The sequence below is a fragment of the Ctenocephalides felis genome, unplaced genomic scaffold, assembly GCF_003426905.1.
Source record: "Ctenocephalides felis isolate EL2017-DRISC unplaced genomic scaffold, ASM342690v1 CF-g0.4_SCAFFOLD_01170, whole genome shotgun sequence".
In the NCBI taxonomy this organism is placed as follows: Eukaryota; Metazoa; Arthropoda; class Insecta; order Siphonaptera; family Pulicidae; genus Ctenocephalides; species Ctenocephalides felis.
The window spans coordinates 36687547-36759635 of NW_020537324.1; the positions used below are offsets into that span (position 1 = coordinate 36687547).

A 72089-nucleotide genomic window follows, 5' to 3' on the forward strand; every position below is an offset into this window, starting at 1 on the left:
TCTCAAAAACTCGATTACCATTTTCTGCACTATTTGCTCTGTATCTCCGTAACGGTTGGACCTGCCTTTGCCAAAAACTAATCAGCACATCTCCCCATCAATAGGAATCGAATGGTTTTTGAGCCATTCAAATTGGTTGATCCGTGCGCCTGAAAACGTTAACGAAAAAATGTGGAAAAACAAACCACACACACACATCCATTTTTTCAAAGCCTTTGAAACGTGAACATATGCAAAAATTTTCATTTTCGATTTTCGGCCCATTACTATAAATTACCTTTTAAGAAGTTAATAATAATTTAATCAATAAAAATTGATATTCAGCTGTTCAGGTAAAATATTCAACTGTTATTTCGGAAAATAAAATTTTTGCATTTACTAAAAAATAATCAATACAATTTCTAATTGAATTCTTTCAAACATTTCTAAAATATCTGCAATTGTATAAATTAAATTAATATGTGTAAAAAAATATTTTATCTATTTCGTGCTCTAATAATGTATTTAAAACGGGGCGTAAACAGTAATCAGTAGCTACCGAACATGAACGTACACATAGATAAAAGAATAAGAAAAGAACGTACATATCATATACAGATGTTCGGCATAGATTTTAATTAGAATCGCTAATAACTTAAGTTTATGTTATATGAATACGAAATCTTTCATTATACAAAGTTTCATCAAAATCCTCAATTTTTTGCGAAAATCTAATTAACGCGCGCGATTCCCATCCAATATCATTCGAACAGTTTTTGAATTTTTGTGGAAAGTTTTCACACTTGCGCCATACGCACACATGCTTGTTTATCTATGTACACACATTTTTTTTTTGAGTTTGGTATCATTAGATTCAGAATGTCTTGAAACGTCGAGAAAGTATATTAGCAAATCGGTTTTTTTCGCGAAAACTTAAATTTCTCTTAATGTATAGTTCTGCCATCTAGAAAGAAGATGGTAAAATAAAATAATCTGAACATTGAACCTTTATATTTCTGTTTCTGGCCACTTGAACTGTCAACTGTCAACAAAAACAACATATAATGACAGCATACGAAAAACAGCAAAGACTAATGTGTAAAATTTTATTAGTTTTTAGTTGATGTACCTAAGAAATTTAAATTACAATGGCTGGATCTTACTATTTTGTGATTGTAGGGCATAATGATAACCCTATATTTGAAATGGAATTCGCTCCAAGCAATAAAGATGCAAAGGTATGCAATTCATATTAATCTTGTATGATAGATTTCATAATATTTCGACCTGCTATTGCATGTTTATTTGATTTCTAATGATGATTCTAATTTGAAGTCTAATTTTTATAATTGACTGTCTATTCATTTTCCCAACAAACATTCTAAAAATACTGGTGTATAATTTTAGTAGTGTCTTCGTAGAACATTGAATTTGTGTTGAACTAATTTGCTAATATTAGCGTTTAATGATATTATAGTTATGTCAAAACATTGTGTTCAAATTTGCCCTTAGTACCCATTGAATTTTATAAGTTTTGCATTCTATAAGTTTTGCCAGTTTTACTAAATTGTCGTGTGTTGAGCAAAAAATTGAGGTCAGTCGTAAATGTATTAAATTTGGCTGTTTCACATGGTTTTTTAAAGTACATTGGACATTTTAATAGTTGCTAAGTAATTATTATTTCAATATATATATTTTCCATTATCATTTCATATTACAGATATTACGGATATGAGGCAACAAGTTTTGATTCATTACCTAAAGAATTTGTTTACAATACATATTTAAATATAATTTACAAGACATAATATAAATGTAACTAGAATATTTATATAATTATTCTAGTTTAGTTTTAATTCATTTTGAAACGTTATTATTCAACTTTATTCAATGTTTGATATTGTTTTCCAAAATGTAGAAGATTGAAATATTCAAATTTTACAGAAAGAAGATCACAGACATTTAAGCCAATTCATTGCACATGCAGCTTTAGATCTCATAGATGAGCATATGTGGAAAACAAATCACATGTATTTAAAGTCAGTCGATAAATTTAACCAATGGTTTGTATCATCCTTTGTGACTGCTAGTCAGATAAAATTTATTATGGTTCACGATATAAAAAATGAAGATGGTAAGATTTTTTTATGGAGATATATGAGACCTATATAAAACATTTAATGAACCCATTTTATGTAAAAAATTCATTGATCAAATCTCAAAATTTTGAGAAAAAAGCTCAATTATATGGAAGGAAGTATTTAACATCTTAATTAGTTGACTTGTTACTATATGTTTTATATGGCTATTTATGTAATATAATTATTAGTAATATATTTACAAAATTAATTAATTAGTACACTTATATATTTACTATTATCATAAAGTAACAATCAGAATTTTATTGCTTCATTTCTGTTACTACAATAACTACATTATAAAAACACATTGTTGAATTAATGGGGATCATAAATTATATTTAAAAGTTAACAAATATACTAAATTGTTAAGTTTGATATTAGTTTGTATTTTTGAACTTATTATTTATCGGCAACTGATTGTTAATTTATAGGAATAATATGACAAAGATTGCTGGGTATGTTCTGATAGAAATATTAAAGACATAGTTCAATGTATCTCAGAAATTCTTTATAATTTTCAATTAATTCACTCCAGAGTGTATGATTAGTACTTGAAAAAATTAATTTCATTTATCAACTACATATATTCGATTCTTATCTAAATAAATCAGGGTAAATGTGTAGACTAAGTTTTGTATTATTTAGTATAATATTGAACAGATTTTTCATTTTAGATTTTTTTACAATTATGAAATTTTTATCTTATTAAGTATTACAAAGAAAACTCTGAAGCATTGGCAATTAATTTATTGTTATAAATTATTAATTTCACCTTTTATGAATTTTTTGTTTTATTTGCAAACTTTATTTAATTTCCAAAACACCTACTAATCGTGAAATTTTAAAAAGTTGCCAATAATTTTGAAAAGCTTACCTTCCTTGAAAATTTTCAAGAGATTTTATTAATACCATAAGCCAAATTTCGAAATCATTAAACTTCAAAAATTATTGTATAATTTAAAGACAATATAATACAAAAACAAAGAGTATCGCGTTCACTATTGGAGTTCTATAGACCATTTGTGACAAACTCATTATAATATCTAATGTAATGTTTAAAGAACCTTATTTAAGGATAATTTTATTTTTAAGTATTGTTTCTTCTTATTTAATAATATTTAAAAGACCATATATAGAGCGGAGCAGCTTGTGTTTGCATAACGAATATTGTAAAAATAATGCGGATACAAATTGAAGACTTTGAATTAAATAGAATTAATGCTAAGCGTATCTCTCAATAAAATTCAAGTATGTCTTGATTTAAATAAGATCTCTTGCAACAATGAATTTTTGAATGTTTGGACTATTGGTACAAAAACTTAGTAAAGTGAATAAACTGTTTACATAAAAAATGTCTTTATTTTATAATGAATAATTTCAAATATTTAATTTGTAACACATATTTTATGACAAAACGCAATGTAGGTAATTCTGATGCGTTAACATTGCGTTTTGTGAATTGAGGAAGTTGATCAATGGTATCTTTAAATAAATATAGCTAATAATAAAGGTACTATGAAAATCATCATTTTTATATTGCATTTACTAAAAATATAGTTCTTATCAAGTGTTTAAAATGAAAAGTTATATATTGTATAAAGTTCTGCGTCCAATCTAATAACTTATTATTACATCGCATATATCGTCTTGTTAGAATTTTCTATTTTTTTATAAAGTATATAGTTAAGATTTTATTCCCGTTTGTATTTGTACCACTTTTCGTTGAAATGAAATATATTAGGATGTTCTCAAAAAGAGCAAAAAAATCTTGCCAATCATAAGCCTTTCGTCAGAAATATCGAAAAGACATAAAATTAGCAAGTCGGATTTTCTGGCAAAAGCTTAAACTTCTCCTTAGGAAAGTTATTAAACAATTTCGATTATAGCCGCGCATTTGATAATACATTTTCCGTTTTTCTTACAAATGTTTAAAATATAATATATTTTCATTTTTTTATTTAAACGACAAAGATATTTGATGTAAAATATATTAGCTTCAGCTAAATTACGTATTAATTTCTACTTAAAATTTTATTAGCATTTTTATTGATTTTTTTCATCTAATATTCATTTAGAGAGTCGGTGGGAAGTTCACGCAATTAATTTAAAGGCACAAAGGCACGCAATATTAGAACGGTTCTTGAGGGAAAAGTTTATGTTCTCTGTTAACCCTTTCTCAAAAGTGATAGTTCTATTTAATCTCGACATTTCAAATTATTCCGAATCTCTTGTCAGAATTTGGAAAGATGCCTGCGTATTGATTGTTTATGCTATCTAAAAAACAAAATTTAAATATTTAAAATCCAATCGTTACAATGTCGATATTTAGGAAAGTCGAAGCTCAAGTTAGTTCAAATTGAAAGGTGTGATTTATTATAAATATATTTTTGCATATCTTCACGTTTCACGATGCAATACACTACTAGTTTTCTTCTATTCATAATGTCTGCTTCTTTCTTCGCAGTCTTTTTATACATCGTGATATAAAAAAAAGTTCTCATAAATGGCATTTTTGAATATCATCTTTGCATAAAAAATGGATTCAAAATTATGGGCTGAAACGTGGACTAAAAAGTTCACACTTTTCTACTAATTACAAAAAAACAGCTTCTCCAATTATTGCACAAAACTGATAGCGTTGAAAAACATAAAATTAGCAAATCGGATTTTCTGGCGTGATCTTTTCCTTCGGGGAGCTAAAAATACTGAAAAGTATGTAGGTACTTACATACAGAATATTACAAATTTTCAAGTAGGACTTATATATAATCTTACATCAAATCAGAATAAGTAATTTAAATTTTAAATTTCAAGAAATTATACTATTCGTTAATTTTATTACTATAACAAATATTTAGCTATATATTTGAATGTACAATAAATGAGAGAATATTATAATTTTATTTGAAAAGTTTCGCGGAGAAATTTCTTTGTAAAAATTCCATAATCAAATAGTAAATAATATCATATTTATCGAAGCATTTAATTTTTTAACTTCCATTAGGGTAGTTAATAGTTATAGTAATAGGCTGAAAATAAAAATTTTTGCATTTCTCGACGTTTTGAAATTTTTTTCACTTCTCGAATTTTGGCTTACCTCAGAAAAAATGGAGGGGTGTGGGTGTTTTGTATGTCCGCATTTTTTCGTCCACGTTTTCGGGCGCACGGATCAACCGATTTGAATGGTTCAAAAAACATTCGATTCCTATTGATAGGGAGATGTGCTGATTAGTTTTTGGCAAAGGCAGGTCTAGCGGAAGCAAAGATACGGAGCAAAGAGTGCAGAAAATACAAATAGAGTTTTTGAGAGTACGGAGTATCCGAATTGAATGATCTGAAGCAACTTCTCATATGAGAAGTGGTGATTAATTTTTGGCAAAGGCAGGTCCAGCGCTTTCGGAGATACAGAGCTAAATGTGCAAAATTGTAGTTTTTCTGCTTTCTTTTTGTTTCAACAAAATAATTGCTTTTGAAAAAAAAATTTGTTTCTATTTTTTTTTCAAGAATTTTTTTTTGTATATTGAAAATAATTCAGATTTTAATTCTAATTCTTTTCGAATATACTTTAAACAAATAATTTCAACAATGCTACAATATTTATAAAAATCTATTTGAAAACATTGAATATTCTTCGATCATTTTGTTACAGTACGGGAAGTTCCATCAATTTGCATTAAGGCACGATGCCATGTGCCCCACTAGTCAATTCTTATCGTTAGACATGAAATGTATGTTCCATAGATTTTCAAGCTAGACACGTGTTTCACAAAAATAGGATTGAAGCAATGGTTAAAAAATATTGTTTACATTGCCGTATATTATATAAATTCTTCTTGAAAATAAAATAAATGTAATTATTTAAATTCATGCTAAATACATTTTAAACAAGAAATTATATATTGTAAATGTATTTGCACGAGCCATTAGAACAATGTCATTCGTTCATTTTTGCGACGGTATACTGCATTATTGTGATTTTCAGAAAGTGATTATCAATCGAACTGTGAATCAATCAATAACTTGTGAAATTCATTTAATTCACTTGAAACTAGTAAATGAATTGACTATCTAATTAGCCTTTATATTTGAACTATAGTCATAAACTTTAGCTTTTGCAATAATAACATAAAACAAATAAATGAATATATTCCATTAAAAAATATGCACATATATGGTGCGGAAGAATAAACTTGCTGAAAGGTGCATTTTTTTTAAAAAAAATTTGTTTATCATTTTTCATCTTTAGTACTATAAATTTTAAAAAGTATTATAGAATATTAATTATTAAGAAAAAGATAAGCTAAGAAAACATTATTTAAAAGATAATTTATAAAATGAGAAAGTTGATTAAGCACTCTATATGAAAAGAAATGTAAAAAATATATTTATTATGTTATCTGAACCGCAATCTTAACCATTCTTTATCTTTATTAGAAGACAACCCAATAGTTTTTCTTGCTCTTTGGGTTGAAGTTGGATATTTCTAATTGTGATGTTTGCAACAATGTCCTGAATATTTTTATTTGGAAAAACGTATTTGGTTCTGTGTTTTCAAACTGTATTTTACTATTGTTTATTGATATCCGGCTATACACAGCGAAATCTGAACTCGAAACTTTGTGTTTGCGGGTCAAGGCTTTTGGACTACAAATGTCCAAAAAACAAAGGATAACATTAAACGTTTAATTTTGATATATTACAAGCATGAAACGTCGTATCCATACTCTGCTTGGTTTTGTTTATAAAGTTCAAAGTAAACATATCCGCCATCTGCTAGGTGATTGTCAACATCTACGGACCGGTTAAAGATCGTAAAAATGTTTTTAATATACAGTTTCTTTATATCAACTCGTTTAAAATTATATCCTGCCCTGTACCGTATTTCTTAAAAAAAAATATTTTTGAGAAGTTTGAAATTTTTTGAAAATTTTGAATTTTTTTAATGTTTTTTAAAACTTTAGAAATATTTTGATAAATTAGATTTTTTTTGAAAACTTGAAAAACTAGTGGTGCCTTAAGGCAAGTTGCTGGAACTTTCCGTACCAAAAATATATTCTTTTTTAAAAAATTAACATTTTTGATAAAAATTTAATTTGAAAAAATTAAATTTTTGAGAGACTATAAATTTTTGACAAAAATTTACTTTCTTTGAAAAAAAGGCCTTCTTGAAAAAAAATGTTTTTTTTTATTTTGAAATATTTTGGAAATTCTGACTTTTTTCAAAGCAATCGTACTGCTTTAACTGCACAGGGACGAACTATCGAAGCGCGTAAGCGCCGCGTCGCCGTCTAACGGATAAACATTGGTAAGGAACCCATAGGAATGTAAACATAATTTATACTTATTGTTAAAATCTCTATAAAATATCTGATAATTTGATGTGCATATGTCTTATGATCATTTTTGACCACCAAATGGCATTTTTTTTTACTTTTTTTACTAGATCTCCGAAACCGCTAGACCTGCCTTCATGAAAATTTGATTAGTTCTTCATCTTGTCAATACAAGTAAAATGTTTTTTGAATTATTTGAAATCGGACGCTCCGTTCTCTTAAAAACTGAGTTACCGTTTTTGTCACTTTTTGCCCAGTATCTTCGGAACGGCTAACCCTGCTTACGCCAAAAACTAATCGCCACGTCTCCTCATCAACTGCAATCGAATGTTTTTTGAATAATTGAAATCGGTTGAACCGTGTTTCCGAAATCGTCGATGAAAATTTGTATCCGCACACACGCACACACAAATACACATGTGAGCGATGTTGTGAAACAGCCCCTATCCTATAGAAAAAAGTGTACGGCAGGACACAAGCAAAGCCACAAGAAACCGAAACTCACAACATATAAGCAATAGTCAGGTTAATGAGAAAAATGGTTTGCCAAGTCAGAGGATCATAGAAATATGTAATGAAGAACAAATCGAGGTAAACGACTGGCATAAAGTTCAGCCGAGGAAAGAGAAAAAAAGGAAGCAAGGGTACATCTGTCAGAACAGGACTCTAACCATAAAATGATAAAAAATCATAGAATTTTTCCAAAACCAAATGCCTTATTGATCCGGCCTACCGAAAAAGTTAATTATTCCAAAATCTTACGTCGCATCAAACATGATGTCCCTGATGACCAGGTAAATACGACAGTAGACAAAATAAACAAAACCAGAAATGGAGACTTGTTGATAACTATTTCTAAGAAAAGTGCGGACAAAGGCCGAGGACTACAACAGATTATTGCAGGTGTGTTAAAGGATGAGGCCAAAGTTATTTATAAGGGACACCAAGAAACTATAGAAATAAGGGATATTGATGATGAAACCTCAAAAATTGATATTTAGATAGCACTACAAAGCAACCGGAGGAGCCTGCAACACACCAGCAGAAGCAGTTAGGATTCGTAAGGCATATAGAAGTACCCAGATTGCTATTGTAGCTCTTCCAGCGGCAGTTGTACACGATCTGCTCAAAGCAAGTAGCAAAATATGAATTGGATGGGTCAACTGTCGAATTAAAATCATCAAGAAACCAATTCGATGCTTTAAATGCTGGCTATTCGGACATTATGGATCACACTGCAAGAGCGAAGTGAATCGGACCAATCTATGCATTAGATGTGGACAAGAAGGTCACAAAATAGCCAACTGTATAAATGCGGCAAAATATGCACTATGCGCTGAAAATGGAAACTCTAAAAATGTAGCACATCATGCCGGCACTCACAGATGTCCTGTATATAGGGAGGCCATAGAGAAAATAATGAACGCAAAAGCATGAATATTATGCAGCTCAACATGAATCATTGTGAGGCTGCACACGACTTGCTTATGCAGACGGTAAGAGATATGAAAATTGATGTTGCCCTCTTATCAGAACCTTACAAACAACTAACTGATTGGCCATGGGAAACGGACAGTACCACCAAAGCTGTTATTTGGTCCTGTGGCAAATTTTGTTTCCAAAATGTTGTTAACAATAGCAACGCTGGATTTGTCGCAGCATCATTAGATGGCATTCATTTATACAGCTGTTACGCTCCACCTAGTCTTTCTTTGCCCGATTTTGTCGATTTTTAGATCGTCTTGTGGAGGATGCAAAACGACACCACCCCGTAGCGATAGCCGGTGACTTTAACGCATGGGCGGTAGACTGGGGAAGTAGGAAGACTAATGCAAAAGGTAAAGCACTTTTAGAGGCCTTTAATGCACTTGACGTTGTTTTACTTAATAGTGGTGATAAGCCAACCTTTGCCAAGGGCAGTGCAAGCTCAATAATAGACCTTACTTTTATTAGCAATAGCCTTGTCAGAGGAAATTGCAATTGGGAGGTATTAGATATCTACACTGCTAGTGACCACAATGCAATCATCTGCGAAATATCAACGAATAGAAATATTAGGAGACATGCGAAAATATCTAAAGCCATTGGGTGGAAAATAAAATCTTTTGATGAAAGCGCCATGAAAGTTGTCTTAAATTGCAAACCTATAATTTCAGAACACGCAGATGAGCATACTAGAGAGCTGATGGAGAGAATAACCGAAGCGTGTGATATCAGTATGACTCGTAAGCATGGCATAAATCAAAGACAATCTGTGCACTGGTGGGCTGAAGAAATCAGCTCTCTTCGTAAAGAGTGCCTAAAGAAAAGAAGGATCTCTCGGCGAGGATATAGTCTCACTAATTCTGCACAACTGGTAGTGGAATATAAATAAGCACGTCGGCAACTAAATAAAGCTATCAAAGATAGTAAAGTTAGGTGCTGGAAAGAGCTTCTGGATGAAGTCGAGGAAAGCCCATGGGGAAGACCTTATAAGACTGTAATGTCTCGCCTCAAAAGCCAGCCAATACCTTCACCAACTTGCCCATGACTATTGAATAAAATAGTAACTACTTTGTTTCTACGACAACCTAATTTAAACTACCAGGTAACACATGTAGAACTGAATAATATTCCACCTATAACACTGCAAGAACTGATGGAAGCTTGTCATCGCGTTGGTAATAGTAACGCACCGGGATTAGATGGAATTCCTAATATTGCCTTAAAAACATCATTTATGACATCTCCGACAATGTTTCTTAATGCATATAATACATGCCTGAAAGAAGGGGGTTTTTCACGAAAATGGAAACAGCAAAGATTAGTGCTTATTCGCAAAGGAAAAAAAACACCAGATGAACCATCATCCTACCGTCCAATTTGCCTGCTGGATACAGCGGGTAAAATTTTTGAAAGAATAATTCACCAAAGAATAGATCCAACAGTTGACCCAATCCTAGCAGACAATCAGTATGGTTTTCGCAAAGGGCGATCAACTATCGATGCTATAAACTTGGTAGTTAATACCGCCAAGGAAGCAATTGCTGGAACCAGATGGAAGGGGGGTGCGAAAAAGTACTGCCTTGTAGCTACATTAGATATAAAAAATGCTTTCAATTCTGCAAACTGGGATTGCATTATGAATGCACTCCATGACAAGAACGTGCCAGCATACCTCTGCAATACAGTCGCAAGCTACTTTACAGACAGAATTCTAATGTACGATTCACGCGATGGTACAGAAGAATATAATATAACAGGAGGTGTGCCGCAGGGCTCTGTTCTAGGCCCTTTGCTGTGGAATATTATGTATGATGGCCTATTGAGACTAGAGATTCCACAATGTGTGAAGCTAGTAGCATATGCAGACGATGTTGCCATAGTAGTTGTCTCCAAACAAATTAATGACATATCGTAAGTCTATTCGATATTACATTTAAAAAAATTAATACGGGGAAAAAAGTGCCTAAATTGGTAACTCAGTTGTTAAGAGAACGGAGCATCCGATTTTAATAATTCAAACAACATTTTACTTGTATTGACAAGATAAAAAATTGATCAAATTTTCATGAAGGCGGGTCTAGCGGTTTCGGAGATCTAATAAAAAAAAGTAAAAAAAAATGCCATTCGGCGGTCAAAAATGATCATTAGACATATGCACATCAAATTATCAGATATTTTATGAAGATTTTAACGATAAGTATAAATTTTGTTTACATTCCTATGGGTTCCGTACCAATGTTCATCCGTTAGACGGCAGCGCGGCGCTTACGCGCTTTGACATTTCGTCTTCATGCAGTTAAAGCAGTACGATTGCTTTGAAAAAAAGTTCAGAATTTCCAAAACATGTCAAAATAAAGAAAACATTTTTTTTCAATAAATTTTTTTTTTCAAAAAATGTAATTTTTTATCAAATTTATAGTTTCTCAAAAACCTAATTTTTTCAAAGTAAATTTTTTTCAAAAATGTTAATCGTTTTTAAAAAAATAATAATTTTTGGTACGGGAAGTTCTAGCAATTTGCCTTAAGGCACGATGCCATGCGCCTCACTAGTTTATAATGTAATGCTATTGCTAACTGATAACTTATAATTTTTATTTTTTGAGTGAATTATTTCACAGGCGTCACATTTCCGTGACAAATTAAATTTTTATAGCTGACAATGCATTCCGGGTCATCCATTATATAGTTTAGTGATATAGATCTTAATTGCAAAAATAGTTGACAAAAATAATATTTTGGACCCAAAAAAGGAATACCAAAGTTAGAGTTATTTTTTAAAAATAAAAATATAGTATTTTTAATGGACTTGTTGACAATTCTAAGAGCCATTAAACTACGAAGTGTACGAAAACTACGAAAAACATACATTTTGTTCATAGATTATAATAAAGAAAATTAATTCAATTTTATAAATTTGATTGATATAACTAACAAGGTATCATTATTTATTTTAATAATAAATAATGTAAAAGCAACAAAAAATCTAGTTGAAAGTAGGATTTTGCCTTAAGGCAAGTTGCATGAACTTTCCGATACGTACATAATAAACTTACTTAATGAGATTTAGCTATTTAGGTAAAATATTAAACTGTTTAATCCGACAATAATGTTTCCGTTATCGCTAAAAAAAATGCAATTTCTAATTGATGTCTCTCAAACAAACTTATAATAAATAAATTTCATAAATTAAATTAATTTGTTTAACACATTTCATTTCATCTATTTTGTGTTCTATAAATGTATTTTTCAAAGTATGGATGCCAGCTGTAATCAGTAGCTACCTACGAAACACGGAACGTATATAGATGTTCGGCCTAAATTCTGATTATAATTAAATGAATTCTAATTCAACCGCTTATGATGGTCTTATAATATGTTTGAATGTTATTTCAGATTACGAAATCAATGGTTATACTATATGGCTATACAAAGTTTTATTCAAATTATTAATCCAAAAATTTTGATGAAAACAAACTTTTTCTTCGGAAATTTAAGAATCCGTAAAATACTTCAAAATGCAATGGAATTAGGAAAAAATAAAACTATTTTTTAAATATAACATTTCAGCATAGGAAATCGGTATAGATCTAAAGACCTCCACAGTCTTGGTGTTAAAATAAAATAGAAAAGGTTGTGAGCCTTTTTTTCACAGAGATTTGTAATTGATAACTTTAGAAAAGCAACCGTCATTTAACCTCCTCCCGTTTTTTACTTCCCAAATGGAATATATTTTAACCAATTAATCCGATTAGCTAATTTTATGTTTTTTTAGTTATTTCGAGTCATTCTAAATCGTTTGACAAAAATTGGAAAAGTTTTTGGTGACGCTTTCTTGAAACGACTGCACTGATTTCAAAAATTTAAAAATCATTTTTATATTTAGCAGATAAGTTAAACGTTTAAATCTTGAATTGATTTTGGTAATCCGTTTATTCTAATTACGAAGAAACGGCTTCGCCAAAACTATTATATTTCGAAGAGTTGTTGAAAATTTAAAATCGATGCAGATTGTGGGTCAAATCGTGGACGAATCTTTTGCTAATTACGAAAAAACGGCTTGGCCGATAGTCCCACAAAACTGACAAGCATATACTTATCTTGCTACATCGAATAGGTTTTGAATTTTTAAAATTGTTTCAGCTGTTTTTTGAGACAACGTAGACGAAAGGTCAAAAATCAGCTCACACATACTTTTTCCAAAGTTGCTCTCATTCGATTCAGAATGACTTGAAACATCGAGATAACATAAAATTGGAAAATCTTATTCTTTGCGAAAACAAACTTTTCCTTGGGGAAATTAAAAATATTGTAATTTATAGAAAATTTTATAGAAATCAAACACGTGTTTATTTACTGATATATTAATCTCCGTGTCGTTTTATTCCATGACTCTAATTGTTAAGTTTGTCATATGCGGCTAGCAGGACGTGAAGCATCAACGCCACTCCTAATCATGCTAAAAATCCTGACACTGTTATTATCTCATTAAAAATAATTTAAAATATTTACGATGTTCCCAGAACAAAAATCATATGGGTACTCTATATAACTTTGAGGGCATAGTCTTCTATTACGTTTGATATGAACTCAAAGAATATGAATTTATTTACTTCATTAAAGATACTTAATCTAACGATTTGGCGACAAGTGTGCACTAATGAAAAAATCATTCAAATTGTATTACACGTTTTTAGTTATATAGATATCATTGTTTAATTTCAATATAAACGAAGCCTATGTTTTTGTAATTCAAAATAAAAGCAGCAACGTTTTGAATTATGAATGAGTAACAAGTTTATCACTAGTTTCAAATAATATTATTGAACAAACTCAAATGTTTGTTTGATAATATTGTTTCAAAATATAAAACATTTGATTTGATAGTTGCCGGTTTGAATGACTAATAACTACACTACTCGACACTATAATTTTTTTCCTGAGATGTTATGATGGTTTTTAAGTTTAAGTTTTAAGATGGTAATTTGAGGACGCTGATTTTAAGTAATTCGAAAACAGTAACAGAAATTTGCTAACAGCTCTGGTTTTTGAGATATGCTAATATGCTAGTTTTACTACAAATTACAATAAAAAACAACATATTTTATTTTATGCCTTCAAAAGTTTTTTTATATGAGTTTCTATGAGACAAGGCCTAACTGATTTCGTCATAAGCTCCAGCAATTGTCAGCCATCATGTGGATGTCCCATCTTCCTTTCTCCAAAGTCCTGAGGTCTTCGTGGATACTCTCGCATTGCTCTTCGCGAATATCTCCAAAATTTTCCAAAAACCATTCTGAATAAGTGTGCATTTGGGGAACTCAAATCAATCACATCAAGTATATCAGTTTTTAATTCTTCCTGTCTTCTCTTTTGATGTTGGTATCTGCATTCATCACTTGGTAGGCAGGAGTTGTTGATGTTTTGGGTTTTTTATTTAATTTATTCTGCAATCTGTTCTACATGAGCATTAACATTAAGCAGAGATTGCTAACAATGATTATCAATGATGTTCTAGGTTGTTCATCATAAGCATGGATAGGGATTGTGTAGCTGATCATAAGTAGATCTCAATACCATTGGGGTTGTGGTTCATGACCATTTGCTTCTATTGTCTGAATTTATTTTATTGGTATTTACCACACAGAAGAAACAATCGTCAGGGTGATTCTGAGATTTTTTCTAAATGACGAAGGTATTATAATTATATCATTTTATGTTCTGGATAATAACATAAACATACTACGAAAATTTTCACATCGAATGAGCAATCCAGGTTTTATCTTTATTGCGCAATTTAGTTTTGAAGTGGTTGAAATACGATGTCTTTACGCAGTTCGACATAGGTTTCCGGTATTTGTCAAAAAGATATTAACCACAGATATTATCTGCATTATTCACACAACGTCTTAGAGTCATATACAAAAAAAATATTTTTCATAATTTATTTGTTTGGTATCAATATACATATACATGTACATATGAAAATAAATAGTTTAAGAATTCGTTGAGAACATAAATAAATCATGACGTGATGCTATAAAATGATATAAATATTTGGCATTGAAATCTCTCGCGACCCCTCTCGAAATTGCGACTCATAGTTTAAGAAGCCTCTTACTAGTATATCTTTAAAACTTTAAAATACCAACTATTAATCAAGTGATCAATTTTTGAAGATTTTTGGTCCCCTCTACTCTCCTTTGGTGATACAAGGTAATATTTAGAATAACCCGGCCTCTTCCATATCCGAAAATTACTTGTATTTCTAGTATCTAGAAACAATCATTAAATTTTTGGAAACCTGAAAAATTTTTATTTTTTTTGTCAGATAACAAAATGCACATGTTATTCTACTACACTCCCCTAAGTGATATTTTATGATTTATTGTCAAAACCCTATACTCCTTCTAAGCCGCACTTGATTAATGGACGGCCCCAAAGATCTTTTCATACACATTGAAGCTTTTTGATTTAATATTTATTTTAACATCTGTGGTATAGGGGTCAAGTTGTGTATGTGGAGACTTTTATATAGATTATAATAATTGGTTTTAAAATACTGATAACATGTGATGCACGCTACCATACTAATTAAGAAATATGAATTATGTAATAGGTAAATGAAAATTGTTTTTTCTTGTTGTTAGCTAAACGCTAAATTGAATTGAAAAATATGATTATTGATTCAAAAATCGGATATGATGAAAAAGTTGGGTTTTTTTAGTTGCATCGTTCGTACTAATAGAGTGAGGGTTCAACCTGATATCATAAAGTAGTGGTATCCGTTCTCACTTTAAAATATAGACTATATTTCAATTATATGTTTTCCTATGTAATATTTGATCAGTATGATAATAATAATAGTCATAACAGTGATATTCCATAGTAGTTTGATTTCTCACAAAATTCTCGAAATATACTTGGCTGGAATATATATGGAATTATATGAAAAATATCAAAACAAATTTATATATTATTATTTGCATCCAATTTGAAATTACGTAGCAAAATTTATATTCCTTGAATAACTATATCAGAGATTCAAAACAACATTAACCTCTGACTTTATCAAATCAGTTTTGATATAATATGAACATGTAAAAACCCATTTAAAATTATTTTATGATATTAATAAAATTTTGAAAAAATATGTCAATATTGTCAAAAACATAGTTCAATCAAAATTTACTTTTTTATCTGACATGGAATAAGTGAGAAAATTAAAAAAAAAAAGATTTTTAACTAACGGGGTGGAAACATGGAACTAAAATAAATCTTTAATTTGAAATTGAATCAACAGATTCAAAATTTGTAAAGCTCGGCCTTTTAAGACTCAAAAAATGTTGATTCTATGTATACGCAAAATTTTGAATTTTGTTTCAATAATTGAATTTTGTATAATTTTAAATATTAGGTTTAATATTCATAAAAGATAACAAGATTTACTGTAAAAAATAATTCCAAATATTATAGCAAAAGTGTCTAAAGATATAAAAAATAACTAAAATCTATTTGAAATATTAGACTAGCTATGATGTTATGGAGAATTTTTATTCTTTAAATATATTCATAAAAAGGGGTTTTTATTATTACAGTGAAAATGTAATGTTTTAATTAAACTATATAAATAGAAATATTAATGATAATTAATCACTATGATTAAGTTAGAAGCTTAATATTGAATATTTCTAATTGGAATAAAATTCAATAATATTATTAACAGTAATATACCTCTAGTTTGGTTTCAATTAATAAATAAGGATAAATATATCAATTAATAGGTCGAAACTATTTGCATTATTGCTTCTTATTCAAGATTAATTGAAATTCAATACTTTTTAAATGCAAATTAAATGCTATAATTAACTATAATCCTAATTTCATTTTAATATTCCTTGATTTCATTCATGGAATAATCCTAATAATAAATAAGTTCTTACAAGATATTACAAGATTGTATCAATCTCTTCATTCATTATAGCATTTTATACTTTTTCTATCAAAATATTTTATCCATAGAATCTATTAAACAAAACTGAATTTTCGAGAAACAAAAAACTCCAAATTCAAAGAAAATTAATTTTATCAACTACCTAACACTTATCTTATATATTTTTACAAAATAAAAACTTTTAGCAATTTCTTTTAATTTACTTCCTGAAATAAAAATTTGACTTCTTGGCTTAAACTCTCAATAGTTATATTTTACTATTAATCATGTCATACGTTAAGAAATATTATTGATTTATCCTGTAATGATAAAGATGGCTATGAAGTCCACAAAAGTGCCATCAAAAACTATTTTTAATCAATTTCGAATCTTTTTGAACAGTAAGGCTGGTGTAAAATAAAGAAAACTGAATAGCCATTTTTTGCCCTTGTTGCCCCATATCTTTGCAGGACCTGTCTTTGCCAAAAACTAATCAGCACGTCTCCTTGAGAAAAAATTGATGTATGTATGTGTGCGTTTATGTAGGTACGGATACATTTTTTCGAGAGCACGGATCAATCGATTTGAATAATTCAAAAAATATTTAATTCTCATTCATAAGAATTATTCAAATCGGTTGATCCGTGCTCCCGAAATCGTCGACAAAAATTGTATCCGCCCCCACATACATACAAATACATACGCCGCGAAGCTTAAAGACATGGAAGTGTTTTTATTTTCGATTCTTTTGCGATTAGGTACTATAAATTACCCTATGGACAGTTAATAAATAGTTTTTACTTTAAACGTTGAGAATTGATGTTCATATACCAACGCATAAAAAATGCATTGTTATCTATATGTGCAAGGTTTTTTTTATATTTCACTCAAACACAAATATCACGTGTTTCACGAATGGTAATTCGATGAATACATAATAATGAATATTTAATATAATAATTGATGTTTCTGATCCATTCATGTGATTGAGAAGCACAACAAGTATTATCTCAACATCCGTTTAATCGTTTGAAATGTCAAAATAGTCCCGGGATCAATTATTGTTAGTGCATTGATAAAACATTTGTTCGCTATTAGGATATTTTTTTGCACTAGAATACAGAAACTATATTAAACTATTAAAGTGTACATGTAAAATACATACGAAATTATTATTAACAATGGTGAAGAATATCTTCTAAATTATTGATTAAAGGTGCAAGGTGCTGCACTTACTATAGACATAATACTATATTGCACTATTTTATAATTCAGAAAACAAAAAAATGATAATAATAAATATTTTTAAACAACTTTATAGAAAATATACAAACTATAATACATAAAACTGGTTTCAGTTTCAGAACATTTTGGCATGCTTTAGAAAAAATGGATGCATGTATTAATGTGTGTGCATGTGTGCGGATACAATTTCTGTCGACATTTCGATAGCACGGATCAACCGATTTGAATGATCCAAAAAACATTCGGTTTCTATTAATAAGGAGACATGCACAGTTTTTGGCACAGGCAGGTCTTTTGGAGATCTAATGAAGAATGTAAATTGGCGGTCAAGAATGATCATCAGACTCGTGTGCAACAAATTTCAAATGTTTTAGACTCGTGTTCAACAAATATCTAATGTTTTAATAATCAGTACAAATTTTGTTTACATTTCAATGGATTGCTCATCAAGATTTATAATATTTAATCTGTATACTGCAACGCGGCGCTTACGCGCTTTACAATTTTGTTTTTAAACTGCTATGATTGCTAAGAAAAAAATTCAAAATTTTCAAAAAAAAAATCAAAATATCAAAATAATCAAATTTTTCTTAAAAGACCAATGTTTTCAAAAATTTCAACATCCTTACAATTAATTAAAAAATTAATCTTTAATTTTTCCATACATTTCGACATATTTTATGTCATCACCAGTGGATGTGGATATAATGTCTTGCATTAGTAGAAAAGCTAGCTAAATTATGTGCGCAAAGTACATAATTTTGCACTATTATTTATAATACACTAATTTGTTTTAAACGAAGAGAATTTTTATGTTTTAAATAGAGTAAATGAATAAAGCAGAGTTGTGAAGCATGAATAATTTAGATGAATGACAGAATATTTTTCAAGAGTAAGTTGTAATCACGATTGTCTTCAAAGCTCAAAATATATTAAATCTACAATCATATTAAAATTGTTGACGAAAAATTTTATTCAAACAAACCACATTCTACACACATTCATTTTTTCTGATGCATGCTAAAATGTTCAGGAGGTCTTAAAACGTAAAGATATGCAATAATTTTAATTTTCGATTTTTTGACTTACTCTACGGGAAGTTAAAAAAAATATGTTACATTAAAATATGTCAATTTTCAAAATCTCTGATGAAGAAGTTTTTGTATTTTTAGTCATCTTTTCCTACAGTTTCCTACATCTATTCACTTCAGGGCAGGTGCAAAAATTACTATAGTATATAATAATAAAAATCCAAGTACAACAGTAAGTATATTAATGAATATTTTCGTGCAATATTTTTTTTGATATTAATTATGTTTAATCTTATCTTATGCAATACTTTATTTTCGCAAAGTTTTCAATACTGAAAATCCCGTAATCTTTAAAATGTTTTCGCAATTTGTTATTGGAATGATTGCATGAACTAATATTATTTGAACTATTTATTATAATGCATTCTATTCCATATCAGTGTAAATTTTAATATTATATACATATAAAAAATATTTTCGTACGTATAAAAATATTTTCATTCATTCTCTTACTAATGCTTGCAATAACAAGTTTTTTTATATTTTATGAGAGATCAAAACATTCTTTATGTTTTATGGGCTATTGTTATGTATTTAATATATCCTAGTATTATTAGAAAGCAACCCAAAAGTTGTTCTTTCTCTTTTTGTGTTTTTTTTAACTTCCCGTAATGGGTCGTAATCGAAAATGAAAATTTTTACATACAGAAAGGGCAGCAATTATGGCGCTCAACGTGTTAAGTAAATATTTTGCCTTTATAGATTTTGCTTACAGTCAATTTTTTTAGCTCGCAATGTTTCTTTAACTGGCAACTAATCATTTAGTTCCGGTGAATGCATTATTGACATTTCTTTCGTTCAGTTCCAACCAACTAATGACAAGCTAAAATAATAGTTCTCTGTTAAGCCTCGTGCACACGACGCCAGTATTCCTTGTAACAGGATTTCTGTCGTAAGGTGAGCAAGAATTTTGCGCCAGATTTTCACTTATTTTATGAGTAATAGTAATTTCGTGCATTTTCAAATAGATTATTATAAATATATACTGTGAATTTCACAATTCATATGTTATATGTAAGTGTTCAAACAGAGAATTGTATGAATTGTAAACAAAAACATATATATATATATATATATATATATATATATATATCGCATCTGATTAGGATTAAGTAAATAATAATAATTAAAAGATAATAAAATGCTTCAGTTTGATATAACAATTATTGATTTTAAAAATCAGTATCTTTATCGGATAATTAATACTGATATAAAAATATTAAAAAGGTTCGCAATTTTTGTTTTTTTTTTTAATTTTGAGTATTTTTCTAAATTTCGAAATTTTTGAAATAAAACGATTTGAATTTTTTTTTTAATTTTTTGGAAATTTTGAAATTTTTTCGGAAATTTGAATATTTTAAAATTATTAAACTGCGTTTCCTAAACTAATCATTTCATGCCGCTATACACAATAGCTATTTACAAAATAAAAACTGCTGAACGCTTCCAAAATCGAAATACATGAATCAAGTACGCATTGATATTTACTTGACAAAATACAGCTTTCCTGTTGGACACTGAAGGTATCGGCCACAAAATAGTTAATCCATCGCCGATTAGGACATTTCTCTATTCGTACGGCAAGAATTTTCGAGGACAGAAGTTGTTGTGGAATCAAATTCCGACGTTGCTAGGCAACGGTTTTACACAGAAATTATAATGAGGATACCGCCGTTGTGAATAGAGATCTTAAACGTGAAATCTGGCTGGCAAGATCGCAAAATATGTCGGGCAAGATCGTAAATTATGATTTATCATATCGTTGCTAGGTAACAAAGTGCCCCGCATGAAATCTGGCGTCGTGTGCACCGGGCTTTATGCATGTTTTTTCTTACTCCATCTGAGATTTATATTACTGATTTCATTTATAACAATAAATATGTGAAGCGCAAATAGTTTGCAATGTAAACTTTACATACGTCATGGCTACTTGACTGAACAAAGGTCTTCATCGTCTTAACAGCTCTTCTTTATACACCGGTATTTCAATTCTGGCTAAGGCTAAATTTAGTAATTCACAGAAATTTGACTATATGTAAAATAAAAATAATATTAACTTTCCGTAGGGTAGTTATAGTAATAGGCCAAAAATCAAAAATGAAAATTTTTGCATTTCTCGACGTTTTGAAGGTTTTTGAACATTTTGGCATACCTCAGAAAAATATATTTTTTCGTCCACGTTTTCGGGCGCACGGATCAACCAATTTGAATGGTTTAAAAAACATTCGATTCCTATTGATAGGGAGATGTGCTGATTAGTTTCTGGCAAAGGCAGGTCTGGCCGTTACGGACATACGGAGCAAAGAGTGCAGAAAATGCAAGTAGCGTTTTTGAGAGAACGGAGTACTCGATTTGAATGATCGAACTAGTGGGGCGTATGGCATCGTGCCTTAAGGCAAATTGCTGGAACTTTCCGTACCAAAAAATATTATATTTTTAAAAATGATTAACATTTTTGAAAAAATTTTACTCCGAACAAATTAGATTTTTGAGAAACTATAAATTTGACAAAAACTTTTTTTTGAAAAAAAAATTTTATTGAGAACAAAAAAATTTTCTGAAAAAAAAAGTTTTCTTCATCTTGACATATTTTAGAAACTCTGAACTTTTTTTCAAAGCAATCGTACTGCTTGAACTGCATAGAGAGAAAATGTCAAAGCGCGTATAAGTGCCGCGCCGCCGTCTAACGGATAAGCATTGGTACGGAACCAGTAGAAATGTAGAAAAAATTTTATTGTTAAAATCTTTATAAAATATCTGATAATTTGATGTGCATATGTCTAATGATCATTTTTGACCGCCAAATGGCATTTTTTTTTTACTTTTTTCATTAGATCTCCGAAACCGCTAGACCTGCCTTTATGAAAATTTGATCAGTTCATCTTGTCAATATAAGTAAAATGTTTTTTGAAAAATTAAAATCGGGCGCTCCGTTTTCTTAAAAAGTGAGTTACCGTTTTTGGCACTTTTTGCCCCCGATTGGGAGAAGAGGCGATAGTTTTTGGCAATGGCAAATTTCAAAGATACAGAGCTAAATGTGAAAAAATGGCAGTTTTTGAGAGAACTAAGCGTCCGATTTGAATAATTCAAAAAAAATTGTTTAAAATTTTTTTTTAAATATTTTTTGTATGCCGAAAATAATTTGAATTCTGACTAAAGTTCTAATATACTTTAAACAAATAATTGCAACTTTGCAATTCAGTTTATATAATTTTTATAAATATTAGACAATGTTACAATATTTATAATAATTTATTTGAAAACATTTAATATTTCTCGAACATTTCTTTACGGTACAAGAAGTTCCAGCAATTTGCCTTAAGGCACGATGCCATACACCACTAGTTATACAAGTGATCAGCGCCGTTTGTATTGACGGGTAAAATAATCCGTTGAGAAATTCCTATCGATAAAAATATTTTTAATTTACAGTTAAATAATAAAATATTTTGGGCAAAATGTTTTATTATTTGGAAATCATCATCAGATAAAGCATTCGTAGAAGGCGTTTAGTTATTCAAAAACATCCAGCAATTATTCTATTTTGACATCTCGATGTCTCGAATACTACGCCGTTTGAGAATCGATCGATATAATAACGATGTTCACCGCATGTAGTTTTAAATATCACGCGTCTGTTTCATACACATCAGTGTACGCTTACGAGCCGTGTGTTACGCATCGTCTTAATATGACAGAACTGACAGCGGAATAAATAATTATTTTATTGAAACTAGTGAGGAACAGATATTGTTAAAGTTTGATATTATTTCTTATTAATTACCTATAGTTGAGTTAATAACAAAATGCATCTGAAAGTGTCCTTGATTTGTTTTGTGATCTGTGCGGTGACTTTGAATCAAATCTGCGATGCCAAAAGATACGGCGGAGGGGGCAGCCTCAGTCGGAGTTCGAATAGAGGAAGCTCGAGAAGGACAGGTGAGGAGAAATCACATTTTTATAATGTCTTGGTAAATTGTCATGGTATTGTTTTGTTTTGTTTTGTTGGCGAATTGCGTAAATGTTAGTGACTAATACGAGATTTTAAGATTGGCTGCAACAGGTCGCGCTCTAAATCTTTTCCAATGTGTGTTATAATGATACACACTTACTTATATATAGTATTATAATTATAAAATAATTTGCTAAGCGTTTTCTCTTTTTTAACTTTCTGAAGAAGTGTAGGTTTTCATCAGAAAATTTGTTTTGCTAGTTTTATGTTTTTCGACGTTTTAATACAATCTGAATATAACGAGACTAAATTTGGAAAAAACTAGTGGGGCGCATGGCATCGTGCCTTAAAGCAAATTGCTGGAACTTCCCGTACCAAAAATTGTTATTTTTTTTAAAAACGATTAACATTTTTGAAAAAAATTTACTTCGAAAAAATTAGATTTTTGAGAAACTATATATTTGACAAAAAATTACCTTTTCTTGAAAAAAATATTTTTTTTTTGAAAACAATTTTTTTTTTGAAAATAAAAATGTTTTCTTCATTTTGACCTATTTTGGAAATTCTGAACTTTTTTTTAAAGCAATCGTACTGCTTGAACTGCATAGAGACGAAATGTCAAAGCGCGTAAGTGCCGCGCCGCCGTCTAACGGATAAGCATTGGTACGGAACCGATAGAAATGTAAAAAAAATTATACTTATTGTTAAAATCTCTATAAAATATCTGATAATTTGATGTGCATATGTCTAATGATCATTTTTGACCGCCAAATGGCATTCATTAGACTCAGAAACCGCTAGACCTGCCTCTATGAAAATTTGATCAATTCTTCATCTTGTCAATACAAGTAAAATGTTTTTTGAATTATTCAAATCGGACGCTCCGTTCTCTTAAAAACTGAGTTACAATTTTTGGCACTTTTTGCCCCGTATCTTCGGAACTGCTAGACCTGCCTTCGCCAAAAACTAATCAGTACGTTTCCTTATCAAAACGAATCGAATGTTTTCTGAATTATTCAAATCGGTTGATCGGTGTTTCCGAAATCGTCGACGAAAATTTGTATCCGCACATACAAACATACACGCAAACACACACATACATCCATTTTTCCTTAGGTATGCCAAAATATTCAGAAACCTCTGAAACGTAAAGATATATGAAAATTTTCGTTTTAGATTTTTTTTGCGATTACTATAACTCAATAAAATTTGATCGGTTTTTCATTTTGTCCATACAAGTAAATCGTTTTTTGTATGATTGATATCGCCGGATGCTCCATTCTCTCAAGAACTGAATTACCATTTTTGGTATATTTTGCACAGTATCTTATCAGTATTTAAATATCTTTAAATTGGTCGATCCGTGTTCTCAAAATCTTCGACGAAAAAATGTACTCGCACACGCACACTTCTTACAAAATATTCAGACCTCTTAAAATGTAAAGATATACAAAAACTTTCATTTTGGCAATTACTGTAACTTAACACAATGAAGGTTAATTAAAAATGTGGAATGCATCACTTATTTTTTAATAGAAAAATTATAACTATTGCGTTGCTATATCTACTATTATTTTTTCTATCACTATCATGGCCTATTATTTCTAGTGCAGTTTTGAATAACTTGAAAGTGTTATTCGTTGAGTCATGGAATTAGCAATTGCGGTGTAGATAACAATATTTAGAACTCAATCTTCAAAAAAGAAAGTGTTGTGCAATTCTCGATTAAAATATTTATAGTATTTTATAGAATTGAATTACTTCTCAGAATATTAAAGGATTTTTTCAAGTATTGGTTACACATCGTTTGTGATACATTTGTAAAATGGAACCCTAAATAAGACTTATGATAAGTTCCCAGTTATTGAATTAAAATTAAAAAATATTAGTAATTGAAATGAAAACTATGTTTAGGATACTGTTATATACACTCACAGAGTTTTATAAGCTCTTATTAATTATTAATTACAATTCTAATGAAGTTAGATACAAAAATATCTTTTTCAAAGCGGATAAGTGCAATAAAACACCTATCAGATAGAAAAACAAATATACGCAACACGCACACACATTAATCTTCACACATTAATCACATCTCCTAAACGGTTATTCGGATTTTGATAATTCTTTTTAGAGTTTGTCAAAGGAAATTTTCAAGATTTAATGAACGATAAAACTATAGTAATATTGTAGAAATGAATGGCAAAAATTACAAAAAACCACTTATCATTGTTTGACAGTGAAAATATTTGAACTGTCAGCTAGAAATGTCAATTCACTTGAAATTTGAATTTAGCTGAAATTATGAGTCTAGTAGATAATAATATTAGAATATAATACAAAAGTAAAATGTAAAGTCAACATTATTATTCCCGAAAAGCAGCTGAGATGTGCCAGAAATTAAAATAATATGAGATGCAATCAACAGTATATGCTTGGCAGATGAAGTTATATAATTCAGTTTAATAAATAACGCAATAAGTCCATTTTGCATATTCATTCTTTTTTTAAACTTATGCATGTCGCATTTTTGTTTACTTTACTAAATTATTTCACAATACAAAAAAATATTTCTATTTTTAAAAAAATATGATTTAGAATTTTGTTTCACGTGTCAAAAATTCATTTGTTTGGCATTGGATATGAAATATTTAACAACTTGATCTTAGATTGAAGAGTGCTCATATGAACTAGATTTTATGAGTAATGTTAAACACATTTTCGTTTAGTTTTTCATATGAAATATAAACTTCATGTACATTTTTTATTCCTTGAATATTCAATTTATACACAACAATGACCTTTTCTAATTCCGGTCTGTCAATTCTAATTATAATTTTTCATCCTTTACCTAGACTTTCAAAATATAATATTAAACATATTAAATATATAAATTAATTTTTGATGCTAAAAATCAATTTTATCCGAATTAGTTTTATCCAAATTCTTATTATTGAATTATGTTTACAAGAATTTGTCCGTTTGCTAAACCCTGCATTATATGACAGCTTCAAAGACAATTTATACTACGTGAGTCATCTTAATTTGTCTATTTTAATATTTTCTTCATTATTCGCATTATTTAAAAGTAAATAAAGTGTGATATATATATATATATATATATATATATATATATATATATATATAGGGGAAGTACAGGCAAAATGGCATGTTTTTTTATTGGTATCTATTTATGTAATATTATTATAACCAGCCTTAGTCGTTTTTACTCATTTTAGTTTTATTAAGCGGGAACTAGTTTTTTTTTATATTTTTGAACAGCAATCAGAATCTTACGTCCTATGAGCTATTGGGCTGAAAGTTCTCCTTACTTCGTTATTTATTTTAGATGGTAACCCAATGGTTAATCCATCCATATTTGATGATTTTGTTATTAGAATTAATATAATAGCGCTGACATTTTATTGGTGTAGCAATGCCGAGCAAGGACTATTTTCACTTGGAAACATATAATATTGCTATCTATATTTTCAAGTGAAAATCGTTGTCACTGCTGTCTGACAACAGGCTGCTCGAAGTGGGTATCGAATCCGGGACCTCTGAAACAAGTCCCGTCGCTCTTAACCGAGTTCAAGCAGGAACTAGAATAACATATTTATTAAGAAAAAATACAACCTATTACAAAAACCAAAATAACATATAGGGTAAGAATATATTGAGATGTTACTATGCTAAATTAGAAAAGTAGTTCACGAATAAATCTTTTCTTCCTCTTTGGGACTTAGGCACATTAAGCATAAACCCAAAGGGTGCAGTTATACATCTTATCCGATCCTTCAAAAGAGCTTTTAGCAATTATTTCTTGCTTATTGGAACTAGAAGCAAGCCAATCATCTTTGACAAGTTTTTTTTCTTAGCCCTGCAATTCTTGCCTAATTATGAATATCAATAAATGGCCCCAAGAAACATTAGCAAACCACCCTCAATATAAACATTTCAAGGCACAAAACACGTTTAAACTGATTACTGCGACAAGACTGTGACAATGACGCTCAATATCTGACAGTATTGTTATTATATTATTTATTATATTTTTTCATGTTATACAGTCTCGGAAACGTTAAAACTAGCCAATTGTTTAAATAAGGCCACTGTGCTATTTTCTCCATATATATCATTTTGTCCGTATTTCCCCTATATATAATACATATAAACATGTTTTTCAATTGAATAAAGTGAATTTCAATTGAATACGGAGTTGTTTATTTCAACATAATTGTATAATGATTTTATTTGTACGGACATTTTATTTTTATTTTTATGATAAGCTGGAGGAAATAAATAGTCAACAGAACCTAGATTAGAGTTAATTTTTTTATTGCTTGGAATCTATCTATACAATAGATTTAACCCTCCGTCGGTCGGATATTTTTTCACCTTCGAACGGTCGGAAAGATCTGGCTGGACCACCATTCATTTTACATGCATTTATATTGGATAAATGAGTTTTTGGTGTCTTTTGTATTAACGATTATATAAAAAAATCAAGAAATATAAAAAAAACGTTGCTTTTTTTGTTAATTTTTCTGTTTTAAATCAATGAAAAACAATATTTATTCCTTTCTGCGCCTTTGAAATGAATGTGTGCATTACTCATCCGATTTTCAGTGTTTGCGATTACCAATAAGTTTGGTAGGTTTTCAAGGAACTCTCGTCATGAAAATACTAACATTCATGTTAGAACACATAGCAAAGAATATAAACAACGCAGTTTGAATAGAAAATACCATGAAAAAAGATAAAATACTGGTTTACATATATCAAAAAGCGTATATTTCATACAAAATGTATGGGTGGTCTAGACCAGGGGTCGGCAAGCTTTTAACTGTAGTGTGCCAAGCCACTCTACCAATATGTTTTAGAGTGCCGCCTTAATTTTGATATATATAGTTAGGTTTTAGGGGAGAAGAATTATAGCCAAATTATTCTTTTAAACATATTTATTAACAAATAACATGAATTTTTAATATAAACAATGCCCGATTACCCCAAAGGCCCGTGAGACCCGGGCCTAGGGCGGCATAATTTAGGGGGCGGCAAATTTTTCAAAATGTAAAAATTTTAAACTCGATGAAATGACACGACAATTCATTTTAAGGATAGATCCTGAAATTTTTTTTTGTAAATTTAGAGATCATTTTCGATGAAATAGAACGTAATGCGTTTTCCAATCAAATTTATTATTCGTGGGTGCCGCATTGATATTTTCTTGATGTATCATATTATCAAATTCAGGAAGGCTAAGTTATAATAATCCTAAAAAATCGTAAATCAAATTGTTTATATATCTCAACGCTTCAAGTTCTCCTGAACATTTTGACATGCCTTAGATAAAATGGATGTATGCATGTGTTTATGCGGTTACAATTTTTGCCAATTGGCATTCGGGAAGACGTGCTGATTAGTGTTTTGCAAAGACAGTTTCGGAATAGGGAGCAAAGAGTTAAAAATATGCTAATTCAATTTTTCAAAAACGAAGCGTCCGATTTGAATAATTCAAGACACTTTTTACTTGTATGACGAAATAAGAACTATCGAAAATTTTGCGAGAGCATGATCAGCGTTTTTGGTGATCCAAAAAGGCGTCATTTGGTGATAAAAAATGATCATTGACATCAAATTATTAGATTTTTTATAAAAAAATTATTAATTATTACAAACTTTGATGAATTTTTAAAATTGTCAAATATTTTGACTCCTAATTGATATCTTTCAGAAATCTTTTTTCAATGTTAAAAATCGGTTTCTGGCTTTATTCCAAAAACGTAATATTTTTGCTTTTTTATTCTAATTTCAAACAACCGGCTCGTCCGATCGTCCCGCAAACCTAATAAGTCCGGCAGGTTTTTACCAAAAACTAATGAATACGAGCTCCAACCAAGATTTTTCAAATGATTTTTCGATTTTCAAAATCGACTTAAAATCGTGGGCTAAAACTTTGATGAATTTTTTCTCGTTTTTACTAATGCCTGCCTTCCCAAAAATTTAGGTAATTATCCATTCCTTTAGTACAAGTCTCGGTTAGTAGAACTCTCGGTTCTTTCAAAAACTGAATTGCAATTTTTGCACTTTTGTTCTGTATTTTCCAAACGGCTAAACCTGTCTTAGCGAAAAACTAATCAGAACTTTCTTATCTATGAGAATGAAACATACATACATACACACACATCAATTTTTTTTAAGGTAAGCCAAAATGTTTAGAAATTTATGAAACGTAAAAATATGCAAAAATTTTCATTTTCGATCTTTTGCGATTACTATAACTTACGAGTACTTTACGCAAAGTTAAAAGTTGTATTTAAGTAATTTAGAACAAAATTATAGTTTAATTAAAAAAGTAAAAAATTGTCTATTAAAAAGGGCGCCTGATCAGATAATAGGGCCTAGGGCGGCAGAAAGCTTAATGCGCCACTGAATATAAACTAAACAACTTTAATGTGAACCTTGTGCCTGCACCTTTTTCCTTAACATTTCAATATCCGGGGTATAATTTGTAACTTTTAATTTCACACAAGATACTGAATGTTTAGTTGTTAAACGATTTCTTTGTGAACTCAAAATATGTTTCATGTGAGAAAAAATTTGTTTACAGAGATATGTGGAACCAAAAGCTGAACGGAGAGCGCATACAATTTTTTTTATACAATTAAATCTTTTCCGGCAATGTCATTCAACAATTTAATATGGCTGTCGATTTTTCCATAGAGTCATCTTCCAGATTTATTTGTAATTCCTTCAAAATATAGGCACATAAGCTTCAAAGTCTTTGCATCTTCTGGAAAATTCATCTTTAAGTACTTCAACGTAAGTTGAATTACATACATTAGCGAGCTACGTTAGAAAAATAATTATAATTAAACATTTTCTCTTATTTAAAAATCGCTCAATATTTGCGATTTTCCTGATTACTTTATAGAGTGCCATTCAGAACCCCATCGCGTGCCAAGCCTGGCACGCCTGCCGTAGGTTGCCGATGCCTGGTCTAGACAGACCTTTCCGACCGTTCGAAGTATAAAAAAGTTAATATCCTTATAATTATCCTTCTGTACATTTTTTCGTCCTGATTTTTTCATTGATAGACAGCTAATGAAATTTTAGGAAAAGTCAAGAAATTTCAAGTCGATAGGATTACTAGAAGTATTAACTTCCCGTAGGGCAAGTTATAGTAATCGCAAAAAAATCAAAAATGAAAATTTTTATATATCTTTACGTTTTAGAGGTTTCTGAACATTTTGGCATACCTTAGAAAAAATAGATGTATGTGTGTGTGTGTGTGTGTGTGTGTGTATGTGTGTGTGTATGTATGTACGTGTGTGTATGTATGTGCAGATACAAATTTTCGTCGACGATTTCGGGAACACGGATCAACCGATTTGAATAATTCAAAAAACATTCGATTCGTATTGATAAGGAGACGTGCTGATTAGTTTTTGGCGAAGGCAGGTCTAGCCGTTCCGAAGATACGGGGCAAAAAGTGCCGAAAACGGTAACTCAGTTTTTAAGAGAACGGAGCGTCCGATTTGAATAATTCAAAAAATATTTCACTTGTATTGACAAGATGAAGAATCGATAAAACTTTCATGAAGGTAGGTCTAGCGGTTTCGGAGATATAGAGGAAAAAGTAAAAAAATGAGCCATTTGGCGGTCAAAAATGATCATTAGACATATGCACATCAAATTATCAGATATTTTATAGAGATTTTAACAATAAGTATACATTTTGTTAACATTCCTATGGGTTCCCAACCAATGCTTATGCGTTAGACAGCGACGCGGCGCTTACGCGCTTTATATTTTGTTCCTATGCAGTTAAAGCAGTACGATTGCTTTGAAAAAAAAAGTTCAGATCTTCCACAATATGTCAAAATAAAGAAAAAAAAAATTTTTTTTCAAAAAAAAAAAATCAAAAGAAAAATTTTATTTTTGAAAAAAAAATTTTTTTCAAAAAAAAGTAATTTTTTGTCCAATTTATAGTTTCTCAAAAATCTTATTTTTTCAAAGTAATTTTTTTTCAAAAATGTTAATCGTTTTTAAAAAAATAATAATTTTCGGTACGGGAAGTTCCAGCAATTTGCCTTAAGGCACGATGCCTCAATTGCCTTAAGACAGAATTCCACTTACAGCTAGTTTTTTTTTTAAATTGAAGTCGAAAAAAGTCTGGCCAGACCACGCCGACCGACGGAGGGTTAAATAATTTAGTTCCAGTTTATAATGTAAACGGCTGACCGATTTCAAAAATATAGAATAAATTCGATAAGGACTAGCGTTTGTCAGTTTTGCACAACAATCAGCCATCTCTGTAAATATCAGAAAAGGAAAAAAATGTTCGTCTACGTTTTAGCCCACAATTCTAGATCGATTTTAAAAATACAAAAACTGTTCGAAAGATATTGGTTGGGAATGATATTGATTAGTTTTTGGTAATCTCTTTTATAGACAGTTTTCTTGTAAATAACTGTTCAAAAAAATTTTTTGGCGATTTTTATGAAACTTCTTTTCGCAATAGATATTATAGCCTCAATGGATATACTAAAATATTAGGGCCCTACGACAAATCGTTTAGTTTTAAAATTTTATCAAAGGTTGAAATAATATCATAGTCACAATTTTAATAGCCATTGTAATAAATCCGATAAGGAAGAGCCGCAATTATAAGTTTGTGAGAAGATCGGCCAAGCCATAAAAAAGGCTTTGAAATTGGCAAAAAAGTAAGTGAGCAGTCTACAAAACTTTTCTACTTGTTTAGAAAATTGTACCATTAATTTAAATGATTAAATAATATATAAAGGGACTACGTACATAATATCGTGCCATTTTTTTTAAAAAAGCAGATGCTTAATATTTCACATAATAATTTATTAAGTTTCTTAAAAAAATGTTCCGATATTTTTTCATAACATTTAACGTGGAGATTATAGTTCATTCACTACGAAAATTTGTAGAATTATATTGATTTAATAATGTAATTAAAAATAATTTAATTAATATGAATCAAATGAATTTTAATGAAAGCGAAAACTTTATTTCCGGAATAAACAGTTGAAAATATAATAATTTATAATATCTAATATTTTTCAAGTAAATTTACAAGAAATAAAAACTAAGAATTTCAAACAGACTTTTGTTAGTATATTAAATAAAATTAACGATTGTTTCCAGAAAATTTCGAGGCGCCGTACAAAAGTGTTGCTCTATTTTTGTACTTAATGTCGATGTCAATTTTCATTGACATTGAATTTATTGATTTTATTCATTTCAGCACTGTTTTGAATTAAAATGTATATATATATATATATATATATATATATATATATTAGGGTGGTCCTTAAAATGGTCATTTTCGAATTTCCTTGCTCCCAGGGGCTCAAATGGTTCCAAATAGATAAAAAACAATTCTCTGAAAGTTTTAGCTCTTAATATTAACGTTTACATAGAGCGCAATTCAATCAAAATTTTGTATGGAAATAGCATGAAAATTTTTCAAAAATTTAAAAAATGTTTTTTAGATGTAATTTAGTAAACAAATGAATGAATAAAACTCATTCATTTATCGCTAAGTTATACCTAAAACATTTTTTTTTAATTTTCAAAATTTTTTCCATGCTCTTTCCATACAAACTTTGATTGAATTGCGCTCTATCTAAACGTTAATATTAAGAGCTAAAACTTTCAGAGAATTATTTTTTATCAATTTGGAACCATTTGAGCCCCTGGGAGAAAGGAAATTCGAAAATGACCATTTTAAAGACCACCCTAATATATATATATACGAGTAAGTATACACATAAAACACGAGTAAATTATTTCAAATAATTATACATGGTTGTTTTTTTGTGATTAATCTGTATCTGCACTCTCTAAATGTCGTAGCTAAATTTTTATGATTTATGAAAAAAAAACATTAATCTTTTTTTAAATGAGTAATGAGTAATGAGCCTATGACTAATGAAACTAAGAATTGATTAAATTGATTTGCTTATTATTTTACTAGAATTTGAGATTTATGGACCGATTCTGCCCCAAAAAGACAAATGTTATAATAAGCCTATGTTATGAAGAACTTTTCATACTAAATTGGACAAAAGCCATGTGGTTTTTGTGCAGGCAGGCGGTTTTCTCATGTTGTCAGATAGAAAACTTAACCTAGAAACCGCGCAAATAAAAAAAAACGATCTTAGATAACAGGGTCTTTCTGGCACAGCTTCATAACATACGAGTGACGTTGCAGTTTATGTGTAAAACGCCTGAATGAACAGTAAATACATGACATTTGATATTCAGTATGCTTCAGTAGCATAATGTATGGAAGTTGGAACTTAACGTGGCCTTGCCATAACATTCTGTCTGTATGGCAGAATCGGCCCATTAGAGAATTGTTTTTGATAGTTTTTATCAGATATCGGTCTAACATTTACTACCAAATTATTTTGCCTAACTATTACCCATTTTTGACGTTTATAACTAGGGATTTGTGAAGGAACCAGTTTGATATATTATATTTGGATACACTTACAATTTTTTTAGAATCTTTGCAAAGTTTTAACATGAAATTGGCTGGCAGGCGTTTCAGTTATATATACGTTTTAGAATAGTTTGTCAAAAAAAATGTGTTTTTTTTAAGTGTCTAGGATTTCTTGCTTTCACAAGTTCTGGTAGAAGTTTAATGCTGATATTGTCGATACTAATTGTAAGAGATTTTCCGGATTTAGGAGCCTATTCTCCAATAAAATATAAATGTTATAGCAACGGTATATATTACGATACTATCTTCGTAAGAATTGGTAGTAAAAACTGTCAAAAACCTATTTGCTGTGAAATCATGCGTTTTACACATAAAACCTAAATTCACTTCTGTGTTATCATTAGCAAGGGCAAATAAAAAGATGCATTCATGACAAAATTGTAATTTGACGTTTGTGCTTGTTGTTGGTTAGGGAATATGTAAAATATGTGTGAAAAGCCTGATCGCACAGCAAATATATAGCTTTTTCACAATCTTTACTACTAATTCATACGAAAGTAGAACCCCAACATATTGCTTTATAAAAGAATTGATCACTTGGTGATGGTATTTTAAATATGATTTCAAAAACTTGAACCTAATACACTTAACCTAACCTAGTTTTACTTATACTTTCCTCTGTTTAACGTTTTTTTATTAATTTAATATTAGGAAACCATTCCTGAACATGTAGAAAATAAAACAAAATTATGTAATAAAATATGATAATTAGTACTACTTCTGTTTGAAATAATAAGAGTGAAAAATTTCAATTTAAACGATTTATTTTACTAAAAACACTACTCTAAAGTGAAGCGCACCTGTTGCAATCGTCGGCGCTTGGCTATCGACAACGGTCTCACGCAACATATGCGTGCGCAGAAGTGAATGTTTTAATTGGAATTTGTAAGTCGGATATTTCTTTGGCGAATAATTTGAAGATTGGGTTTTCGAACCAAGTGGAAGTGAGAAATAGGCATTTTCACAATAATCGACCAGCAAGTAGAGTTTTCTTGGTTTTAGTGCGAGTCCAAGAAGCAACTGAATTTAAAAGTAGTGAAATTTTTAATTAGGTCTTTTCAGGCTGTTTCATCTTTTATAAAAGTTCTTTAGTTGCATGAACATTTTTAAGATAATTTTATAGTAGATTATTCTATATCTACAGTAAATGATCTTTTCGTATGATGCTTTCAATTTTTTTTTTCACTGCCCTGTAAGTTCGGGAAGTTCCCGAACTTCCCGTAGGATAAGTTATAGTAATCGCAAAAAAATCGGAGGCAGGTCCATTCGTTTAGAAGATACGGGGTTCAAAATAATATAAATGGTAATTTTGAGAGAACGGAGTGTCCGATTTGAATAATTCAAAAAACATTCGAATCGTTCAAAAAACATTCGAATGCGGAGGCGTGCTGATTACTTTTTGACAAGGGCAGGTCCATCCGTTTCGAAGATACGGGGTAAAAAGTAACATGAACTGCAATTTTGAGAGAACGGAGCATGCGATTTGAATAATCCAAAAAACATCACTTGTATTGATATAATGAAGAATTTGTTGAATTTTTGGGAAAACAGGTCAGCGGTTTCGAAAATACAAAAGCTATTTAGCGGTCAAACGTGATTATTAGACATATGTAAATCAAATTATCAGATATTTTACAGAATAATAATTCCAAATTTTGTTCACATTTCTATGGGCTCCGTGCCAAAATTTCTAATGTTTAATGTTTCGTTTTTGAAACAGCTACTAAACACGATTGCTTTGAAAAAGTAGTGGGGCGCATGGCATCGTGCCTTAAGGCAAATTGCTGGAACTTCCCGTATCAAAAATTATTATTTTTTTTAGAAACGATTAACATTTTTGAAAAAAAAATTACTTCGAAAAAATAATTTATATAAATTTGACAAAAAATTACTTTTTTCTTGAAAAAAATGTTTTCTTTATTTTGACATATTTTGGAAGATCTGAACTTTTTTTCAAAGCAATCGTACTGCTTTAACTGCATAGAGACGAAATATAAAGCGCGTAAGCGCCGCGTCGCTGGCTAACAGATAAACATTGGTACGGAACCCATAGAAATGTAAACAAAATTTATACTTTCTGTTAAAATCTCTATAAAACTAATCAGCACGTCTCCTTATCAATACGAATCGAACGTTTTTTGAATTATTCAAATCGGTTGATTCGTGTTCCCGAAATCGTCGACTCTGTATACGAACACACACACATACACACACACACACACATATATCCATTTTTTCTAAGGTATGCCAAAATGTTCAAAAGGTTTTGAAACGTAAAAATTTTCATTTTCGATTTTTTTGCGATTATTATTAACTTTTGCCCTACGGGAAGTTAAAAATCAAACTTCTCAAACAATTTTAGAACAATTTAAAATTTTAAATTACGGTACGGAAAGTTCCAGCAATTTGTCTTCAGGCACGATGCCATGCACATGCACCACTGAATATTAACTGCGCATGTGGAAAAACCTGGAAATTGTAAACAACTATTAGAAGTCTCTGAGATAATCATTAAATCCATGTCGTGTAAATGAGCAAACGTTTGTGGTTTCGGATTATACTATTCTAGATTATTGGATTTGCAGATGCCGATCTGGAGAAAGTGGCGCAAATTTGTAACGTCGGTAAAACATTTTAGATGGTGCTTTAATCATCGGCATGTTGAGTTTATTTATTGAGATTCAAGTTATTTACATGTCGGTGAAGTTGATTATTCCTTTAGAATGAATCAGCATAGAAGCCATATGGCGTGATCTTTCTTGCATTGGTGTAAGAAGAAGAAACGTTGATTTAACAGATTTTACTTCCTGCGTGCCTTTCATTCGATTAAACATTTCGGTTTTAGTTAGTTCTAATCATCCATTTATTTTAGTTAGTTCTAATCATACATTTCCTATATATTTCATGCATGGCGGCTTGAGGTTACAATGGATTTAAGTGTATTCTCATTTTTTATTCAAATTTTAAAAATAAAACTAGTGTTGTGTATGGCATCGTGCCTCAAGGCAAATTGCTGGAACTTCCCGTACCGTAATGAAATGTTCGAGGAATATTAAATGTTTTCAAATAGATTATTATAAATAAATACTGTAACATTGTCTAATATTTATAATAATTATATAAACTGAATTGCAAAGTTGAAATTATTTGTTTAAAGTATATTAGAACTTAAGTCAGAATTATAATTATAATCTGAATTATTTTCGATATACAAAAAAATATTTTTTGATGAAAAAATTGAAAGAAAATGGTAACAATTTTTTTTTCCCAAAAGCAATTAGTTTGTTACAACAAGCACAAAGTTTTTTGAATCATCCAAATCGGACGCTTAGTTGCACATTTAGCTATGTATCTCCAAAACCGCTGAACCTGCCTTTGCCAAAAACTAATCACCACTTCTCCCCGTCATCACGAATTGAATGTTTTTTTAGATCATTCAAACCCGATGCTCCGAACTCTCAAAAACTCCATTTCTATTTTCTGCATTCTGTACTCCGTATCTCCGAAACAGCTGAACCTGCCTTTGTCAAAAACTAATCAGCACATCTCCTTTCAATAGGAATCAAATGTTTTTTGAACCATTTAAATCGGGTGATCCGTGCGCCCGAAAACGTGAACGAAAAATTGTATCCATACATACATACACAGACACACACACACACACATCCATTCTTTTTGAGGTATGCCAAAATGTTCAGAAACCTTCAAAACGTGAAGAAATGTAAAAATTTTCAATTTCGATTTTTTGACGATTACAATAACTTACCCTACGGGAAGTTAATAAAATGTATGATTTTAAAAAGAATTAATATATAAATAGTTTGTTGATTTGGATCATAAGTTATTTTCACGATCTTTATTAGGAGCTTCAGTAGACCAACACAGTAGAACAACTCCATTTGGCTTAAGCCAAATTAGATCTAATTAGGACAATATTCACACTAATAATTTAACACGTGATATTAGATTTACTTTTATTCCAATTGTGATTAGTAATAAATTGAAGGTTTACCGGTAATTTCTACAAAAGGTGATTTAGGTTATAGACTATAGATAAGTGTGGTTGACATAGTGAACGCCTGACATAGTGAATTGATTCAACAGACTGAATTGGCATGAATATGTATGACCTACTTACTGAAATTGCTTGATAAGAAATAAATTCTAATTATTTTAGAGGTTTAAAAATTACTTGTATTGTGCAAATGTTGAATTTAAAATTGTATATTTATAATCTATATGTAACAAAGTTTGATGCAATAATGGTTTTTCTGCATGATAAAAGTATAGTAGTTCAAAAACCATTTCTTTATGCATCTATTAAACCAACAAACAGTGAAATTACTGTTTTTGCTTTCAAAATGTTAAATTTTATCATGTTATGAGGAAAGTACATTCGAAACACTCTCGTACTCTGATAGCAGTATTCCAATTCAATTCGTCGAATTAAAGAAATCAATTAATATTGTCAATTTTTCATTTTTACGTTTCGACACCTTATATGTGTCATCGTTCAGCAATTCTAAAATATTTAAAATTAATACAGTGATAGGAAACACATGTGATAGATCACAGCTAGGTTAGGTTTATCACAATGTCAAAGAGCATATTGTGACTGTCACAAACTACCATTCGAGATGTAATAAGTCCGTAGGATAATAAAAAAATCCAATTTTTTGGCATTTTTTTTTATTTTGTATAGTTTTCTTTGAAGACGATATACCGATTATAGCAAAATTTTCGAAACCATTTTTGTAGTATGATTTGTACTTTGTCACAAAATTCGGTTATCATCTCATCATTTAGCAAAAATTTTTTTACAGAGAGCATCCTTTCGAGATCTGAGAACAGGATAAGGAGATGTGAAAACAGGATCTGGGGAAAATGAGTAGGCAAAGCAATTTTTTTTTGCCACTATTTTCACGGATTTGTGACTGTTTTTCTTTTGGAACGGGGTCATTTTCCGATTTTGATCTTCAAATGTTCCAATGACGTTCTACAATAGTCACTGTTGATGGTCTGGTCTCTTTCAAGATAGTTGATTTGATGAAGATCATTACCTGAGAATCCTAAAAAACTGACGTCATAATCCTTGCCAGCTGACTGTTTGCATTTTTTCTCGTTATCGTGTTTAGTGCATTATGCTGACTGTCTGTGCGACTCCGGATTGTAGTGGTAAAGCCAGGTCATATCCATGTTGACATATTGATACAAAAATTCAGTTTCATTTTAGTTAAACAGCTCCAAATACTTTCGCGAATCATCAACTCATTATGCTTTTAGTGATATGTGAGTTCGCGCGGCACCCATTTAGCACAGAGGTTTTTTCTATTCAAATATTCGTCAACGATATGTCCAGCACATTCTATTGATATCTTTAAGGTGTCAGCTATCTCAGGCAGTTTTTGTTTTTCCAAAACCTAACGGTGGCCTTTTTTGATATTTGCCATTGTAACCATCTCAATTGGCCTCCTAGAGCGTTAAGCATCGTCAATGTGTGTATGGCCACCATTAAAATCAGCAAAACCTGTCTTCACCGTTTGCCTCATTTGGCACTTTTCAGATAACACTTATTAAGCGATACTTTTGCACCAATGGTATTTTTACCCATAAAAAAACAATGATAAATCAACGAAATTGCTTTGAATTCACAGTGTCGAAAAACTGAAAAGTTGCGTCACTTAACCCTTCGTCGGGCGCAGCCGATCTGACAGATACAGAGCCAATATTTTTTCATGCTGCGCCTTGGTTGAATGTTATAGAAACCTCCACTCTTCAATAGCCTCCTAATTTTATATGTTTAATTTATGCGTCTTTATCATTTTGTATTTGACCTTCACATATAGTGGCAATCGGTATTTTGATCCTAGAGATACACTGCGCCCGAACGTGCAACATTTTGAAACGTACGAATATTGCAATTTTTTGTGAATGTAAGTATTCTATTTCTATCTATAATGTCTATAATATCTATCTCAATACTTTTCATTTAATTGCAATTTTTCGAAAGTATCTACGAGATTCACTGCGCCCGAATGTGTTACTAACTTGAGTCCATACATTTTATAGGCTAGTAAATATGACGAGTGGTAAAAAAATATATAATTTAGAAAAGCCAGCTCATGCAGAAGAGATTCTAAGAATGCTGAATGATGATGCTGATGAAAATAACCTTCTTGACGATTTAGGTGATGAAAGTGGAAGTGACGAAGACCATCTAGAGCAGTCTTTCTCAAAGTGGGCGATATCGCCCCCTGGTGGGCGATATTGATCTTCAGGGGGGCGATGAAAGACCTCGCGAAAAATGTTGGTTGTTGACGTTGGGCTAAGGGCATTTGTAATTTTATTTACTTTACATTTTAAAGTTCACCAGAATTTGTATCCCAACGATTAATTGGTACTTTATAAGTTCGATCGTGTTTCCATGGTGTTCAAATGATTTTGATGCCATTTTATAGCTTTTTACCAAAAAATTGGCCATGACAAAGAAATTGTCTGACCCGTTTTTACAATCTGTTCGACTCTGTTGTAGAGTTTTTAGAAAATAAGGACACACAGTTGTGTAAAAACCTGATATCATCAAGCATAGCATATCTCACAGACTTTATGCATTGCTCAACAATATGAATCTACAATTTCAAGGCTATGGCTTAAATTTAATAAAAACAAAAAATATCATCGCTGCTTTTGTAGCCAAACTGTTATTACATAAGAAAAATATTGGAAGACGGGAGTTTCATAATTTTCCAAATTCATCGGTATCGTGCAACGAAGACTTGCTCGTATACTGCCAACATTTGGAAAATCTTCATGGCAATTTTATTGAAAGATTTCAAGATATTTGAATGCAAATGTAGAAACATCAGCCCAGCTAGAAGAAGAGCTTATAGGTTGTTCAAAAATTTTTACTAGCATTTCCATCGTCATATTTGTGTGATTTAGCGCTGTGACAATGCTACTTACTAAAAACAGAAATTCGTTGCAAATTACCAAACGAGGTAACTTACGACTGTTTTTGAGTCAATGGAACCTAATATTGACAAACTTGTAAAAGCCATCAAATTCATCCTTTTCATTAGAGTTTGAAAATAAAATTTGATATACTAATCACTTGATTATAATATATAAAATATATGATTAATATCATAAAGTTGCATTTTCTCTCATTGGTAAAAATGTCTAATTTAGAATTTAAGGTTGCATCACCTAATATATCACACTATAACTATATTAATAAAAGTAAAAAAACACAGTTTTCAGAGATTGTGCAAAAAATTTGGTAGGGGGGCGATACAAAAATTTTGATCTTCAAAGGGGGCGATAGAAGAAATAAGTTTGAGAAACGCTGATCTAGAGAGTCGCGAAGTCGATTCTGAGACGAACAGGATGAGAGTGAGGAAGAAATAAATTTGAACAATAATGCTAAATATTTTATGAGTAGAGATAAATCTACAAAATGGTGTAGCAAACCTCCCTCTAATAGGACTCGAACAAAATCCCAGAACTTATTGAGACATTTACCAGGTGTTATAAGAAACGCAAAAAATGCAATATAGAATGTTGGAGTCATGGGAATGGTAAGAAAGATCTCCGAAGAAGATATTTTTGAGACAATTATCGCATGAACTTGTTCTTGGACAGCTAACAAGGAGAAGTGAAACTACGAGTGGGATTCCGTTCACTTTGCAGGCAGGACTCAAAAGATTCAGACCAAATTCACAGGAAAATGTCTCACAAAAACAAGAAGAGCCACCAAAAAAACGGCGATGTGAACCATGTACATTAGAAGCTAATATTAGACGGCTTTCAAGATTTTGTTGTGCTAAATATCGAAAAGCACTGTGTTTCCAACATGCGATCTTTCTATGCAGTGCTTGTTCAAATGCTTCAATAAATGATAATATTTAACTATACACATTAAACTATCATTATTATATTACTTATTTTTTATAAAGTGACAAATGAAAAAAAAGTTAGAGACTGTGTATTTCAATAAAGAAAAGTGAGTGTGAATAATTTGTGCATATATACACAGGTTTATATTTTTCTACATTTTATAATAAAATATTATTGATTTCTTTATTTTTTTATTTATTTAAAAAGTATACATTCTGAAATATAATTAAACAAAAAATTAACATGTTCATAAAATAAGGAGCCTCCTAAGGATATACTTAAAAACCGTTGCTGTCGGATATACTGCGCCCGAACGTGTGCGTAACGGGACTGCGCCCGACGAAGGGTTAAACCTCTGTTTCTTGTAAACTAATAGTCGGATTATCATGAAATTTTGACATATGGATGCTTACATAGCTACTACATATATGTGTTATTCTACGGACTTATTGAGTGACGTATTATATATATATATATATATATATATATAATATATATATATATATAACAGTCAACCCTCCGTTAACACTGCACTCTTGGTACACGGTCCTCCGACTACACGGACTTCCTATTACATTTTGTTCAACCATAAGTTCCTTGCGCAACCTATAAGTGATTCTAGTAACTTGATATCAAAATGGTATTAATGTAAATTTTGTTTTTGACTTTTATCTTTTAGACATGACTGATTATATAATAGCTGTCTAAGAATACGTTTGAAGTGACTACTGCATCGCGCCAATTTTTGAATAAAGTCTATGTCATACATGTCATTTCGTCCGGATTACTCCTACTTCAAGTGATATTTTTTGGTCTCCATACAGCACGATAAAAATGGTGCAATTTGTACTAACTGATTCTCTCATAGTGCGGTTCCCATACTACACTATATAAGTTTCCATAGAACTCACTACGAATTAGCCTGAATTGTATGTTAAATACGAGTTTTTTATAGCACGGTTCCCATACTGCACGGTACGCATTTGCCGCGTTAACCGAGGGTTGACTGTATATATATATATATATATATATATATATATATATAAAATGTATATATTTCACAGCAATCATAGCTGTTGTGATTATATTTTACAAACGTTATTATAGAAGGCAACCCTAAGATGTATATTTTCTAATTGTGATGTATTATATTTTTACATAAAATATAAAATTAGATGTCAACGTCGATTGCCGTTATTATCACATAAACCTAATTGCAAATCCTATCAATGTTATACCAGATAAAGTTAAAATTACAGTAATAAGAAAACGTGATTCACCAAGAGTTTATTAGTGAAACATCGAATCACAATCATATTTAACGCGTCATAACAATATATAAAATAAAATTAAGTATGATTTTTTAGAAAGTAAGGAGAGAAATTATATAGAGAGAAAAGTAGTGGCACGCTCGTTATGCCGTAACTGATTTAATTTTTTTAGCTGAAATTATCAAAAATGATGTAACTCTAATACTTCGAGCTATATATGTTATAAATCGGTAAAATGCGTTATAAAACTTAAATTGTTACTTCTAGAAAACATTACCTTCAATTAAATTCTGTAAACTGTAAGATATCAAGAAAACATGAGGCCAAATGATTGAACTTGGCATGACTTGAATTCAAAATACGTAATTACAACAAATTTTTATTAATAGCTATTGAATATAATTTTATTCTTTTACAGTTGCATTGAAGATAATTCTATTTTGATATTTTCTTCAGAAATACATAGTTTGCATGTGTTCGTATATGGCTCGCCCGTAGATAAGCGGTTAAGAGCGACGGTACTTGTTCCAGAGGTCCCGGGTTCGAGACCCACTTCGAACAGCCTCTTGTCAGGCATTAGTGACAGTGATTTTCACTTGGAAATATAGATAGCAATATGTTTCCAAGTGAAAATGGCCCTTGCCCGGCATTGTTGCACCAACAAAATGCCAGTCCTATTAGATAAATCCTAATATGGATGGATTAACCATTGGGTCACCATCTATAAATACGAAGTAAGGAGAAGTGTCAGCTCAACAGCTCATACAATGTAAGATTCTGATTGCTGTTAAGATATGAGTATAAAAAATGTGTTCGTTTATTACAAAATCGGTTTTTCGTTTAAAATGCTTCTAGTATACAATACTAACAGGTATTTGGCCTTTACCGACCGATTTTAATATAATAGATACACAACAGCAATTATCATCATTATCACTATTAAAAGCTATTTTTCATCACTTGTTTTCCTATTTGTTCACCATAATCGAGCATTGTCAATGTCGAGGACAAAGTTATCAAAGAGCTATTTGTTCAATTGAATTCAAATCAAAACGAATCAAACATCATTTAATATTTATATTATACCACTTTATTCATCAGTATCACATTTTCTACAAAATCACAATGTTTCTTTTAAGAAGTCAGCCCAATAGTTCATTGTATTGTTAAAAATGTAAAAAAAGAAATCTATGAATTCTTGGCGAATAACAAAATAAAGTTTGTTATTCGAAAACACATATTAACTAGTGGTGCATGGCAGCGTGCCTTAAGGCAAATTGTTTTAACTTCCCGTACCGCAATTTAAAACTTGAAATATATAATTTTTGAGAATTCTGAATTAAAAAAAAATTAACATTCTTGAAAAGCTGCGTACTTTTTTCAGAGACGAAATATAACTCTGACGGTTTAACATCTTGGAACGGAACCCACAGAAATGTAATTATAATTTTTACTTAATATTTAAATCTGATAAATTGATGTGCATATATCTAATGATTATTTTTTACCGTTAAATAGCATTTTTTAAAACTTTGTTTATTTGATCTCCAAAACCGCTAGATCTGCCTTCTCAATATTTAGTCAATTCTTCCTGCAGTAAATACAAGGGCCTTGCTTTTTGAATCATTCAAATCGAGCTCTCTATTCTCTCGAAAAAGGATCCGTTTGATTCAAATTGCTATTTGTTGCACTTTCTGCGACCTGCCAAAACTAATCAGCACGTCTTCCCAAAAATAGGAAATGCATGTTTATTGAATCATTCAAATCGGTTCATTTGTACGCCCGAAATCGTGGACACACACACATAATACATCAATTTTTTCTAAGTTAAATTTTCTTAAATTCATTAACTGAGTAAATACATTCATTACAAATAGGAGTTAATCTCGTATTTTATTTACTGATCTAGTAATTAAAATATTACAAACTTCCCTAAGGAAAAACTTCCCTAGGGTGTATGAGAGCCGATTATTGACCTTTTGTCAAGGTTTTCTCAAAAAACGGGTGAACCGATTTTAAACATTTAAAAGCTTTGCAGCCAATCGGTTTCTTTGTAATTGGCAAAAAAGTGTGGGTATTTTCGTACACAATTTAGCTCACAATCCTGAATCAACTTTAAAAAATCAAAAACTTTTCGAAAGATATTGGTTGGAAATGATACTAATTAGTTTTAGTTAAAGATTAATTTTTTGTAATTAACTGTTGAAAAAAAAAATTTTGACAATTTTTTTGTATCTTTTTTGATAATAGTTGTTATGGTCTTATAGAACATATTGAGAAATCACGGCCGTACGAAAGTAGTTTAATTTTAAAAATTTATCAAAGTTTGAAAAAATATTATAGTATGATCAAGTACATATAGCTAAACATAAGAAATTTTAAATCAATAAATAATATTGACTTATAGTAATTTGTTCAAACCTATCTTGCACAAATACGATTAATACAGAAAAAATACACGAACGTGAATTGTTGTGGTCTGTAAAAGACAATATTGAGTGATTTAAAATCAACAACAAGATAATAAATAATTAAATCAATTGTAGAGGATAATTCAAGGACAATTCTCATTGTTTGATCTTCGACAAATGTTTTTTTCTTTGATTCTGTACACTTGCTTAGCGATAGCAATGATAGCATTATTTATTTAAAACATTTTTGTAAAACCAAACATATCAATGTCTTAAAATATGGACAAGATAAATTTGCCATTGATGGTTAACTTGTTAAAAAAATAACGCTCAGATTTTGTTTCATAACGGGATTCTGCCGTTTATTGTTTGTGTTGAACAGTTTGGTTTGTTTTAGATAATGTGCTAATTACTAAGAATTTTTATTTCACACAAGGTGCATTGATTTTTGAACTTATAGCTGTATTTATTTTTTATACGAGGTAAATTATAACTTAAAATTAGCTCAATTTAATTATTGCTAGAATTTTTAAAACAAATTGCCTATTGTTTTTTTGTGGCAAAATGAATCTTAAATATGAAGAAAAATGTCATTGATATAATAAGATTATGCATATCTCGAATACACACACTTTGCATTATTATTTAACTTCCCGTGGGGTAAGTTATAGTAATCGCAAAAAAATCGAAAATGAAAATTTTTATGTATCTTTACGTTTCAGAGGTTTCTAAAAATTTTGGTATATCTTACAATTAGAAAAAATGGATGAATGTTTGTGTGTGCGGATACAAGATTTGTTGGCGATTTTGCGAACACGGAATAACCCATTTGAATAATTCAAAAAAAACGAAAGACAAAAAGTTCCAAAAATGGTATTTCAGTTTTTAAGATAACGGAACGTCCGATTTAAATAATTCAAAAAACATTTAACTTGTATTGACGAAATGACCTTGGTACGGGAAGCTCCAGCAATTTGCCTCAAGGCACGATGCCATGCACCCCACTAGTTAAATAAAAAAAATTAAATGCAGGTTTGCTACCCCAGGTCGCTTATTTGGACTATATCAATCCCACAGCTCTAACCACTAATCCACCGTATCTTTAATAAAAAATAATGTACCATCAGTGAACAAGTTCACGTCGTGTTTGAACGTGTTTGTTGAATCTTACTGTCTACATATGGATATTATTGTCATACTTATCTATTACAAATACATCATTCTATAGACGTCACTATGACGCTTGTATAATTAAGGAAAACTATAAATTTATAAACTATTAAAGTGCAATAAAGTATGTGAAATATAGTGCAGTAAAGTCAACTTTGATCTTTTTTTTTGGCATCTTCACATATAAAACACATATAAAAAATTGAATTTCTAATTTTTCCATATTACGATAGGTTATACCTTCAAAAATAACATACCAAAATTGTAAATCGATATCTTAAATAGTTTTTGAGTTACAGTCATTTAAAGAGTATATATATAGTATATAGTATAACGATCATTTAATCTTTAAACGCGTTTTTCTCGAAACAGCATTTTCCGAATTTGCTGCAGTGACTACTCAGAAACAAATGATCCGATCACTTATGAATTCTTTTTACATGTTCTATATATAGTTCTCCGTAAAATAAACTATCAATTTTTTGATCGGATCAAAAATCGAATTTTGGCAGTCCAAAAACGAACAAAATTTTGGGTAAAATTCGACTTTTTTTAAAAAAACGCCGTCATTTTGTCAATTTTTGATTTTTTTTTCTTTATCGTAGTTCATTTTACAGACAATATTATCTAGTTTAAAAAGAAGTTTTTTTTTATTTTAATTTCATCCACGTGGAAGGCCGGAATCACTGCAGCAGTGAAGGGCCTTTTTTTTTGTCGCGCCGTTGGAGATCGACGATAACTTAAAAAATATTTAATTTTTTTTCTTCAAAAATTTTACTATACATTCTTAAAACATGTATACATATATTCCTAAAATTTTGAAATGATTGATAAAGTAGTTTTTTTAATATAAATTCCCAAAAATCATCTTTTTTATTAGGCGGTTACACTTGTTGTGCCCTGTCTTAAATAAGGTACTTACTTATTTGTTTAAAATTATTATATGCATTGTTTCTGAATTTATATTATATGTTATGAATTTCAAAGTTCTATAGCTCTAATTTAATTACACGGTTTTTATAATGCTGTGAATAGTTAAATCTCAAATATTCATAAATTTGTGTATGTAAAATAATAAATACTTAATTTTTCGTAGAGTAAGTTTTAGGATTCTTGTAGGAAAAATCAAATATTTTTTTCACATATCTTTACGTTTAAGGACTTTCTGAACATTTTGGCATACTTTCGGAAAAATGGATAGTGTGTGTATGCATGTTACAGTTTTTCGTCGACGATTTAAAAAAACAATGGATTCCTGTTGATATAGAGTCTTGCTGATAAGTTTTTGGCAAAAGTTGGTCCAGCCGTTTCGGTGATACGGAACAAAGAATTCAAAAAATAGAAATCAAGTTTTTGAGAGAACGGAGCATTCGATTTGAATAATTCAATTCGTAATTCGTAATTCGAGGTAATTAGTTTTTGGTAAAGGCAAGTCCATCCGTTTCGAAGATACGGAGCTAAATGTGCAAAAAATTGCATATTTATTAGAGAACAAAGCGTCCGGTTTGAATGATTCAAACAAAATTCTGCTGGAGTTGACGAAACGATTGCTTTCGGAGAAAGATTTCAAAAAAATTTTTTTTTTATTTTCAAAAATTTTTTTTAATATCGAATATGATTCATATTTTAATTCTAATTCTAGTTAAAGTTCTAAAACTCACTTTTTTACTTCAAATAAATAATTTTATGTTTATAATATTAGACATTGTCTTTCATTTTAAATTCGAGGTTTCTGAACATTTTGGAATACCGTAGAAAAAATTGATGAATGTGTATGTGTGTGTGTGCGGATATGAATTTCCGTCGACGATTTGGGGAACATGGATCAACCGATTTGAATGATTCAAAATCACTAATTTTAAACGTAATTGAATACAAAATCTATATGTTTATAGCTATCGGAGCTATCAAGTTTATAGCATATTTATAGCTTTATGTAGCTATGCACTTTTGTTTTTTCTAATTGATCAGTTTTTCATATCAACATTGTCACAACGAAAATTCCTCATCTTAAAACGAATTCGAACAATAATTTTCGAATGAAAACATTTACCAATGTACATTTTGAATGAGTAATACAATATGATTAATTTATTACTTATGTCTACTATTAAATGTAGACCTGGTATTCTATTGTATTTGTTTGTGTACTATGTGTGGCCAACAGGCGCCCAAAGTCTGCGTGCTATTGATTTGCGTCAGATGCTCTAATGGTGAATACTTGGCATTCTCGTGTATTGTAGTAAAATACTTTCGGCACTGGATTTGTGTTGACATATCTAATGGGGTGATTTTTTATTTCTTTTGTTAATTACGATCTGTTTTTATACAAAAAAGCATTCAGTAATTTTGGTAATACATGTAAGAATTACATCTATTCTAAATGGTTACTCAGTAGTTGAGACATAATATTCAAATAAATCTAATTTCGATGGAAAATTAATGTTCATTTTTTATCATATATTATTATATCGTTATCACCTCTTGCGTTTTCGCAAAACAAAATTTATGAACACTATATCACATTGAGAGAGTGCATATTGTTAAGGTGACCATATTTTTTAACGTAAGTCGAAACCGGGACGGCAATTTTTAGTTATGCTAATTCAGGTATATAATAAGTTTTTTATATAAATTTTAAGACTTTGTAAAAATTTTTTTATTCGATTATATGCAATATTTTTTTATCTATGATATTATATGTTACATCGATCTATATGTTTTTCGCGATTTTGAGCTTTGTATAATATTCTATTCAATTTTATTCATGAATAATTTGAAAAAAAATGACACTTTGTTCGTTTTCATCTGTTAATTTTCGAAAAACCGGGAAAATCCGGAACAAAAGATCTAAATAATGCTTTTTAAAAAAAACGGGACACAAGGTGGAAATCCGGGACTGTCCCGGCCAAATCGGGACGTATGGTCACCTTAATATTGTATTTAAAAAATCAAAAGAAAATTTAACTCAACACTAAACCTATCAACAATTCATGTATACCTATACCTACTGCGCGCGGTCAAATTGACCTACAATTAAAAAGTTATCTATATTATTATTAACTTCCCGTAGGGTAAATTATATTAATCGCAAAAAATCGAGAATGAAAAATTTAATCAAATAATGCCATTTTGCGGTCGAAAATGATCATTAGACATGTACATTGTATTGTCAGATATTTTTTAAAGATTATTACAAATTTTGTGTACATTTATATGGATTCCGTACCAATGTTTACACGTTAGAGGTTAGACAACTACGCGGCGCTTACGCGCTTTGATATTTTGACACCAAATCAGCTATGCAGCGCGATTGCTCGAAGAAAAATGTTCAAAATTTGCAAAAAAAAAATCAAAATATAAAAAACAAGATTTTCAAAAAGATCATTATTTTTAAAAAAATTTAAAATTTCTCAAATATCTAATTTTTTCAAAGTTTTGCAAAGTTTTTTTTTAATAATTTAGTTTTCGGTACGGGAAGTTCCAGCAATTTGCTTTAAGGCACGATGCCATGCATCACTAGTTTAATTCAGATAATGATTCATTTATTGTCTAATGTATATAAAATAAAAAAAATCAAAGTTTAATCTAAATTCATTTTTATAAATTTTTTAAACGAAATTATAAGAAACAAAAGTAAAATATTTATTTAAAATGCCATATACATACATAATATACTTTATTTGGCTCACATTGTTTACTAATTATTTTAGTCTGAAATGTACATTTGACGCAAATATAATTGTTGTTTAGTACTGAATTAGTGCGCTTATATTTTAATTCTATTAATATTTTAAAAATTGAAAAATATTTTATTTAATATTGTTAGTAAATTTAATATTGATAATATTTAATGAAAATTTACAAATTATTTTACGTACAAAATTCAAAATAGTCCAAAAAGCGAAATATAACAGTTCTTTAAATTAGTTTAAATCAATAACTTTAGTAATGGAATGCGTTATTTGCTGTTATTAGCACATTTCGGTATTATTCAATATTAACACGTTTTTTCAGACCTACATTTTATAATGCTCTTGTAGATAATTCTTAAAAACCTGCAAATATTTTTTGACAACCGTCAAATTATTGATGCCTGATGTAAAGTTTACATCGACATTTAAAATGATTAATTAAATATGGTTCACATAATCTTTTATTACATTCTGGTGAAATATGAAATATTGCTAACGATGATGTGATATTTTATACTACCACTATAATTTTAAGAACTAATCGATTTCAATTTTTGTGAGAACTAATTAACGAACGAGGTGCTATCGAACTCTCTCAAACTGAAAATAGTTATTTCAATAATAACACAATGATTCAGATAATGAACAAACTCAAACAACCTTGCAATTTCTAAGAAAGGTTATATCTAGTGCGATCATGATTAATTATATAATGGTTCATATTCTGTATAAAATAATATAAGAAATCCCCTTTAGATGAATAATCGGTGTTAATATTTTTTTAATTTTCAGGTACCAACTATGGGGGCGTGAGCAAAAATCGCCCAGCACAAACTACATCTACAGGACAGCTGAGTCATACAAATTTGGCCAGTCTTAGCTACGCCGGTTATAACCAAAAAGCGGCGCCAAAACCTCAACCAAAACCATCAGCTCCTGAGCTACCGAAGCAACACGCACCACCAGCGCCAGCTCCAGCGCCGCAACCTAACCCAGGGGTAAAAATATTGCATTAAAAAGCCTGCATTATTAAAAGAAAGATTTATAAGCAAGTAAATACATTATCGGTAGTAGCATATCCTGATGCTCATCTGTGGAATCCCAACCTTTGTTTTCATATATATATTTCCAAGTACAAATTTAAAATCTGTTGGTCTATCACATTATCTAATCTTCAATATTTTATATTTATTTTTTGTGATTAATATTGGTTGATCGTACGAAACTCTTTGAAATTAATCAATTTTAACACTGCATAAATTTCAATTATATCGATATGTCAAATTAATCGATATGATGCTTTTCCAGAACTCAAGACCTGTGGGCTGGAATGTAGATGGTAACCATCCAGCACCACAACAGGGAATCGGCTTTAAACCAGAGGTGACCGCTACGAGACAAAATGCAGGCTCTCTGAATTCACAAAATGCACAGCCTCATGGTCTACCTCAGCAGCCACCTCCATATGGCTCCATTGCTGGTCATAATACTGCACAAGGAGTACCCCAAGGAGCACCTCCACCATACACGCCTCATGCTGCAGGTGGAGCTAATCCTTACGGTGGTCAATATCCACCGCCCTACAGTCCTCATCAACAAACAGGACTTGCACATCCATCAGGAGTCAATCAAGGATATCAACCAGGTGTGAATCATGGTGCTTATCCAAATCAAGGAGGATATCCCAATCAAGCGGGTTACCCACATCAGGCTGGTTATCCACAACAGGCTGGTTATCCGCAACAGGCTGGTTACCCCAACTCTCAAGGATATCATCCAAATCCAGGATATCAACCTGGATATCCTAACCAAGGCTACCACGGTGGTTTCGGTCAAGGTTATCATCCTGGTTATGGAAATCAAGGATTTGGAGGAATGGGTAAAAATTTTAAATTGCTTTTTATGATATTTATTTTAGACAATATTTATTCATATTTTATGATCCACGTCTTAAAATTAGCGCAGCGTTTTTTCATCATATCGTTCAAAAAAACTTGAGAAACGTTAATCATCCTGAAAATATTTTGACGTAAATCAATTGTGATTACGTGCATTTAATAGCAGTTATTTCACTGCATTATGGTAACGGTACGTGGTGTTTTTAAAATATATGCGTATGATAATAGCGTACTATAAAGTTCGCTTATTGTTAGATAAAAAAAATACGCACTCACGTCCAATGTAAGAACTCGTCTTTTCTACCTATATAGGCTAGGCTATATTCTTATGTTAGTTTTTATTTGTGAATCTGCTCTTCCTATAGTATGACGTTTTTAAATTTATTCAAATTCAAAAAATATTGCTCTTCCGAATAATGAACTATGAATTCATTAAACGCTGTTCTTGAACAGGTGGGTACGGATCCTATCCTGGCTATTACAACCAGCGCAGTGGATCCAGTTTTCTAGGATTTGGAAGTGGTCTTGGCATAGGTAATTTTATGATACTTATGATATTGATTTATTTTTTCAACAACTCGTATTTAATGTTGTTTTGTTTGTTCTCGACTTCAGGAAGTTTAGTAACTGGTTTGGCTTTATGGAGTTTTGCTCGAGGATCTAATTCCCATAGCGTAGTTAATGTGTACGACTCGCGAACTGGAGAAGCCTCAAACATTACCTCATTAAATCATCCATGTATAGCAGATATTGTTAATGGAACAAACGCGACCTCGGTGACTGTAATTTTGGCACCAAATTGCACATTTGTATCTCAAGACATGCAGGGTGCAAATAATTTCACAATCGATACTGCTGAAGCACAGAAAGAGATTTTGACAAATGGAACTGAATCATTGGATTTGAAAGAGATTGGTTTAGGAGGCTTGAATTTAACAGGAGTAAATTTGACAGAGGCAGTTGGTAATGATACGAATTTGTTACATCTAAATACTCAATTTAACATGACGGGGCCAGATGGAATGCCTCCTCCTTCCATGTTTTTACCAGCAGGTAAGCATATAAATATTGAACATATATAATTTATCACAAATAACAATATTTTAAAAATTATTTTCAATTAAATTTTTACGCATTGCCTTGGCATTAAAAAAGTAAGTAATTGTTTGTATTTATTGTATACACAATTTTGATCTTAATAATAAATTCTAAGATTGAATATTCTAAGTTATGAGATACAAAATAAGTCATGTAACTTTTATTTATGGTGCTAAAAACCAGTAATTTTTCAAATTATATGGCTTACCTGTGAAACAGTTATTTTCTCAAAATGTAAATAAAATGTAGAGGTAACCCCCGCATAACACGGTAGTTACGTTCCAAAACAGTAGCGTGTTGTGCGAATCCGTGTTATGCGGGACAAAGAACTAGTACAAAAAGAGGGGTTGCGTTCCAATAATTCAGAAAAATATGCTACAAACCATGATTTTATAATAAATATCGTTATATATATTTTTTAAGCAGTAGTAATATACATTACATGGATTATATGATTTTTGTCGTCATATTTAAGTAAGAGCTATCCAACACAATTCTTTTTTTTTGCAAGGTATCCTCATCTTCTGTAGTTTTCTGTACCTACAATTCCTTGCATTATTTTTTGCAAAAACAATATATTTGCGATTACTTGCTTAGATATTTATATATTATCAAGAAGATATTTACATATTAACCACATGCAAAGTTAGCTTTATTAAAATTTTCTTTATTAAAAAATCTTTGTTTAAAAATAAGACTAATTGACTATTGAGTAATTGTTCGAATAAGCCTACAATTTTTTTTCTATAGAACGAACGCGCTCGAATAATAACTATCAAATTAGTTATTTTTGCACTAGATTTTACTAATTTTAGATTAAATAAAGTTGAATTTTCATACATTTTATTATATTTTTTATTTTATTAGGGTTTTGCTCAATTATCAAACCGTGTTAGAGTGAACCCGTGCTCTAAAAGTGTTATAAGGGGAATGGTATCAATTCTTAAACCGTGTTAGAGCGAATCCGTGTTATAGAAAAACCGAGTTATGCGAGGGTTACATGTATTAATAGTTTCTTTTACATTAACCTGTTTTACGATTTTTATTGTTTCTATGAAATTCAACATTTAGTTTTTGAAATGAGATATGTATATAAGTGTTCATAATTGTACTAGCGGATTCAATCTTCAGAATGATTTCTTGTTTATTCTATTAATATATTAGTATGATACAATTAATTTTCTAAATCACTTGTAATTTTTACAGCTACCGAACTTACAAACGTTGAAGGTGCTCCTAAGGATATTAACACAATGGCCAACAACCCTGACACGGGCGTCCGTCCTTTATCGGACAGTAATGCCGATGTCAGCAATGGGGGCGGCACCCTTCTTGCCCAAGCTGGTGCTACTTCGCAGGCTCAGCTGGCAACCAGTGGCGCATATTCTGTTTTATTAAAGAATTTTAATATATCCATACTTGGTGTAATTGCTCTGATAGTTCGTATTGTAATATAAAGTTCTATTTGTTTGCACTAGCAGGAATGGTGCAATGCTTTTTTTAAAAAAAATGTGAACAAAAATTTCAATGATGATATAACCTTGGCATCTTTTAATTCTATATTATATCACTAATTCGGATAGTTCCATATTAATGCATCTAAAAAGCACTCTAATTTTTAAACATTAAGTGTTTTATATTGTTATATTTTTTATTATTTTACCTTTTCTATTGTTGTTACTATCACTAACACTGTCATCTTTTTATAAATTTCAATAGCTTTATTTTATTTCAGTAGAAACTGAATCATAAGAACTCACTATTGTTTATCATTCCATGTGTATTTTCATATATTCTAGAAGTATATATTATTCTAAAGCAAATGCTTAAATATTTGGAAAATATATTGCTATGTGTTTTATATGAGTTCATTTGATATATGAAGTATCGGAGCATGTTTTATTTGTGTTTTATTTATCATCGTATATCTAATTGTTTATTTAACTGAAATGTGTTTAAAAAATATTATATAATTCTTACTTATTTATGATAAAAATTCAATTTCCATTTAATTATAAGATTCTTTGACAGGTTTTAAGACTGTTGATTCGTTTTAACCACATTTAGAGCAAGAGTTAAGGTTAACATAATCAGTATAATATTTCAATAATGTGACAATGAGTAATATTTGTACTATTGTAATTGTACTGATAACACAAATCTCTAACATATAAAACATATTCATTTTTCTTCAAACATAACTAAATCACATTTTTGATATATTTTGACATATATATATACATACATACATATATATATATATATATATATATATATATATATAAATAATATTGTTAAAACTTAAAAATAACATGATTTATAAAAATATAATTTCTTAGTCCTATAAATATATGTAGTGCCAAGTTACAAGAAATAAATCATGATCATTCTTTACTACTTATAAGTAATAAAGAATATGGATTCTTTATTTTTTGTAATTTAGCACTTTCTATATTGAAGATAATAAAAATACAGCATCACAAAGAATATCAGAAAATTTAATGTGTCTGACAGAAATCTTCTGACTTCAACTTTTTTATAGTTTAATAGTTTGTAGTTTGGCTGTGACGAGAATCCAATTGAAAATGCATCTCGTAATCTCTTTGATGTTGTAACTGTTATAGAAATATCAGAAATAATATTTGATATTTGATATTTCTTATGTACTATATTTTTGGAAATAAATATTTATGATTGATTAGCTTACAAAATTTGTTTTAGATGCATAACTATGCATTTGAATATGATATGTCCTCAAAAGACATAAGTAATTCAGTCGACTAGTACATTATATTATAATAGGCAAATTGTGACTTTTAGCTTCTTAAGTATTTTTACATGGAAGTCTATAGTTTTCAATAGAATCAGAATCATATTGGTCATCACAACATTATTCATATTGATGTATTTAGTTGAATTTATTTGAGGACCCATATGAATCAAACAACATAAATTTTCACTTGTATCTGTTTTTATTTGATCTTTTATTTTTATACAGCAATTTATGAAAATTACTTAATTGCATCAAATTTTACCATTAAATCACACTATAAGTGATTACTTACTGGTAAAAAAATATCACAAATTTTATAAATAACAGAATTGAATATATGTAAAACTTCTATTTAGATAAGTTAACATTTCAATGTTAAGTTTTTTTTTTGAATCGTTAGGAACTAACTATCGGCCAAAAATCGACCGGCACAAACTACATCGAAACAACAGCTGAGTCATGCAGTTTTCACCAGTTTTAGCTTTGATGGTTATAACCAGAAAGCAGCGCCAAAACTTCAACGAAAACTATCCGGTAACATGTATTTTGGAATTTTTACCATGGAATAAAACGAACTTGAAATATTTTTTTAATATGTTTTATTCTATTTATTCAATATATTTTTTGTATATTTTATGTTTTATTTTTGAACGACTATCATATATAATATCTGAGTCGATTGTGATTATTGCAGATCTCAAAGGCTTCTAACAGAAATGGAAAAAACAATCATGCAACACCCGTATCACGGACTCGGTTTTTAACCAGAGTTAGACGCTACAAGGCAGAATAAAAATCTTTTGACAAAAAAAGTAGCATGAATGCCATGCTACATGTGCAGATATTTCCTCATCAGCAAACAGGACTTGCACATTAATTAGGGGTAAATATATGAATTAATCCTTTATAGAGGATATAAACCAGATCTAAATTATGATGCAAATCGACAACTTTTACTAGCGGCTTCGACCCTCAAGGTATTCTCAAGAATATCGACCGAATCCAGTAGGATATCAGCCTGGACAGGATAACTCAGGCCATCACGGTGGCTTGAGTCAAAGTTTTCATGCTGATTTTATAAAAATCGGAAATATTCTAATTCAGGATTCAGACAGAATGAATAAATTGTGCGATGACGGCCAACTTACGTTTGATGTATTTATTTATTAACTTCCCGCAGGGTAAGTTATAATAACGCAAAAAATCAAAACTAATTTTTTTTGCATATCTTTACGTATCAAGACCTTCTGATCATTTTGACATACCTTCAAAAAATTGATGTATGTGTGTGTGTAGTATGTTTGTATATATGAATACAATTTTTCGTGGACGTTTTCAGGAGCACCGATTAGAACCGATTTGAATTTGCGGTTTCGGAGAAGCAGAAATAATTGCCAAAATTGACATTTATTTGTCACTGATGATTTTTACAAATCATTATTATTAATTCATATAAAGAAATTAGTAAATAGGTAAACAGTTGGAAAGATTAGAAAAATAGAAAAGACGTAAGCAAAACGTAGAGAGATGAACTGGTTGGCAATTATACCTGGTAGACAGGCCGATAAACAGGTAATTAGGCAAAAAAGAGAAAAAGACATGTACACTGATATACTAGTAGACAAGTGAACATATAGATAGGTATAGGCAAATATTCAAATAGACTGAAACACAAGTAGACATATGAATGCATAGGAAGGTAAACAGATGCACAGGTAGATAGGTAAGCAGGTAACAGAAATAAATGTACGAAGGTAGCCAGATAGATAGGTGACAGGTGGACAGGTAGATAATATTTAAATTAAATAAATATTATTGAATAAATTGATTATTAACTTCCCGTAGGGTAAGTTATAGTAATCGCATAAAAATCGAACATATTTTTTTCTATATATTTTTACGTTTCAAAGGTTTCTGATCATTTTGGAATATTTTACAAAAAATGGGTGTATATGTGTATGTGTGGGTACAAATTTTTGTTGACGATTTCGGGAACACGGATCAACCGATTTGAATAATTCAAAAAACATTCGATTCGTATTGATAAGGAGTCGTGCTTATCAGTTTTTGACAAAGGCAGGTCTAGCCGTTTCGAAGATACTGAGCAAAAAGAGCCAAAAATGGTAATTAAGTTTTTGAGAGAACGGAGAGCCCGATTTGAATAATTGGTTCCGTACCAATTAGTATAATGAAAAATTGGTTCAGTTCCAAATTTTTAGAAAGACAGATTAAACGCTTTCAATATTTGGAAAAAACTATTAATTTTCTAACTTGCTTGTATATTTTTCAGCTTCCGAACTTAAAAAAGTGAAAGGTTCTCCTAAGAATATTAGGACCATGGCCAACAATTCTTAAACTGGTATCTGTCCTTTATCGGACGGAGATGCCGATATAATATCAGTAACGGTGGCGGCACAGTCCTTCCTACGTCGTAGACTCAGTTGGCAACCAGTGGCGCACATTTGTTTCAAATATTATCTGCAGGATTTTACTCATTAGTTGACCTGAAGTAACCATCTTAATTTTTAATAGAGGGCGAACGAACATTCTGAACGATAAGTAGATATAAAACCACGTTTTAAAAAATAATACATATATTTTACGATTTTAACTAAACAAATACATAAGTGAGAGAATTAATTCAAATGATAATGCATACGTTAGAGACGAAATGTCGGAATATATTATTCAACCACACGGGGTCCGATGAAACGATGGTTGCAGAAAGATCATTGTTTAAAATAATATATTGTCTTCTTATGAATAAAATATACTGAATACTGGAACAATTGCAAAATAATTAAAGTCTAGAGAATTGAAAGTGTTGATGACTAAATTTTTAATTTAAATATTATTTATCTAATTATGTAAATTTATTTGGACATTTTATTAATCAAAATTATTAACAAAAAGCAAAATGATTCAAATATTTTCGTTCGTTTAATAGGAAATCTAGTCAAACATATGATATCTTCTAATGAATTTATTCAATTTAATTTATTTATTAAATTATGTGTTAATTTTTTTCTGATCTGGAGCTGCAGTTGGGTTTAAATAATGTAAGTGAAGATTTCAGTGAAATCGGTTTTTTCGTTCCGAACGATGTTGTGTTTCATTATTGATATGCTTTTTGTTATAAAATAATGATTTCTTCTAAAAATTATTATAATATTTACTATTCTATCGGATCTCAAAAGTTTATTATTTATCCACTTTGCGGCGCATCGTTCCTTCCGACAATTTGTATTGCAATTTTATATATATTATTAAATATCTGTAACATATTATTACTAACGAGAATCTTTATGCAGGCAGATATTTTTGTATTTTTTGAACAGCGATTAGCTATAATTTAATAAGCTGGCGCTATGATACTTCTTCTCAACGTTGCCTATAAAAGGCAATAAAATAGCTGTTCTAATAGTTTTTAGTTAGAAAACAATGATTGTCTTTTGCAATAAAGATGATTTATAAATTACTAATAATTAATATATTCGACAAAAATTAAAATTGAATTGGCATCTACAAATTATTTTTCATATATATTTTGTGGGTCCGGCGTTGGGAAAATCGATTCGGACGTAAGCGAATCCCGCCTTTGCCAAGGCCGGTATCAGGCAGCATGATGCGAAATTATGGCTTGAGTTATAGATGTCGAATATAGTCTCAAGTGTAAATCATGGGCATAGCTGCATATAAAATGTGTTTGTTCATCACTATTAGATTTATCTAATAAATTACTCTCCTAAAAATAGAATGGTTAACCTTTTATAGAAATACTACGTTAAAAAATGTTCAACAGAAGAATCTTATAGAACACGTAGTTCTGATTGCTCTTGAAATTGTTGATTTATTTATATTCTTATGTATATTATATAAAATATAAATTAGCATAATCCGTTGCAATAAATACCTATAATCCGCAGTTCGATGTTTGATTCAGATCAAGCTTTTCTTATTGCATCTTTTTTTATAATTTTTTGATTTACAATATCCTCCGTAACATTCTTGCCACAAATGGGACAAGCTTTCTTAAATTTGATTCGTTGAAAAAAAAATGAGAAATATGATTTTTGATTATTATAGTATGAAACAAAATGAACTGAACTCTCAAATGATCCCAAAAAATCTATTGTGATGTGTTAATTTATATTAGTTATTAGTTTCGTTTCTCACTAAACGTTTTTTAAAAGCTTAAACCTAAAATTAATTGGGCAAATGAATTAAATAATTATAAATCGATTAAGAAATCTAATTGCATAAAATAAGTATAATTTTTTACTATCAGAGAATTTATTTATCTTTGGCGAACGTAACACTAATTTATTGATAGTATACTCAATTAGGTCGTAAAGCATATGATGCGACATCAGTTACAAAATCGAAAATTGATTTCATTATATCTAAATTACTAAATCAAGCTCAAGGTTTTAGTTGAAAAGTTCAACATTTACTAAATGATTTTATGTTGTCTAAACTTTTTTTACATAATTAAGTAATTGCAAAAAATAGGTTAATTAAAACATCTTTTGTTAAAATTATTAATTCTTAATCAATAATACCAATACTTCTTTCTTATTACTAATATGTTATGAATATTTATGTATTATTATTATAATTTAAACCGTTGTGAAATATTTGTCAAAGTTTTAAGAACTTGCAAATTTAAGGACACAATTTGATTATTTTAGAATCATTTACATGAATAAACTGTTTAAAAACTTATTCGAATGTGCAAAAATAAAATATCTATTTTCTAGCATACTACCATAAAACACTGGCATATAAGTATTTAAAGCTATTTTTAATTTCTTCTTGGTGGATTTTGTTGTCGGCCAGAATATCCGACTCGCTAATATGATTTTCTCGAAGTTTCAAGTTATTCTGAATCGTTTGAGTGAGTGAACCAATATTTGACCTTTTATCGACGTTTTGTCAAATAAACGTCTGAACCGATTGTAAAAAATGTAAATTCTATTCGATGCCTTTGACTCACGTCGATTAGTTTTGTGAAATGATCGACCTAGCCGCATCTTTATAATTAGTAGAAAATTAAAAACATGCTTGTCCAAGTTCTTTCAGAACATTTTGAAACGATTTTGAAAAATCAGAAGCTGTTTGAAAGATGCCAGTTGTAAAACGTGCTGGGTAGTTTTTAATAAAGATTGCTCGGGGTGTTGCTTTGTAATTGAATGTTAAAAATATATGTCGTTGATTTTGATGATACTTTTTATGATGATAGAGATCTTAACGAACATTCTAAGATATCATGGGCTCACAAAAAGTGGTTTAACTATGAAAAAACATTAAAATAGGAAATAAAATTTTTTGGAAAAATTCAAAATTATATTGCCACAATTTTAAGAGTCGCCAAATCTAGTCGTCGGAGATTTACAGAGCTTGATACAAACAATAAATTGGTGGAACCTTAATCTACCGCACACTATCAAATCAAATGTTGATGCACATGCACTGTTCTTAAGAACAATATTTCTTGCTAATTACGCGATTTACATTTTTATATATGAAATATTAATGCGTTATTCAAAATTGCACATTTGATGAACAATAATACAATTCACTTGCTTACGAAATATAGAGCACTTCCCAACCAAATCATTATAAAACGTTTAGCTTGAATTGAGAGAATGCTAGATGAGAAGGCTCTTCAAGTAACACTCATAGTTGCACAAGCTATCCATTGTTATTTGCGATTTGCTATTTGCAATTACTGGAATTGCAAAGCCGTCTTTTGATTCCAATACAATTCTATACCGTATAATACTCTCGTCACAGCTAGTTGAGAGGATATATTTTTACTGAACTTTTTTTGAATGTTAACTAGTTCTAGAGATTTTTGTTGAGATGATACATTTTTACTGAACTTTTTTTGAATGTTAACTAGTTAGAGATATTTTTGTCAAATAGATAGATAGATATTCTAAAATCTTAAATAAATAGACGAATGAGTCGAAGGATTTTTACTTTGATGCAAACTAAATGATTTACTTCAGTGAATTATTAGACATAAGATAGAGTGAGTAAAACCCACACAAATGTGATTACACATAGGGGAAATACGGACAAAATGCTATATATTTACAAAATGAAACACCGGTCTTAATTAAAAATTGGCTAGTTTTAGTAACATTTTCGCGACTGTCTAACAATAAAAAAATTAAATCACAATCATGTCAGATGTTGAGCGTCATTGACACAATCTTGTCGGAGTAATCAGTTCAAAAGTGTATCGCGATTTCAAGAGTATATTTTGAAGGTTGTTTTGTCAATGTGTGTATGTATGTATGTGTGTGCGTGTGTATGTATGTATGGATACAATTTTTTGTATACGTTTTTGGGTGCACGGATCAACCGATTAGAATGGTTAACAAAACATTCAATTTGTAATGACGGTGAGAAGTTTTTATTAGTTTTTGACAAAGGCAGGTCCAGCCGTTTCGGAGATACCGAGCTAAATGTGCAAAAATGGCAGTTTTTGAGAGAACTAAGCATCCGATTTGAATTATTCAAATAACTTTCTGCTTGTTTTGATAAAACAACATATTTATACAACTTATTAATTTGAAGGTAAAAAAAGAATATCGGATCCTGTCAAAGGGCATCCTACTCTAACCACTTCTAAAAACAGACCAAAAGAAGAGGCTTGCATTTACTTAATATGTACTTCTTTTCCCGTTCTGAGCCCGGCAAATGTTAGTTGTAATATATGATTTGTTCCCTGTGGGCTCATACTTCTCTTATGATGTCCCAAAGAGAACTGAAGCACTTATTTGTGAACTGCTTTCCTAACTTCCTGCTTATTGTAGTACTGAATTAAAAGTTGATGTTACTGGTAGTCAAAGATGAGTAAAAACGATTGAGACTGGTTATGATTTAATTAAAAAATAAATATCTGTACTATATGCAGGCCGGTTTAGAAACAATGAAGACATATTATTTATTGTTTATGAGCAAAAGTAAATTTAATGTTTATAATTAGAAGGTTCTTAGCGAGATCATTTTAGATCGACGGAAATACTTTCTCCTTATTAATACATGTGTAATTTAATTACTTGTTATTTTATCTGTCTCATAAATTATACTTATGTACTTCTCAATTTTTATTTTCTAATAATTAGCTATGTAATTTGTGTAAGCTTTTAGAGAATAATGGCAAAATATTATCATTGTTTAATTTACGCAGTATAATGCAAATTGCTATGGAAATCAAGTTTTTATATGAAACTGTATATGTTGGACGATGTAATCATTATCTTATTGATTTAATTCCCTGAAATTGATAAATATACAAGTATAACATGTTAGATTTATTATGCATCGGTAATCGTAAACCATTTATGTTTCTTTATAAAACTTCATAATAAGTTATTATCTTAAGCCTAAAATCTATAAGAACTTAAATAACTGATATAAATGGATGGAAAGGTAGCTTCACCACTTGGCATACTGATCATAGCTTGTGAGCTTTTCCACTAACGCAAGATATAAACGTAGCCTCACCTCATAAAATCTTGGCCTCTTCTCTGTAGTTTGGTTTCTTATGATAAAGGCTTCTCTGGAGAGAATCGAAAATGCCTCCAAAAATTTCGTTTATGTGCCCATTATTAATGATTTTAACGCAACACTGAAATAAGTATCATATATGTTTTTATAATATAAATCAAAACCTACCAATTTATACCAATTTATATTTAAAAATAATATTTTTGAATATTTTGAAAAAAAATATTTTTCTGAAAATTTTGAAATTTCTTCAAACCGTATAAGTGAACTTTGATTTGGACACAAAACCCAAAATAACAAAATTAATACACAAATATCTGAAAATTTGATGCACATATGCCTAATGATCATTTTAGACTAAATATCATTTTTTTACAATTTCTTTTGTATCTCCAAAACCGCTCAACCTGCCTTCCCAAAAATGTAATCAAATTTTTATTTTTTGCTCCGTATCTTCGAAACGGCCGTATCTGTTTTTGCCAAAAACTATTCAGCACATTTCCCAATCAGTAGGATTGGATGCTTTTTGAATCATTCAAACCGGTTGATCCATGCGCCCGAAATCGTAGACGAAAAATTGTATCCAAATATACATACACCACACGCATACATCCATTTTTTTTCTAAGATATGCCAAAATGTTCAGAAACCTTTGAAACGCAAAGAAATGTAAAAAAAATCATTTTCGATTTTTTTGCGATTGCTATAATTACCCTACCATAAGGTAACTAGTCGATTACTTGTTTTTTCAGATAATGGTGGTAGACCTTTCTACCCGTGGATTCTTCAACCGTGCTCTACCATACATGATATGTGTTTGATTGATAAAAACGCACTTTTCGATTTTATGAAAAAAAAGAAGCTTGATAATCGGTCTTTTACATCGATCTATTACCATATACATATGTCGCGCTGATATTGACATTGTGATCATATAGGTATCATATCATACCGCAAAACGGAGTGTTTGTATTAACCTTAACTGCCCTGAAAAAATTTAGGGAAAAAAATCTCATGTCGTTTGGAAATTGTGAACTTTTAAATGCAACCTAAAGCTTTGGTGAAATTACGAGCATTTTTTTTAGAACCAAATGTTTCGCGTACATTGAAGCTTGACGTATACGTATTAATTCTGCAATTCGCGAGTTGAAGGGGTTAAATGAACAAAATTAATCACAAAATCGAAAAGTGGTCGTAATTTTGCCAATGTTCTAGGTTGCATTTAAAAGCTCATAATTTACAAAAAACGTGATTTTTTTTTAAATTTTATCAAGACTGTAAAGATCCCGTCTCGGCTTGACTTTGTCCAAGACTTTGACCTTGGACATCCCGTAAATAAATTTTTTCGTTTTGATTATAGGACATGTAATTTCAATTTAAATGCTTCTTATTTATATATTTTATGTTTAAATATGTATTTGCTACCTCATTTAATTTTTTCGCGTTGATATGAATTACTCAGAAATCAGAAAAGCTCGTAACAAACTGTCGCATAATTTTAATAGATATAATCATCAAATGCACTTTTACAGTACTTTTCACCAAATTAATTTTTGTATACGTATACAAAAATCAATTTGGTGAAAATTTTTGACCTCGAATGAAACTTGTAGTAAATTTTATTGACGATTTTTTGCTTTGGTGGAATTTAGTTGGTTTAGAAAATTTTAATGTTCAAATCACAATTGTTAAGTAGACACGAAATTAACAAGGAACATATTGTCAGTTTCCACACTGGTCTGATTTTACAAATAAAATATTTATACAATTATTATTTTTATTTTATTCTATTTTATTTTATAAGTTTCCCAAGAACACAATTTAATGCAAATTTGAAATTTCCTGATTTATTTCCTTTGCAGCATACGATCGTATACCTGTTAATAAAGGTAAGTTTGCAAATTACATTTTAATTTTAATTACAATTTTTTTTAATAAATATTTGATTTTGATCTCCAGCTATATGAAGTACATCGTTATTTCAAATGTCCAAAAGAAATATACGTAACAAAATGACTGCATATGGAAGAAATACGGTCCTGCTTACCAGTAGACTCTCAAGAAGTCACCATTCACCTCGGCTGAAGTTATATATGGGACTCAAAGCAAATCCAGGTTTCAGTCGAGTGCGTGAAATAGTGAGATCGTCATGTATTTATCAAAACTGTAAGTGCATTTTGAATTTATTTATATTTTTATTAGAATCATTTCAAAGTCAACTTGATTTTGTTACACTTCAGTGCAGTTACGTAATAATTACGTATAAGTTTCTTGGTGCAAGCTGCAACCAGGATTGTCCCATAAGATGACGATTTTATAAATTTCGTTATGATTCTCCTCTCACATACTACGTGTAGTTAGATAGTTTTACGGCCGTTGCTCTATGTGATATATATATATATATATATATATATATATATATATATATATAATATGTTTATATATTACTGCAATTTGGTAAAGTAGCAGGATCTGCAGTAGTTAAGCGTAACACATAATAAATAGAAAAAATATTTTTATTTAAAAAAATAAAATTTAATTGTATTAAAAGACATTGAATAGATCATTAAATTACATAAGCACCATTTGGCACGTTGGTCATAAATTGAGTGTTTTTTCATAAATTCCAATAATTCCGATTAACATCGACATTCTTTTTGTGGTGACCAGACACGTTTATTGCATAATCTTTGTGGATTTTAATTACAAAATATAGTTATTGCTGAAACAATTTTCACTCAAACACCATGTGATATTAACTTTCCTTAGGGTAAATTATTGTAATCGTCCAAAAATCGAAATTGAAAATTTTTGCATTTTTTGACGTTTTGAAGGTTTCTGAACATTTTGGCATACCTCAGAAAAAAATGGATGCGTGTGTGTGTGTTTTTGGCAAAGGCAGGTCCAGCAGTTACTGAGATAAAGAGCAAAGAATGCAGAAAATAGAAATCGAGTTTTTGAGAGAACGGAGCATCTTATTTGAATGATCTAAAAACATTCAATTAGTAATGATTGGGAGAAGTGGTTATTAGTTTTTGATAAAGGCAGACCAAGCCATTTCGAAGATATAGAGCTAAATGTGCAAAAAATTGCAGTTTTTGGTAGAACTAAGCATCCGATTTAAATGATTCAAAGAACTTTCTGCTTGTTTTAACAAAATAATTGATTTTGAAATCAAAAATTTCAAATTTTTTTTTCAAATTTTTTTTGTTATCCAAAAAAACATTTTTTTAATTCAGAATAAAGTTTTGATATACTTTAAACAAATAATTTCAACTTTGCAATTCAGTTTATATAATTCTTATAAATATTAGACAATGTTGCAATATTTATAATAATCTATTTGAAAACATTCAATATTCCTCGAACATTTCGTTACGGTACGGGAAGTTCCAGCAATTTGCCTTAAGCACACCCCACTAGTTTTCTGAATATATTGCAATTCGATCATCTGTGGCCAGTGGAACAATTGGACTAAATGCAGTTAGAAAAAAATTGTATATACAAAATTTGATCAACGAATTTTTTATCCAAGCTCATATGCCTAATTTATATGAATTCGAAATATTGTGAGAACTAATATTAACTTGCCTATATAAAGAAACTAGGAAAGAAAGTTTTCCTGTAATTATCCCATTGTTTACATTTTGAAGAAAATTATATTTTTTGTTGTATTTATTATTAAAGCAATTTAAATCGCATTTAAATGTCATCATTCTCGTATGTATGATGAAAGTGATTCAAGTTTCTTCACTCTGACCTCTTGAAGCAGATCTATTTCGTTAAAAAATCAAACCAGTAACTTACTAACTGTAAATATATGCGTTGCAAAGGTCATGGTAATTTGAAATTTGCAAAATTGGGCCATAAATTATAAATTTTTAAACTTTGATACATTTTCTTAACTTTTATTACAATTTACCATTACTAATTCATTCAATCCTTGCATGATAGTTATCAATAGATATTACTTACATCATTCAATTATTGAATAAAAATTATTGTCAAATGTGTTGCTACTTCTACAAATCAAATGCAATTATATTAATATTTATATTAGAATTAAACTTTGTCAATTAGTGGTACCATTCAAATATTGATTAAACACGTAGACATTCTAGAAACAAATTGATTATGATGATATACCATGTAGACAAATTGATATTAGCGATATAGTTATCACTATTACTTTTGCATTAAGGAATGTTAAAAAAAAACAAAAAAAATGAATTCAAGTGCGTGATCATTTAACGAGCTTGCAGGCCGCCCGCCATAACCCAATTTATCTTCATCGGAAATTGAAATTTTCTAAATTCACCACGTCACACAGTGATGTAATATGTATCGCTATATGTCACTTGTATTCGTGTTGGATTTGTCCAGAATTCTTTACAAACTAATTAACTTTTGACTTTTGATGGCTTGAACAAGCAGCTTTGAATCCAGTTTTATAGTGACGTATAAGTGACCTATGCCATTCACTATTTATTAGTTTTTAATTTGAATTTTTTGCTGGTTTTGTATTGTGCTAATTCTAAAATGTTCTTAAATCACGTTCTATAAAAAAATCAAAGTGTACTATGGTCGATAAAAAATTTACCATTTAAGTAAGGATTTAAACAAGATCAAAAACCAAAATTTTAGTGATATGTAAAATTCATCGATAACTTCTGAAGTTTTTACGAAACTTACCTAATATTTTTACGAAATTACATCGAAATTATAAAAAATACTTTTGCTTTTTTACCCAAACTTGTCTCCTTTTTCCTGATCACGAGTAGGTGGCATTAAAATGCACCGTTTGCATCATAATCATGAATCCTTATTAACTTCCCGAAGGAAAAGTTTGTTTTCATAAAAAAATCCGATTCGCTAATTTTATGTTTTCTCGATGTTTCAAGCCATTCTGAATCGAATGAGACCAAATTTGAAAAAAGTATGTGTGTGCGTGTGTGTGAACATATTTTTTGCCGTGAATCGATGTTTTCTCAAGAACGGCTGGACAGATTTAAAAAATTTAAAAGCCATTCTTCGATGTATCTCGATGAGGACTATCGTTTTTCAGTTTTGCGCGATGATTTGCCAAGCCGTTTCTTTGTAAATAGCAGAAAAGTAAATTTTTTTTATCCAATTTTGAATCGATTCTAAAAAAATTAAACACTGTTCGAAAGGTATTGGTTGAGAATGATACTGATTAGTTTTAGGTAAAAATTTACCAAGCCGTTTTCTTGAAATTAACTGTTAATTTTTTTTGACGATATTTATGAACCTTTTTTGGCAATAGATATCATGGTCTTATGAAACATACTAAAATGTTTGAAAAAATATTACAGTCAAAATTTATGGCAAAAGTTGCTTTTGTGATGTGATGAGTCAAACATAATCAATTCATTAAAATTTAAATTTCATAATAATTAGATAATAAGCTACAATTTTAGGGCATACAAGCACGTGTCAGTGCAATATAATTAATATAATTACAGTAAATTTAAATTTGTTTGAGAAAATTCTATTCGAATTCGCAATGTTCAGATTTATTTGAAAGCTATAACATTATTTTTGAAATAAACAGTTGAAAATTTTATCTAAATATTTAAATTTCAAATTCGACTGATTAAGTCAATTCTTACATATTTCGGGAAGTTCATGCAACTTATTGCTAAATGACACTTTCAATTAGTTATGATTACTCTCTTATTCCATATATGTATTTAACAAAATATTCTCATCTGAAACTGTATTTAAAGCTGTATCTTGTAACCTTTTAGTAAAAAGATCATCATCATCATATGGATTGGTGTTTTTTTCTAGATTTTTAATCTGTTTTTGTTCTGTTACTTTAATATTGAATTTTAATGTCTTTCATTCCACACTGTCGACAATTCCTTGAGATTGAGGTCTTTGATTGGTAAATTTCATGATTAGTGACCTGAAATCCCGCACCTCTTAGGCAAGCCCAAAGAACTCATTAAAAAGTGCAAATGCCAAATCAAACTTACAGTGAATTTCTCTGGAGCTCGACAGAGCTTAACCCGTTTTGCTTAATCAACGTCCCAAGACAAATATTGGGTTTTATATTTTGTTTATAAAATATTATTTTTAGAATATTTTTTGCTCAATTGTCAACCAATACTGCTACCACGTTTCGGCTTGATGTTGTGTTCTAAGACATCCTGTATATAAGTTGATATGCAATGCAATTGCACATTTATACTACGGTTTGCTTAATTTATTTTGATATTTCATATTCAATAATATATTCAAATGATTTACTTTTCATTAAATCAATGAGGAAACTATACTTTTCTGGTTGAATATTAGTATATATAAAACTACATCGAAAATTATCTGTGAAAATATATACTGAATGAGCGAATGATTTTATACTTTTTAATGTTTCTATATTTTATTGACTTTCAATTTTTTACGCTTGTAGGTGAACATACCTAGAAAAATATTTCAAATTATTAATAATAGTAATAAGTGATAATCTGAAACATGATCTGATATCACTTTTTATAATTTGGACGCATTATTACGAATAAAATGATTGGACAATAGAGAAATATGCGTAGACCATCCAAGGAGAATGAACATATAGACTTAACTTCGTAATTCATCTAAAATAGTAACAAAATCCATTTTTTGCTAAAGCAAATTATGTGTATGATATATTACGTTTCAAAAATACATAGCTAATATTACATTTATAATTATCTAATACGTTTTATTAACTTTTCGAAAAAGTCTATGTTTGGACTATGTTTTCCCTAGAAAATCCAATACACTATTTTTTTATAATCTTGACATTTCTCGACCTGTTAAATCGCTTGATACTTAAATCGTAATAAGTGTGTATGATTATGCATTTAACTTTTCTCAACTGGCATTAATTGGTTTTAGGCGATAATCATCACAGCCGTTTCTTTGTGATAAGGAGATGAAGGCAAAATTTTTCGTCAACGTTTTCGCTTTCAAAATTGTTAACCTCATAGGGGGGATAATATAAGACAAGAAATGTTTATTTTTAATTTTAAATTGTACGGGTACATATTTTGCAGAGATGATACTGTATATAATCTTGATGTGGTATTTCATAAAAAAATAATCAACAGGGCTGGAATAAATATTTATTTAACTTATCTTTTGTAAAATTGTTTTTTTTAACTTACTTTACTTCTTTATTTACTATTTTTTATTTTTTACACCTTTGCCAGGTTAGAGGTTTAATTGGTCCTTCTTACCCCAGCTACGTGTTAGTTCTGATAGAGCCTATATAAACTAGTGGGGTGTATGGCATCGTGCCTTAAGACAAATTGCTCGAACTTCCCGTACCGTAACGAAATGTTCGAGGAATACTGAATGTCTTCAAATAGATTATTATTGATATTGTAACATTGTCTAATATTTATAAGAATTATATAAACTGAATTGCAAAGTTGAAATTATTTGTTTAAAGTATATTAGAGCTATAGTCAGAATTAAAAATAAAATCTGAATTATTTTTGATATACATAAAAAAATTTTTTTGAAAAAAAAAAATGAAACAAAATTTTTTTTTTCCAAAATCAATTATTTTGTTAAGACAAGCAGAAAGTTCTTTGAATCATTCAAATCGGACGCTTAGTTCTCTCAAAAACTGCCATTTTTTACATATTTAGCTTCGTATCTTTGAAATGGCTGCCCCTGCCTTTGCCAAAAACTAATAAACACTTCTCCCAATCATTGCTAATTGAATGTTATTTAGATCATTCAAATCGGATACTCCGTTCTCTCAAAAACTCGATTTCTATTTTCTGCACTCTTTGCTCCGTATCTCCGAAACGGCTGGACCTGCCTTTGCCAAAAACCAATCAGCTCTTCTCCCTATCAATAGGAATCGAATGTTTTTTGAACCATTCAAATCGGTTGATCAGTGCACCCGAAAACGTGACTGGAAATTTGTATCCATACATACATACACACACACACATCCATTTTTTCTGAGGTATGCCAAAATGTTCAGAAACCTTCAAAACGTCGAGAAATGTAAAATCTTTCAATTTCGATTTTCGGCCCATTACAATAACTTACCCTACGGGAAGTTAAAAAACTGCTGAATGTAACTTAAATTTAATAATGCATCTTACAAAATAATTCAATAACGTATATTCAAAAATTATATTCAGGTCTTATAAACTGAAAAACAATGCTCACAACCGAAAAAACTAACAACGAAAGAAAATACTTTTATTATAGATTTTTAAACATTGACGTTTAGAAACGTCTTATGGCTGGTTATACATAATTTTTCCGCTACTTTCAAATATTTTTGTTAAAAAATTCTTAACTTAACTTGTTTTTGAGATATCAGTGGTGGACGTACTTACCAGCGGACCTTTGAACCCCGCTTAACTCTATATACCCTATATATAAGTAACTGAATACCTAATTAATAATTTATATAGTTTATATATGCATATTGAATTATATAATTAACTTAAATTTATGGAAATTTGCAATATGAGAATAATTTTTTTCTCATAATTGTACGTTTTCTCATGACTGGAATTGAAATTTGGTCACATAATTTTTATATTACGGAATGGAATACATATATATGATAAAACGGGGACGAAAAACTAAATATGCTTTTGGATTATCTGATGATATCA

At 29.9% G+C, this 72089-nt stretch overlaps 3 protein-coding genes across 3 annotated transcripts in view; all 3 read left to right on the plus strand.

Moving 5' to 3' along the window:
• Positions 1-1068: 1068 nt before the first annotated feature.
• On the plus strand, positions 1069-2252 carry LOC113368086 (probable trafficking protein particle complex subunit 2). The gene is given in 3 exon segments (XM_026609650.1): positions 1069-1217; positions 1924-2113; positions 2116-2252. Coding segments are annotated over 3 exon segments (417 nt in total). The 5' UTR covers positions 1069-1127.
• A 20618-nt stretch (positions 2253-22870) lies between these two features.
• On the plus strand, positions 22871-54747 carry LOC113367984 (translation initiation factor IF-2-like). Its single transcript, XM_026609548.1, has 6 exons — positions 22871-23143; positions 50935-51140; positions 51451-52021; positions 52494-52574; positions 52656-53093; positions 54345-54747. Exons 1-6 carry the CDS (start codon positions 23011-23013, stop codon positions 54593-54595), a joined length of 1680 nt encoding a protein of 559 aa, XP_026465333.1. The 5' UTR covers positions 22871-23010; the 3' UTR covers positions 54596-54747.
• A 10822-nt stretch (positions 54748-65569) lies between these two features.
• LOC113368272 (neurofilament heavy polypeptide-like) overlaps positions 65570-72089 on the plus strand; it is a 41066-nt gene continuing 34546 nt past the window's right edge. Inside the window, exon 1 of the mRNA XM_026609820.1 lies at positions 65570-65601. Coding sequence (XP_026465605.1) covers positions 65585-65601 — 17 coding nt within the window. The 5' untranslated portion in view covers positions 65570-65584. The remainder of the gene's footprint in view (positions 65602-72089) is intronic.

Coding starts and splice junctions, on each gene's coding strand:
- LOC113367984 (XM_026609548.1), top strand. CDS start 23,011: ATGCATCTGAAAGTGTCCTTGATTTGTTTTGTGATCTGTGCGGTGACT. Junction 51,141..51,450: donor CGCCGCAACCTAACCCAGGG/GTAAAAATATTG, acceptor ATGCTTTTCCAG/AACTCAAGACCTGTGGGCTG. Junction 52,575..52,655: donor TGGAAGTGGTCTTGGCATAG/GTAATTTTATGA, acceptor TCTCGACTTCAG/GAAGTTTAGTAACTGGTTTG.